General features: G+C 45.8%; 2 protein-coding genes across 2 annotated transcripts in view; one reads left to right on the forward strand and one right to left on the reverse strand.

Annotated features, from left to right (window-relative positions):
* Positions 1-6628: 6628 nt before the first annotated feature.
* Positions 6629-34606, reverse strand: LOC309679255 (ankyrin repeat and MYND domain-containing protein 1-like; the record flags this gene model as incomplete). Its single annotated transcript, XM_082492533.1, is given in 16 exon segments — positions 6629-6746; positions 6864-7003; positions 20929-21036; positions 21736-21897; positions 24441-24458; positions 24462-24581; positions 25054-25225; positions 26639-26697; positions 28132-28296; positions 29106-29322; positions 30341-30405; positions 30408-30731; positions 30735-30755; positions 32832-32978; positions 34017-34065; positions 34485-34606. Coding segments are annotated over 16 exon segments (2007 nt in total).
* Positions 34607-67224: 32618 nt separating this feature from the next.
* The window catches only part of LOC309679256 (ficolin-1-like), a gene marked incomplete at both ends in the record, with an annotated part of 8378 nt that continues 3513 nt past the window's right edge, over positions 67225-72089 (forward strand). The window contains 5 exon segments of the mRNA XM_082492534.1: positions 67225-67303; positions 68129-68242; positions 70205-70240; positions 71399-71430; positions 71434-71504. Of these exon segments, the coding sequence (XP_082348660.1) occupies positions 67225-67303; positions 68129-68242; positions 70205-70240; positions 71399-71430; positions 71434-71504 (332 nt within the window).

Raw genomic sequence — 72089 nt, forward strand, 5'->3', positions numbered from 1 at the left:
GCGAAGGTGCAGAGTGATGTGGTTAAGAGTCCTCAAAATCAACGTAACACGGCAGAATGGGGACCGCCCACAAATAAGGAAGTGCTGAGAGGACAACATGAGGGAAGCTCTCATCTTTTCTTGGGAAACCAGCATGACTGTGTTGCACCTTTCTGAAGTACCTGTACACTAATGCACTCAGTATGAGGAGCAAACAGAAGGAATTAGAGGTTTGCATGCCATTAAAGGGCTACAATCTCACTGAGGTCACAGAGACATGGTGGAAAAGCTCACAATAGGAGTGCTGCAATGGATGGATACAAACTCTTTAGGAAGGACAGGCTGGGAAGGTGATGAGCAGGAGTTACCCTTTATGTAAGAGCAGCTGGAATCCATGGAGTGAATGCTTTGGGGTGAACAAATGAGCCTGTTGGGAATTTACGGCTCAGGATTAATGGACAGACCAACATGGGTGATGTAAGGGGGGTATCTGTACAGGCTGCCTGATCAGGAAGAAGTACATGAGGTCATCCTCAAACAGCTGGAAGAAACCTCACCTTCATAGGCCCTAGTCCTCATGGGGGACTTTAACCACACTGGTATCTTACAGAGGGACAATACAGCAAAACACAAACAATCCAGGACATTTCTGAGCTTCCTAGCACAGGTGATTGAGAAGCCAATCAAGGGAGGTGCTCTGCTCAACCTGATGCTTACAAAGAAGGAAAACCTGATTAACTGGTTTGGTGACATCCATCCGGATGGTTGAGCTGACTACACTAGTCCAACTCAGAGCACTTTGGGTGGGTGATTATAAATGAAAACAGCAGAAATCTTACATTTGCCTCTTTCTATTATGGATGCCAGTGATACTCCATCATCTTTCAAGTTGAGAGAATGTGTAGTTTAGTGTAAATCATTAATGTACCTACTGATGTAGCCTCCCTATGTTACTGGTGTGTTTGTGTTCCCTAATACCCCATGGTGGCAGTCTGAGGCACCTTCAGTTCCCTTTTTTCAGCTCACTGAGTCACAGAGGAAGAAGGCTGGCTGCGGGTGGCTGCAATGGGGCACTGAGGCAAGAGAGGAGAATCCACAGATGGCTGTCAAGAGAAGGGAACTCGTGAAGCTGTGAAAAGCAATCACCACACGTTGCCATAAGATGTGTGAAGACTGCCACATTATGGATTAAGTAGCCATCTCTGGAGTCAGGTGACCTGGACTATTTGAGGCAAGAGCCTTTCAAAGTCTGGAGCGTCTTTATGAGCTGGACGTTAGCTAACAGGTGTGCCTGTATAGAGAAGCCATGTGGCTTCCTAGAGACAACTCCACGGGAAAGCAAGCAGCAGTGTCCATCAGAGCACGGACACACACATCTCCCCGTTCCAATGAGGCAGGCTTCAGAAACCCTGTTCAAAGTGTTCTATTTCTGTGCACAAAGTGCACAGCAAGTTCTCAGGCACCTCCAATGGATAATTCCTGCTGAACCCACCTCTGGCCTGACACAGTACTCTCTGAGGTGGAATTCTTTCTGAACTTTGGAACTTGTGAGTGTGCCAAAGTCTGTGGGGCAATGAAAGTGGTTCCAGGAGGCAATGCGGACCAGCATCACTTCTCCTTCCTGTCACCTTTGGTGTGGGAGCAGTGGCTGGATGTTTACTCTTTTTTACCTCAGCGCTGCGAAGAGTAAAAAAAGGTGGTTTTGAGGATTGAGTCCCTAGCAAAGAAGAGGGTGCCAAAGTGTGTGGGGCAAAGAAAGTGGTTCCAGGAGGCAGTGAGGACAAGGCAAAGTTCTCCCTCCTGCACCTTTGGTGTGGGAGCAGTGGCTGGATGTTTCATCTTTTTTGAGCACGGCGCTGCAGAGAGTGAAAAAAGGAGGTTTTGAGGACTGAGTCAGTAGGAAAGAAGAGAGTGATAAAGTGTGTGGGGCAATGAAACTGGTTCCAGGAGGCACTTTCCGTGCTGGCCCCTTTAGTGTGGCAGCAAAGGATAGACGTTCAGTATATTTGACCCAGCCATTAGGGAAAATAAAAAAAAAAAAAAAGGTGGTTTTGAGGCTGAAGTCAAGAAGAAGGTCCTGAGTGCAAGGTTTGTGAGGCGATGAAAGTGCTTCCAGGGGACAGTGAGGACAAGGCACAGATTTGCGTGCTGGCCCCTTTGCTGTGGGAGGAATGGCTGGGCGTTGAGTATTTTTGCAAATGGCAACTAAGAAAATGGAAAAGGGTGGTTTTGAGGCTGAAGTCAAGAGGAAAGCCCTGAGCACCAAGGTTTGTGGGGTGATGAAAGCAGTTCCAGGGTACAGTGTGGACAAGGCAGATGTTTGCTTGCTGTTCCATTTGGTGTGAGAACAATGGTTGGACGTTCAGTATTTTTTCCATTGACCATTGGGAAAATGGAAAAAGGTGGTTTTGAGGCTGAAGTCAAGCGGAAAGCCCTGAGCTCTAAGGTTGGTGGGGTGTTAAAAGCTGTTCCGGGGTCCAGTGAGGACGACGCACATCTCCCACAGCAAAGGGCCTAGCATGGAAAGCTGTGCTTTTCATTCGCTGTCCCCTGGAACCGCTTTCATCACCCACAAACCTTGGCGCGCCGGTCTTTCCTCTTGACTTCAGCGTCAAAACCACCTTTTTTCATTATCCCATGGAGTAACCTCCAATGAGGAGTCCTCCCAATGAGGAAGGGATCTGGAGCACAGGTAATTTTTTCATCCCTACTTCCTGTTGCGGGCAACGACATTGAAAGGATCAGACGAGCTCAGTCTATTAATACGTGGCTCCGTGGCTTGTGTCACCGCCACAATTTTGGGTTTTTCAACAATGGAATGGCCTATGATGCACCAGGCCTGCTGGCAGCAGATGGGGGTTGGCTCACTCAAAGGGGGAGAAGGGTTTTCACCCCAAAATTAGCAGGGCTCATTAACAGGGCTTTAAACTAGATTAGATGGGGGAAGGGGCTATTATTGGGTTTGCCCGTGACCAACCAAGGGGTGTTGTACCAAGGGCAGAGAAACGAGGTGCTGGTGAGGGCCTGCAGCCATTTGCTCCAAAATGTGCTGGCTACGCTGCAGAATGCTCAAAGACTTACACAGAAAAGCCAGGAGCTCCTGGACCAACAGGAGCCAATGGGGAGGCACCATTAATACAGGGCATAGGAGTGGCGCCTGGAGAGCAGCGCAAAGTAATTACAGGTCCTCCAGCCAAGTCAGCCTCAATGAAGACACGGCTGAAGTGCCTCTATGCAAACGCACGGAGCATGGGGAACAAACAGGAGGAGCTAGAGATGTGTACACGCCTCCAGGGCTACGATCTCACTGGCATCGCAAAACTTGGTGGGATGACTCCTATGACTGGAGTGTTGCCATGGAGGGCTACAGGCTCTTCAGGAGAGACAGGCAAGGGAAACGAGGAGGTGGTGTTGCCTTATATGTCAAGGAGCAGCTGGAATGTGTGGAGCTCAGCCTGGGGATGGATAAGGAGCCAAGTGAGAGCCTATGGGTCAGGATTAAAGCGAAATCGGGAGCAGGGGACATTACAGTGGGTGTCTGCTACAGGCCACCCGACCAAGACGACCGAGTGGATGAAGCCCTCTATAGACAGATAGGGGCGGCATCACACTCACAGACCCTGGTTTTCGTGGGTGACTTCAACCACCCCGACATCTGTTGGAAGGGTAACACAGCCAGGCATAGCCAATCCAGGAGGTTCTTGGATTGCATTGAGGACAACTTCCTTCTTCAAGTGGTTGAGGAGCCAACACGGAGAGGAGCTATGCTGGACCTTGTTCTCACCAACAAGGAGGGGCTGGTAGACAGTGTCAAACTCAAGGGTAGCCTGGGCTGTAGTGACCATGAAATAGTGGAGTTTGAGATCCTCGAGGCAGTGAGGAAGGTGCGCAGCAGGCTGACCACCCTTGACTTTGGGAGAGCTGACTTTGGCCTCTTGAAGAATCTGCTTGGTGTGGTGCCATGGGATGAAGTGCTGGAGGGAAGAGGGGTCCAAGAAAGTTGGTTAATATTCAAGGACCACCTCCTCCAAGCTCAGGAGCGATGGATCCCTACAAAGAGGAAGGCAGGCAGAAAAGCCAGGGGGCCTGCATGGATGAACGAGGAGCTCCTGGACATGACCTGGTGAGGATCCTGCAGACCAGTAAAGGGGAAACATAGCCCCTATTTTCAAAAAGGGAAACAAGGAAGACCCAGGGAACTACAGGCCAGTCAGTCTCACCTCTGTGCCTGGCAAGATCATGGAGCAGATCCTCCTGGAAACTCTGCTGAGGCACATAGAAAACAAGGAGGTGATTGGTGACAGCCAGCATGGCTTCACCAAGGGCAAGTCATGCCTGACAAATTTGGTGGCCTTCTACGAAGGGGTTACAGTGGCAGTGGACAAGGGAAGAGCAACTTATGTCACCTACTTGGATTTGTGCAAAGCGTTTGACACTGTCCCACACGACATCCTGGTCTCTAAATTGAAGAGACGTGGATTCGACAAATGGACCGCTCGGTGGATAAAGAACTGGCTGGACGGTCACACTCAAAGAGTTGCGGTCAACGGCTCGATGTCCAAGCAGAGAGCAGTGACGAGTGGCGTTCCTCAGGGGTCGGTACTGGGGCCTGTACTGTTCAACGTGTTTGTCAGCAACATGGACAGTGGGGTCGAGTGCACCCTCAGCAAGTTTGCCGAGGATACCAAGCTGTTTGGCAAGGTAGACACGCTGGAGGAGAGGGATGCCATCCAGAGGGACCTGGACAGGCTGGAGAGGTGGGCCCAAGCCAACCTCGTGCAGTTCAACAAGGCCAAGTGCAAGGTCTCTACATCTGAGTCGGGGCAATCCCAAGCACAAATACAGGCCCGGCGGGGAATGGCTGGAGAGCAGCCCTGAGGAGAAGGACCTGGGTGTGCTGATTGACAAGAAGCTCAACATGAGCCAGCAGTGTGCGATCACAGCCCAGAAGGCCAACGGTATCCTGGGCTGCATCAGCAGAAGTGTGGTCAAAGGAGGTGATTCTGCCCCTCTACTCCACTCTCGTGAGACCCCACCTGGAGTACCGCATCCAGCTCTGGAGTCCCCAACACAAGAAGGACACGGACCTGCTGGAGCGTGTCCGGAGGAGAGCCACGAGGATGATCCGAGGGCTGGAGCACCTCTCCTATGAGGAGAGGCTGAAAGAGTTGGGGCTGTTCAGCCTGGAGAAGAGAAGGCTCCGAGGAGATCTTATTGCAGCCTTCCAGTACCTAAAGGAGGCCTACAGGAGAGCTGGGGAAGGACTTTTTACTGGGGCATGTAGTGATAGGACGAGGGGGAATGGCTTTAAATTGGTAGAGGGCAGGTTCAGATTGAACATTCGGAAGAAGTTTTTCACAGTTTTTCACGGGTCTTGAAAATCTCCAGGGAAGGGGACTCCACAACCTCCCTGGGCAGCCTGTTCCAGTGCCCATGCATCATCAGTGCCCGTGTGTGCTAACATCAACGAGTAATAGTTTGAGGGCTGAACAGTCCTCAGCAACCTCTACCCAGGATCCCAGATCTAAGTCCCCCATGAAGCAACAAACCTCCCTAGAGAGCAAGTCCAGTTGCCAAATGGGCCCTCTGTTCCCCATATTAGGGAACATTTCTAATTAAGTTTAATTATGGGCAATATTGTTATATGTGTATATATATAGGTTAGACCATTAAAACCAATCTGAAGACTATATTTCTAATGGCAAATATTTATTTAAATACATAACTTGTATATACCCCCACACACTTGTTTTTGATGGCATTTTCATCCTTGACCTCATAGGCTTAGAAAGATGTTTTGACTTTAGTTTCTCAAAACATGTCAAATTAGATCACTTTTAATCTTAGCAGAAGTGGAGTACAAGGCAGAAAGTACGGTGGTATTAAAACTTGTCCACACAATAGTAGGAGTGACATGAACCAAGTCAGTCATTCTTCCTGTGATGCTCTGTTGCACCAATACCAAATTTATTCTTTCTTCCACCTCTCCTTTCATCTTTTCCTTCTCTTCCATTTTCCCCCCTTTTGCCAGTGACATTATTCTTGCATCCCGCACTGCTTGCATGCTGAGCTGCTTGACCTGTATTCAAAAAAAAAGAAAAAAACCAAACCAGAAAAAAAACTCAACCCATATTTCTTTGGGTGACCTTTGGTTTCTCTAGAACAATAAACTGGAAGCAGGTACAAGACTTGATGAAGTTCCTATTTTGGCATAGTTTATGAAATGTGATGTTAACAGATACAGCTCTCAAGTAGTTACCTATAAACTTCCAAGCAAACAATGACCACATGTGGGAGTGCAAATGATACTTGTTTCCCCTAGTAAACATGTCCGAGAATATATTAATCCTGCAGTTAATGCTGACTATTACTTCAGGACTCAGTTAAACATTGAGAGTTTTGCTCATAAGGTACAAAATAAATGCTAATCACATTGCCCTACAGTGAAAAGCACAGGAATCAGGGAACGGGGTGGAAGGCATCAGAGGCTCTCAGAGCAAGAGACTGAATTGCTCAAACTGGTCTGAGTTAGGGAATTTTTAGGAAAGACAGGCCAGCAGGACGAGGTGGTGGACTTGCTCTTTATGTGACAGAGCAACTGGAATGTACTGATATCTGCCTAGAGGTGGATGAAGAACATGTTGAGTGCTTATGGGTATGAATTAAGGGGCAGACTGATATGGGAGACACTGTTGTAGATGTTTACTACAGACCACCAAATCAGGAAGAGGAAGTCGATGAGACCTTCTACAGGCAGCTGGAAATAGCTTCATGATCACAGGCCTTGGTTCTCATGGGGGACTTCAACCACTCTGACGTTTGCTGGAAAGACAACACAGCCAGTCATGCAGTCCCGGAGGTTTCTGCACAGAATTGATGATAACCTTTTGACAGAGGTGATGGAGGAACTAATGAGGAGAGGTCCACCACTGGACCTTGTGCTGACAAAGAAGGACTTGTGGGGGATGTGAAGATTGAGGGTAGCCTTGGCTGCAATGACCATGAGCTGGTTGAGTTCAGGATTCTGTGTGGAAGAAGCAGGGCAAAATGTAGAATTACAAGCTTCAGAAGTGCTGACTTTAGCCTCTTCAAAGACCTACTTGGAGGAATCCCATGGGCAAAGGCTCCCGAAGGAAGGGGGATGCAAGAGAGCTGGTTAATTTTCAAGCACCACTTCCTTCAAGCTCAAAATCAGTGCATCCCTAGAAGCAAGAAATCAGGCAAAGGAGGCAGAAGACCTGCATGGATGCGCAAGGAGCTTCTGGAAAAACTTTGGTGGAAGAAGGACATTTACAGAATGTGGAAAAATGGACTGGCTACTCGGGAGAAATATGGGAATGTTGTCAGAGTATGCAGGGATGCAACGAGGAAGGCTAAGGCCCACTTGGAATTAAACCTGGCAATGGATGTCAAGGACACCAAGAAAGGCCTCTTCAAGTAAATCCGTAGTAAAAAGAAGACGAGGGAAAATGTGGGCCCACTGCTGAATGAGGTAGGTGCCCTAGTGATGGAAGATGCAGAGAAGGCAGTTACTGAAAGCCTTCTTTACTTCGGTCTTTACTGCTAAGGCTCACCCTCAGGAATCCCAGATCCTGGAGGTAAGAGACAGAGCCTGGAGAAAGGAAGACTTGCCCTTGGTTGAGGAGGATCAGGTTAGAGATCATTAGGCACCCACAAATCCATGGGCCCTGATGGGATGCACCCATAAGTGCTGAGGGAGCTGGCAGATGTTAATGCGAAGCCACTCTTCATCATCTCTGAAAGGTCATGGAGAACAGGAGAGGTGCCTGAGGACTGGAGGGGAGGCAATGTCACACCTGTCCTCAAAAAGGGCAAGAAGGAGGACCCAGGAAACTACAGGCCAGTCAGCCTCACCTCCATCCCTGGAAAGGTGATGGGGCAGCTCATCCTGGATGTCATCTCTAAGCACGTAGAGGAAAAGAAGGTTATCAGGTGTGATCAACATGGATTCACCAAGGGGAAATCATGCTTGACCAATAGGATAGCCTTTTATGACGGCACGACTGTCTGGGTGGATGAGGGGAGAGCAGTGGACATTGTCTACCTCGACTTCAGCAGGGCTTTTGACACAGTCTCCCATAACATCCTCATAGGTAAGCTTAGGAAGTGTGGGTTAGGTGAGTGGACAGTGAGGTGGATTGAGAACTGGCTGAATGGCAGAGGTCAGAGGGTTGTGATTAGTGGTGCAGAGTCCAGCTGGAGGCCTGTAACTAGCAGTGTTCCCCAGGGGACCAGTCTTGTTCAACATATTCATCAACGACCCGGATGAGGGGACAGAGCGTACCCTCAGCAGGTTTGCTGATGACACGAAACAGGGAAGAGTGGCTGACACACCAGAAGGCTGTGCCACCATTCAGCAACACCTGGACAGGCTTGAGAGATGGGCGGAGAGGAACCTACTGAAGTTCAACAAGGGCAAGTGTAGGGTGCTGCACCTCCGGAGGAATAACCCCATGCGCCGGTACAGGTTAGGGGTCGACCTGCTGGAAAGCAGCTCTGCAGAGAGGGATCTGGGAGTCCTGGTGGACAACAAGTTGCCCACGAGCCAGCAATGTGCCCTTGTGGCCAAGAAGGCCCTGGTATCCAGGGGTGTATTAAAAAGAGCATGGCCAGCAGGTGGAGAGACGTCACCCCCCCATCTACTCTGCCCTGGTGAGTAGCGTGTCCAGTTCTGGGCTGCCCAGTTCAAGAAAGGCAGGGAATTACTGGAGAGAGTCCAGTGGAGGGCTACAAAGATGATCAGCGGACTGGAGCATCTCTCTCATAAAGAAAGGCTGAGAGCCCTGGGGGTGTTCAGCCTGGAGCAGAGAATCCTGAGAGGGCATCTCATCAATGCTTATCAAGATCTAAAGGGTGGGTGGCAAGAGGATGGAGCCAGACTCTTTTCAGTGGTGCCCAGCAACAGGACAAGGGGTAACAGGCATAAACTGGAACACAGTAAATTTCATCTCAACATGAGGAAAAACTTCTTTACTGTGAGGGTGGCAGAGCACTGGCACAGGCTGCCCAGAGAGGCTGTGGAGTCTCCTTCTCTGGAGAGATTCAAAACCCACCTGGGCACAACCCTGTGCAACCTGCTCTAGGTGACCCTGCTTTAGCAGGATGGTTGGACTAGATGATCTCCAGAGGTCCCTTCCAAACCCTGACAGTCTGTCATTCTGTGACTCTGTCAGTCTGTAATTTCAGGTCATTTTAAATTAAGGACAACCATGGGAGACAAAAAAGAAAAAAAAAAACAAAGGAACAAACAAAATCCCTTCTACCTGAAAATTAACTAGAAAGGATGACACTACTTAAAAAGAAGTTTGTTTATTGCTGTGAAAAAGTCTGTCTACAAGAAGACATTCACACTTGTTCTGAACTTAATTCACTCAATCTGAACTGAATGAAATTTGGCATTTGTCATAAAGGAAATGTATGGCATAAAAAGAAGCAGAAACTTACATAATTACTAGTTAACATCCTAGCATCATTCAGCTGTATCCCTAATACATTATTAAAGACAAGGTAGTAACATTCTGTTTTCTAAATGAATGTAATTTTTCTTCATGTTAAGTCCTCCAGTGTACAGCTGCCATATTACCCACCATTTGTCCTTGTAGTTTGATGTCTATTCTATTCTATTCTATTCTATTCTATTCTATTCTATTCTATTCTATTCTATTCTATTCTGTTCTATTCTGTTCTGTTCTGTTCTGTTCTGTTCGTTTGATTCTATTCAGAGGCCATACTGGTAAGCATGCATGTTTGCTATAACTTATCTCCAGTAGAACAGACCCCACTATCCCCAACACACAGGGTTTTACACGTATTGAGATTTAAAAGTCCCATCCCAGGCAGCCACTAAAATACGGATCAATCACAAAACTTCTGTGAATACAGCAGGTCTGTATCCCTCTTCACATTTTACAGATTTCTCAATCTATGTGAGCATCTGTTATAATTAAAATAGTGTAATTTCTACCATGCTAGCCTACTGCTATGTTGCATGGGGTGTGTGTAATGTGGCCTCATTTTTATCAGCACAAGTGTGGTTTCCAAGAACCACAGTAGTGTGGTATCAACAATTCCATGCATAAAAGTCAGAAATCTTATTGATTTCTCTTCTAATATACAGATAGAGGTGATTAAGAGGTAGAGTTTGTACGGAGAGCTCCACTGTGCCTAGCTTATTCGATCTATTGTGGTCCTTCAGCCTGGAAAGTTGTCTACTGATGTCCACAGTAGCTAACCTAGGTCTTAGAGAGTATTTGCTTTGCTCCATGCTCACCTTAAAGATTCTTTTTTTTTTTTAAATGAGAGTAATGGCACAGTAGCAGCTCTCTTAAAGCTGCTGGGTTTACAAAAACCACAGCTATTCAAGTGAATGACCTGACTCTCTTTATTTAAAATTCCTTCATAAAACAAATTTTACAGGTCCATTACAAGGAAGACATACCCATGTCAGTACACATGCACAAACCACTGTACTCATCTAGTAATGACAGTCAGACTTACCCAGCAATCCAAAGCACTCCTGCCTATGCCGCTCATTCCAGGATTTCCGTCTGCAAGTTTCACTGCAAGTGAAGACTTCATGACAACGCATGCAAGGTGATAGCTGAACACTAACTGAACGTCCACACTGATAGCAGTATTTAAAGAACGGTAATCTAGAACAAAGGTAGTTGTGAAATGAAAGCACATTATTGTCTGTTTAGGGTTTTCCTCAAGCCAACAGCCTGTTTGCAGACCACAATGAAATTAAATCAAAATGGCTACAATATAGAAATAATGTTCAACAATAATGTTCAACAATAAAGAAACAAGACACTCTGTAGCTTATCACAGGGGTCTGTGGGGAACACACTGCATAGCAGCCGCAAAGCCAGCCCCCCAGAGACAGCCCTCAGAAAAGCCATGCATCCTAGTGAGAAACATACCCAAGTCTTTACCAAACCAACATCCACACCCTGCCATCCACTAGAACACTGTGTGCTTTAGTGTACTCATGACACTGGGTCTGGAGATGTCCATTTTCAAACTGGCAGGCAGACCAGATTATATGCAGCCAGAGATAACAAAGCCAAGCTGGCAAACTTTATAAAATCCTCATAGAACTGACTGGAATACTGCAGAGACAAACAGGAACACTCACAGGCCACAGTACCATGACAATTATTCCAAAGTTGGAACATAAAACAAAGAGTGCTTGGGCTAAGGCTTTCAGTGGGACTGGGGAGCAGAACGTTAGATCTAAGTGCAAGCTGGGCTATGTATTTACATCTTTTTTAAAGCATTTAAGAATCCTCTCCCAATAGCTAGCAAGTTTCACTGAGGTTTCTTCTGTCTCTGCAAGTCATCACTGAGATCTATTTGTAAAATCTTTGTGTGCTACTTTAACCTTCTGGATTTTATTTTAGTCCACTTTATGCTCTCCTGGCTATTTCTGCATCTTATGCCATTATTGATCCATCATGGTTCAACAAAAATGCTACCTCAAAATTTCTGTCTTCAAAAATACCCCGGTTCCTGACACCTGTATTACTTCTTGATTCAAATACTGAGACAAAGTTCAGAAGCCTGTGAATTCCCTGCAGTAGAAGAAACTGATGACAGAATTCAGTATCCTTGAGGCAAGTTTTTCTGTAATTATTCAAACTTTTGTTAATACTCAGTTCCAAGAATATCGTTGAAATTGTACAAGTTGTTCCTGCAATTTCTGGAGAAATGTAAGATAAAAAAATTGTATGGGGCTATTTCTTAGCATACTCTAAGGTACCGATATTAATTGGTTTAAAACACAAGGACACACTGCTTCCCTCAAGAAGACTGAATATTACCCAGACTCTTATGGCATAATAGCTGAAATATAGCTCACTTCTCAAGCTGAAAAGGAGTGATGCGATCAGAGCAGAGAAAGAAGCTAACTGCAGCTGATGAGTATGGATAGACTAGAGAGGAAAATTAGAAAGGAGAAAAATGGCAGGGTGACGATAGTTTTGGTGAGGAAAAAAAAACAGGGCATAGTATTTTTGACAAGAACAGTCAATACTTGAGTGCAGTATCTCTGCCCTACCTCACTTCTTCCCCATGATGGCTCCCTCCTCTCTTCTTTGAAATACGTGTACGAACAGCTGAATCCACTACACAAACAAAAGGGGACACCAGGGAATACAAAAATCAGTATTCTGGCTTGAGAATTAGAATACTGTTCACACCACCTTCCACCTTCATTAAAAGTTTGCTTGGCTCTGTATAAAATTTGAAGATACATAACAAAATGCATCTTCCATCAAGAGGCTTCAGAAGCAAAGAAAAAAGGAGCCAAGTTGCTACATCACAGCCAAGAGGAAAAAAACACACAGACGATTTATTCTTACTTCCTACTTGTGACAAGCCACAGAGTCACAGGTTATGCTGAACTGCAAAGGTAACAACCTTATATTCAGCGTTCACTTCCCAAGTGTGATACATCTTCTGCCCCAAAGACCGGTATTTGAAGACCTACATTTTAAGCCTGATTTCACCACACAATTAAGGACTACGGAGGATGTAACTCAAGTTATCTTAATTTATTTATTCATTGTTGCTACTCTAATAGCAGAAGAGCATTGATACAATGGGAGTCTTACTAAAAGACCTGAGAGTAAGTTGCCATAAAGAATTAAAATATGCTAGATGTCCACAGTCACCATCGTGTGCATCCTGTTCCCTGCAGTGAATTTAAAGCAAATCCAAAGTTCTCCCATGAAAGAGGAGCAAGCTCCCTCAATCACTCCTTAACAGGTGGTAACAGATCTGGTACAAGAATTTCATAGAATCATAGGGTTGGAAGGGACCACTGGAGATCATCTAATCCAACCACCCTGCCAGAGCAGGGACACCTTAGAGCAGGTTGCACAGGAATGCGTCCAGGCGGGTTTTCACAGAATCACAGAATCACAGAATTTTCAGAGTTGGAAGGGACCTCTAGAGATCATCTAGTCCAACTCCCCTGCTAAAGCAGGATTGCCCAGAGCACATTACTCAGGACTGCATCCAGGCGGGTCTTGAAAATCTCCAGGGAAGGGGACTCCACAACCTCCCTGGGCAGCCTGTTCCAGTGCTCTGTCACCCTCACCGTAAAGAAGTTTTTCCGTGTATTTGAACGGAACTTCCTGTGTTCTAACTTGTGCCCATTGCCCCTCGTCCTGTTACTTGGAACCATTGAAAAGAGCCTGGCTCCATCCTCCTGACACCCACCCTTTAGATACTTGTACACCTTAATAAGGTCTCCCCTCAGCCTTCTCTTCTCCGGGCTAAAGAGTCCCAGCTCTCTCAGCCTTTCCTCATAAGGCAGATGGTCCAAGCCCTTAATCATCTTAGTTGCCCTTCGCTGGACTCGCTCCAGCAGTTCCCTGTCCCTCTTGAACTGGGGAGCCCAAAATTGGACACAGTATTCCAGTTGTGGCCTCACCAGTGCAGAGTAGAGGGGGAGAATGACCTCCCTCGACCTACTGGCCACACTCTTCCCTGTGCAGCCCAGGATGCCATTGGCCTTTTTGGCAACAAGGGCACATCACAGGGCCATGGATAATTTACTTTCTACCACAACCCCCAGATCCTTCTCCTCAGAGCTACTTCCCAGCAGGTCCACCCCTAACCTGTACTGGTGCCTAGCATTCTTCCTCCCCAGGTGCAGGACCTTGCACTTGCTTTTGTTGAACCTCATTAGGTTCTTCTCTGCCCAGCTCTCCAGCCTGTCCAGGTCATGCTGGATGGCAGCATGGCCCTCTGGGGTGTCAGTCACCCCACCCAGTTTGGTATCATCAGCAAATTTGCTGAGGATACACTCTGTCCCCTCATCCAGGTCATTAATGAATATATTAAACAAAATTGGACCGAGTATTGACCCCTGGGGGACACCACTGGTTACAGGCCTCCAACTAGACTCTGTGCCGCTGATCACAACCCTCTGAGTTCTGTCCCGCAGCCAACTCTCAATCCACCTCAGTGTCACCTCATCTAGCCCATACTTCCTCAGCTTCCTAATGAGGATGTCATGGGAGACAGTGTCAAAAGCCTTGCTAAAGTCAAGGTAGATGACATCCACGACTTTCCCCTCATCCAGCCAACCAGTTATAACATCATAGAAAGCTATCAGATTGGTCAAGCATGATTTACCCTTGGTAAATCCATGTTGACCACTTCCAATAACTTCCTGTTCCTCAACGTGTTTGGAGATGACATCCAGAATGAGTCGCTCCATTACCTTCCCAGGGACAGAGGTTAGACTAACTGGTCTGTAGTTCCCTGGGTCCTCCTTCTTGCCTTTTTTGAAGATTGGAGTGATGTCAGCCTTCCTCCAGTCCTCAGGCACCTCTCCTGTTCTCCATGACCGTTCAAAGACGATGGAGAGTGGTCTAGCAATAACATCCGCCAGCTCTCTCAGCACTCACGGATGCATGCCATCAGGGCCCATGGACTTGTGAATGTCCAGCTTGGCCAAGTGGTCTCTGACACGGTCGTCCTCAACTGAGGGAAAATCTTCCTCTCTCCAGACCTTCCCCTTTGCCTTCAGAGCATGGGATTCATGAGGGACAGCTTTAGCAGTGAAGACCGAAGAAAAGAAGGCATTCAGTAACTCTGTCTTCTCTGTGTCCTCCACCACTAGGGCACCTGTCTCATTCACCAGTGGGCCTATATTTTCCCTAGTCTTCCTTTTTCTATTGATATACTCAAAGAATCTCTTCTTATTGTCTTTAACTGCAGTGGCCATGCTGAGTTCTGATTGAGCTTTGGCCCTTCTCATTTTCCCCCTACATAGCTTTGTTATATCTTGATAGTCCTCATAAGTTGCCAACCCCCTTTTCCAGAGAATGTAAACTTTCCTTTTTTTCCTGAGGTCCAGCCAAAGTTCTCTGTTTAGCCAGGCTGGTTGTCTTCCCCGTCTGCTCGTTTTTTGAGACAAGGGGATGGCCTTCTGCGCTTTTAAGAGCACCTGCTTGAAGTATGCCCAGCCTTCCTGGGCACCTTTGCTCTTCAAAACTGCCTCCCAAGGGACACTCTCGACCATGCTCCTAAACAGGCTAAAGTCTGCCCTTCGGAAATCCAAGGTGGCAGTTCTGCTGGCTCCCCGCCTTACATGATCAAGAATTGAAAATTCTATCATTTCATGATCACTCTGCCCAAGGCAACCTCCAACCTTTACATCCCCCACAAGACCTTCTCTGTTAACAAACAGTAGGTCCAGTAGGGCACTTCCCCTAGTTGGTTCCTTCACCAGCTGTGTTAGGAAGTTGTCTTCCACACACTCCAGGAACCTCCATGACTGTTCCCTCTCTGCTGCATAGTATTTCCAGCAGACGTCTGGGAAGTTGAAGTCCCCCACAAGAATAAGGGCAGATGATCGTGAGACCTCTGCCAGCTGCTTACAGAATACTTCATCAGTTTCTACATCCTGATTAGGAGGTCTATAACAAACTCCCATCACGATGTCTGCCTTATTGGCCTTCACCTTAATTCTTATCCATACACACTCAGTGTTGTCATCCACACTGTTAAGTTCCAGACATTCAAAACTGCCCCTAACATAGAGGGCCACCCCACCACCTCTCCTTCCTTGCCTATCCTTTTTGAAGAGTTGGTAGCCATCAATTACAGCACTCCACCTGTGTATGTCCTCCCACCACGTTTCTGTGATGGCAACTATATCATAGTTTCCTTGCTGTACAATGGCCTCCAGCTCCTCCTGTTTATTTCCCATGCTGCGTGCATTAGTATAGATGCACTTCAGCTGGGCTAATTGTCCTGCCACTTTCTTGGGGGGACAAGCCCTAATTTGCACCTGATCATACTCAGACACTACTGTAGCTACCAAATTATCACTAACCCTCATGTCTTTGCTGTCACACAATTCACCATCCCCCACCATCACTGGGACAGGCTGCAAGACCTTGCTAACACTTTTACCCAGAAGCACTGGTACGCTTCTCCCAGGCACCACTTTTGTAATCCTGGTTTCATCCCCATCCCCCTTCAAACCTAGTTTAAAGCCCTATAGATGAGCCCTGCTAGCTCTTGTCCCAGGATCTTTCTTCCCCTTCCAGTTAGGCTTCCCCCACCTGTTGCCAGCATGCCTGGTTTCCTGTAGATGAGCCCATGATCAAAAAAAACAAAGTTCTGCCGGATACACCAGTCTCGGAGCCAGGAGTTAATTTCCTGACTCCTCCTATTTATCCCCTCGTCAACCCCTGCAAATGGTGGGATAGAGGAGAACACTATTTGTGCTCACGATCCCTTAACCAGCCGTCCCAGGGCCCTAAAGTCATTCTTCATTGCCCTTAGACTTCTGGTACCTACCTCATCACCACCTACCTGAAATATCAGTAGTGGGTAGTAATCTGATGTCTTAACCAGGGAAGGGAGTTTTCTCCTTATGTCCTTAATTCTGGCCCCAGGGAGGCAGCTGACTTCCCTGTGGGATGGGTCCGGTCTACAGATAGGGCCCTCTGTTCCCCTCAGAAGGGAGTCACCTACCACAATTACCTTCCTTTCTTTCTTGGTTGAGGAAGTCCTGAGGCGGCGGGGTGAGTGCCCAGCACTGGGCGCCTCACTGGATGGATCATCCTTTCCATCCTCAGTCGCCTGGTCTTCGAATTCCAAAGCCCCATACCTATTCTGCAAGGGCAATTGGGATGGTGAGGGGGGCTGTGAGAGGTTCCGCTTGCCTCTCCGGGGAGGGATCTGACTTCACTCCTCCTTATCCCTTAAGTTCTCTCCTTCCGCCTGGTGACAGGAGGGAAGGGGATCATCCACTTCCAATGGAGCCTCTTCCTGCTGCCTTGGCCTCAGGGTATGGCTCCACCAGTCTATTTCGTTTTCACAGTCTCTGATAGTTCTTAACCTTTCTACCTCTTCCTTCAGTTCAACCACCTGCCTGAGCAGATCATTTACTTGATCACACCGTATGCAGGCGGTGTCACTGACTCCCTGTGAGAGCAGGGCCAAGCTCCGGCATTCATTGCAGCCTGAAACCTGCACAGCCACATGCTTTCGTGGGAACTCGGTCTGAGTTCCCACATTCTTTCTCGCAGCAGCTCTTGACCGTTTTGGGGGCGTGTTCTTCTCTTGTGGCGGGAGGTGCTGAATCTCTACTGTCATCTTCCCGCAAGCCCTGAGCCCGTGCCCCTGCACACCGATGTTCCTCTGCTTGCGCTTGCCCAGCTTGTGCTCAGCTCAGACGCAGGGCTTTCAGTGACCTACCTGCAAAAAGTTGCGCCCTGTTCGCCCCCTCCTGCTGCAGTGCCGCAGTGAGGGCCTGGGTGACGCCCACTGGCTGCCCACGTGCTGGGTGCACAGCGGCCGGCCGCTGCGCTCCGGGGCAGCCCGTTTAGAACTGCCGCGCCTGACGTTGTCTCCACCCCTGCCACGTCAGCAGCCTGCCCCCGAGCTGCCAGTTCCGACACGAGCTAGCTGCTTTTCCCGGCTACGAGAGCCCTCAAAAGAGCCCTTTACCGGCCTTGTCCGCCGCAATCCCCTTCCCCAGTGAGGCCTTACCTTCACTGAAGCTGGTCTCCTCGGCGACTCCAGAGATGGAGACTCCACCACCTCCCTGGGCATCCTGTTCCAGTGCTCTACCACCCTCAAGGTAAAGAAGTTCCTCCTCATGTTTAGGTGGAACTTCCTATACTCAAGTTTGTGCCCGTTACCTCTTGTCCTGTCACTGGGCACCATCGAAAAGAGCCTGGCCCCATCCTCCTGACACCCACCCTTTAAGTATTTATAAGCGTGGATGAGGTCCCCCCTCAACCGTCTTTTTTCCAGACTAAAGAGACCCAATTCCCTCAGTCTTTCTTCATAAGAGAGGTGTTCCAGTCCCCTAATCATCTTGGTAGCCCTTTGCTGCACCCTCTCCAGCAGTTCCCTGTCCTTCTTGAGCTGGGGAGCCCAGAACTGGACACAGTACTCCAGGTGCGGCCTCACCAGGGCAGAGTAGAGGGGGAGGATGACCTCCCTTGACCTGCTGGCCACACTCTTCTTGATGCACCCCAGGATGCCATTGGCCCTCTTGGCCGCCAGGGCACATTGCTGGCTCATGGGCATCCTGTTGTCCACCAGAACTCCCAGGTCTCTTTCTACAGAGCTGCTCTCCAGCAGGTCAGCCCCCAACCTGTACTGATGCGTGGGGTTATTCCTCCCCAGGTGCAGCACCCTACACTTGCCCTTATTGAATTTCATAAGATTCCTCTCCGCCCAACTCACCAGCCTGTCCAGGTCTCTCTGTATGGCAGCACAGCCTTCTGGCGTGTCAGCCACCCCTCCCAGCTTTGTATCATCAGCAAACTTGCTGAGGGTGCACTCTATCCCCTCATCCAACAGGACTGGACCCAGTACTGACCCCTGGGGAACACCACTCGTCACTGACCTCCAACTAGACCCTGCGCCCCTAACCACAACCCTCTGAGCTCTGTTTACCAGGAAGCAGCTGACAGGCACTAAACTAGTATTCATATTTTCTTCACAATGCCTTGTCCATTCTTTTTAATGTTCGTAGAACCCCTACAACTCCTTACTAAATATGTAGGAACAGTTTTTATTAAGAGTTACCCTTTCAGACTGTAACACTGGAATTAGAACAATAAATGATGCTACCCTTAATCCTGAACTACTCTTAGGCTTGAACTAACATTTCTTGGATCTTCTCAGCTCTTCTTGATCCCACTCTTTCTCTTTCAGGTTGACAGACTCACGGAGCTTCACTGTAACGTGCTCCAGCAGTGATCGGCATGTTTGAAAAACTTCCCGCTCTGATTCTGACGGTGTATGGTACGGTGCGTGAGCAATTCTCCCGTCCTACAACGTACCATGAGTTAACCCACTAATGTATGCGAATACTAACAGACAAGTGTTTCAGAGTTAAAGTCAACCCATTCCAAAAGCACAGCATCATTCCTGCTGGATCCTGGCTTGGAGCTCAGTCTGTGATATGGGACACAGGACATCTCCAGGTTAGACATTCTAGTTGTTCCAATTATCAGTTTGGTGAGTGCTGAACAAGTTAGTAATTTTCAAATGTTTCTTCCAGGGGGAATCATAGAATCATAGAATAGTTTGGATTGGAAGGGACCTTTAAAGGTCATCTAGTCCAATCCCCTGCCATGAGCAAGGGACATCTTCCACTAGACCAGGTTGCTCAAAGCTCCATCCAACCTGACCTGGAATGTTTCCAGGGATGGGGCATCTCCCACCTTTCTGGACAACCTGGGCAGGTGCTTCACCACCCTCAGCGTAAAAAATTTCTTCCTTATATCCAGTCTAAATCTTCCCTTTTTTAGTTTAAAGCCTTTACCCCTTGTCCTATCACAACAGGCCCTGCTAAAATGTCGGTCCCCATCTTTCTTATAAGCCCCCTTTAAGTACTAAAAGGGGCTATAAGGTCTCCCCAGAGACTTCTCCAGGCTGAACAACCCCAACATTCTCAGACAGTCCTCATAGCAGAGGTGCTCCAGCCCTCTGCTCATTTTTGTAGCCCTCCTCTGGACTAGTTCTAACAGGTCCACATCTTTCCTTTGCTGAGCCCCCAAGCTGGAGGCAGTACTCCAGGGGGGTCTCCCCAGAGCGCAGCAGAGGGGCAGAATCCCCTTCCTCACCCTGCTGGCTACGCTGCTGGGGGTGCAGCCCAGGATATGGTTGGCCTTCTGGGCTGCCAGCGCACATTGCCGGCTCACGTTGAGCTTTTCATCCACCAGTACACACCATGTCCTTCTCGGCAGGGTTGCTCTCCATCCCTTCATCCCCCAGCCTGTATTGATACCAGGGGTTTCCCTGACCCCAGTGCAGAACCTTGCACTTAGAAGCTGACCTCATCTTGCAGAGCTCCTCTCCCAGCACTTCCGGAAGCATCAAAAAGTTTTTTGGAAATTAAAGACAGCTACAGGGCACTGCTTCTCCATTATGTTCCCCAGTTCCCCATACTGCTTCCCTGTAGCAAGTGCCAGCACGGAAAGTATAGACAAAAGTCCCAAGCAAGGCAGGAAAGTAAGGTACCTGGAGTATGGTGACCAAGTTGTACCTGTGACTACAGCTATAAATTGCTTAATTTATTTTCCTGTTTGAGGATCAGCTGCAATTGCAAGCAAAGAAATCACAATTTAATATCTACATAGAACATCGGTGTTGGATGCAAAAACCCTTGTTAGCTCTAAGCAGGTGAACAAGGTGAACCATTACTTTTGTTCTTTTCAGAACAACTACTGTTTATGTTCCAGAAGCAAGCAAACTACTTATCATTTAAGCTTTCTTGTTAATAAGAAAGCTATAAAAAAAAAATCTAATGTTAGTTCTTATATTACATCTTATATTAGTCCTAATTAGGACTGTGACAGAACTTTTAAAAGTTTTTTTTAACAAATATACCCAGGAAAAAGGCATCAGGTAGAAATTTATTAGTTATACTTCACAGTAAGACTCTTTTTATAAGGGATTAATACATGATTAAGGATGACTTTAGTAAACCCATTTATTTATTTAGTAAATATATATTTTAGTTAGTTTTATATAATATATAACACATATAATATATAGCATATATAATAAATATAATACATATTTTAATGTATGTTTTATTTAAATATGTATTTTATTTAGGAAATCCATTCTCTTCAAGTTTAATCAATAATGTCCTATCATGGCTTACAACACATCTAAAATTACCATAATATATAGCCCATAATAACTTCTCCTGATTTGATTGTAGCCTCACGGAAACACATATTGCTTTTGGTTTTAATTCCTTGGTTTAAGATTACAATTAACTCTTTCCAATCTGATTATGAATGGAATCTTACTATAATATGTGACAGCAAGGATTGCCTTCACAGGCAAAACGAGAGGTATTCAGACTTTAAGTAGTACACCCAAAGTAAGAAGTACACCCAAAAAAAGAAAGAATTTAAAGATGCTCACCAAGTCATTCCCACTGGCAATTGCTAAGGAAAGTGGTGAATGGCCACTCCACAATGTGTTTGGATTTGCCTGATACGTTAAGAGAAGGCAGATAACATCTCTGGCATGCTTTTTAGGCAAGTGCAGTGGAAAAGGGTAGAATTAGGTCATAATAAAGTTAACTTTTTAATATTAAATTTAATAATAATAGTATAATTAATAAAATGAACAGCATAAACCACATTCAAACCTTTCAACTAAACTATGATGTTATGGTAAAAATACACATCCACTTTCTCATGACAGAGAACCCCAAGCACAGTGCTGATATACATGAAACCTCTTCACAACCAGATTATCAAATCTCATTAATCCTGCCACCAGAAGGAATATGTAGGTTTGCTTCTGAAGAAGTAGTTCTCCTCTCTCAAATACCTTTCTCCAACTGTATGCATCCCAAATCTGTTAGAAGAATGTACTTTAGTACAAAATCAAATCCAGAGGGGCTAGTGCATGCCAAAACTAATACTCTTCAATTTCAAATTGGCCTTGTGGATGATTAAGTTAACAACAAATTAACAAGTGGAAACAGGACTAAAGCAGTTTCTCTCATCAAACAATTCCAAAGATTTAAGAAATGTTTTTTCCTCAAGTACTAATAGACTTTTGATCAGTACAACACTAATAATTCAAAAGAAAAATAGTTTATTCCTGGTATTCAGTCAACTTCTTACAGAAGGATGAAATGTCTTCACTGCCAAGTTATGTTATTTGAGATTAGTTTAGAACTGCTCCCTATGAGCAGAGCCTCAGATGCTATGATCTTACCTCACTGTTATCCTCTCTTTCGCATGCAATATGCAATGCACTCCTTCCACCTTCTTCAGGGACAGGACCACTATAAGAGGAAAAGTACTCTTGTGGTGGTCCTGCTTCATTTTTCAGTTGCAAAGTGACACCACCTGTCAAATTGGCTTCTCTGACTCGACGCGGAGGAATCTAAGTGAAATGATGTGCACATTTAAAACATAGCTTAAAGTTAAATGGCGTACAAGTATCTAAAGGGTGGGCTGAAGGAGGATGGAGCCAGGCTCTTTTCAATGGTTCCAAGTAACAGGACGAGGGGCAATGGGCACAAGTTAGAACACAGGAAGTTCCGTTCAAATACACGGAAAAACTTCTTTACGGTGAGGGTGACAGAGCACTGGAACAGGCTGCCCAGGGAGGTTGTGGAGTCCCCTTCCCTGGAGATTTTCAAGACCCGCCTGGATGCAGTCCTGAGTAATGTGCTCTGGGCAATCCTGCTTTAGCAGGGGAGTTGGACTAGATGATCTCTAGAGGTCCCTTCCAACTCTGATAATTCTGTGATTCTGTGATTCTGTGATTAAATTAACAGAAAACAAACCTGCCTGGTTACTCAATGGTCTGGGTCTCAGTCATGGACAAGACTTGTTCAGCCCCACAAAAACAACAGCCACCCTTTTTCTACTTTCTTCTCTACATTCAAGTCTTATCTCCTAGATTGCTTTTGCACTGCACACTAAGAAGTTTAATAAAACCACTGGAGAAGTCTAGGGAAGGCAAATTTGAGAAACAGATGTTAATAACTTCTACTGAGGCAAACAATACAGTGTAGGGAGTGGGAAGGAAGAACCAAGCTTTCAGGCACAAAAAGCCTGCCTTGAGTCAAGCACATGTCATTCATTTAAGGTCACCAGATAAATATAAAAACAAAAGTGATATTTGAGAAAGTAAATCTTGCCTACACTGTGTCTGCGCATTCTATAACTAAGTACTGTTGATAAATATGCATTAAGTTCTCCTGTTTACTACTTAAGGACAAAGTACTAAAATACAAACTGACAAAGCCATCTAAACCTCCCTGTCCTGCAGATGTTCACCTTAGTCCTTGTCATGACAAGATAAATGTTACCAGTCTAGTTACATAAACCAACTCCTTTTTTAAGTGACTAGGACCTAATGGTATGCCAGGGAGCTGGCCAATGTCATTGCAAGGCCACTCTGGTTACCTCTGAATGCTCAGGGAAAGCAGGGGAGGTTTCTGAGGAATTTCTTTGCATTTCTGGCAAAATGGAAGGAAGAACCAGGGAACTACAAGCTGGTCAGCTTCACCTCGGCCTATGATGGAAAATCTTCTGAGAAGCCATCTCCAGAGATACTACAGATAAGCAGGTGACTGGAAGCAGTCAGAATGTATTTGCAAAGCAGATATCATGCCTGACAGACATGATAGCCTTCTACAATAAGATGACCAGCTTGATGAAAGACAGGAAAGCTGTGAACATTGTTTACTTTGACTTTAGCAAGGCTTTCAGCACTGTCTCCCATAACACCCTCATAGACAAGCTGAAGAAGTATGGATTAGATAATTGGACAGTATTTAACATCTTCCTTAATAACCTCAATGCTGGGACAGAGTGCACTTTCAGCAAGTACACAGATGATACAAAACTGGGAAGAGTAGTTTAATGTATCACACAGTTGTGCTGATTTTTAGAGGGACCTGGACAGGCTGGAGAATTGGGCAGAGAGGAATCTTATTAAATTAAACAAAAGGAAATTGTTGTATTCCTCCCCTGCACCTGGGAAGGAACAACTCCAGGCACAAGTACACACTGGGGGCTGACCAGATAGAAAAAACCTTTTGGAAGAGGACCTGGAGGTCTTGGTGGACAAGTTGAAAATGAGCCTGCAGTGTGCCCCTGCAGCAAAGAAGGTCAACAGCATCCTGGGCTGCATTAGGAAAAGTGTTGCCACTGGAACAGGTTAACCAGAGAAGCTGTGGAGTCTACACCCTTGGAGATACTCGAAAACCAATTGGACTAGATCCTGAGCAACCTGTTATAACTGATCCTGCTTTGAGCAGGAGTATTGTACTACACAATCCTCAGAGGTTCCTTCCAATCTTTCAGCTGTTCTGTGACTACAACTTAAAGTAATTTCTCAGGTAACAAATGCCAGAAAAAGCTCATATTGGTGTTATAGCTCCATCAGCAGTAGAGAATTATCATCAACTTATTACGGCAACTCTAACTAAAAAGTGCTGTACTACCAAAAAAGTGTAGTGCTAGGCTGGCCTTCTGTAACCTGAAGGCTCAAAGAATGCTGCAGGCATCTAGCAGAGACAGCCTGGGTTAAAGGAAAAGAGAGATAAGGAAAGAAAAGAACTATTAGGCCAGTCCCATGGAGATGAAAAAAGCGAGTCCCATCACAGACATATCTGTTTCTGTAGTCATATCTTCAGGCATTTGTACTGGACTACACACAAGAAACTTCTAAACTCTGCCTTATAAGAAACATTCTGGGGCACCAAAACCAGAAGGATATGTTTACTGCAACCCAATACTGTAGACCCCAAGTGTTGGTTTTTTTGGTTTGGTTTTTTTAAGGTTCTTTCAGGGAAGAAGATTTCACTGTGAAATCAAGCAGGAAGGAATCTCAATTCCCTGCTTAGGTCCTGTGCAATCTGAATTTCAACAGCTGAAATAAGATGAGCTCAAAAAGCAACATACCTTTTCTGGACCATATATCTAATTTCCATCTTCTGCCCTTGCATTAATATCCGGGGCAGAATGCAGAAGGTATTGTGTTATCTGGACCCCTTCCTCCCCAGGAACTGAGGCAGCTATGTGGAGAGGAGTTAATCCCCCTAACTGAAAAAACAAACAACATTAAGACTCCTGTTTATCACAAGGAGCACTTCAACAGCGCTAAATATTTTTTCAAAGAATAACCCAAGCTCACTCTTCCCACATGCTGTTTCTCACAATCAGCCACCACAAACCTAGCGCCTAGAGTTACAGGACTACGGAACACTAAAGGTCTCAACACTAAGCCTACTAAACATCACAACAGCTATTACCAACTTGAGGAGCAGCTTCACTGGTATTCCCCAGCCACTCACAAGCTTGGCAAACAGGAAACATAATGAAAAAAAAATACTTGGAGAGCAAAGAGCTTTGAGTTCTTTCTATTAAAAAAATTATGTTTGAACAGGATAATAGCTTTAGACAGCTTTCTGGTCATTCTAAAGCTGATTCTGACATGCAGGATATTTTACAGTAGGGCACTGAAGCTTCAGTACACATCTAGAATCCCACATTATGAATTATAATCCGGTCAAACCTTGGATGGAAGCTGCACATCAGTCCTGGCTCCCCTTTCTAAGAGAAGTTTCACTGCTGCTGCATCTGCGGCTTTAACAGCAAAGAACAGAAGGTGTGGTGGGACCCAGGATGCATTGGGATCTGCACCTCGATGAAGCAGCAGTTGGATTGTTTCCCATCTCTTTTGTCGTCTAGAATTGACATGGAAAATACCAGAATAACGTATTAGCACCTTCCAAGAAAACTCTAAAAGCTAGTGGACTAAAATGACTCCCAGTTAATAGGCATGAAAACTGTCACTTAGCAGAGGGAAGACATGGCAGTCTTTAGAGCCGCATCACAGCTGCTTTACACCACCCAGGCAACAAGATTCTGACCTGAAGAGCGTACAGCACTACCAGTGTATCTCAGCCCTCTAAACTAAAGGATTAGCATGCAAAAGCAGTCCCTGTGGTCATGAAAAGCCCTTGCATGGGAACAGATAGGCAAAGCTAGGCAAGGTTCTCTGCATCTCCACCAGTCACTCACATCTGACTTGTAAACATTTAGTCTTAGACTTGTTTAATGAAACAAACAGACTCCTCCTTCCTACCATCAAAGACTCCTTGGAAGGTTCTACCCTCCTTCATACCTCATTCGTCCATCCCAAGAAAACAAAGGTACAGTGCTTCCCTTAAACAAAAGCTAGAACAGGAGCTATGCTAGACTAGGACAGTATATTTCAGGTGCCATCTACATTTCCATGGACGTAAACTGTCCACATGCCCCCCACCAAAAAAACCTGACACCACAAAAAAAAAAAAAAAAAAGGAAAAAAAAGGGCAAACAGCACTTGGAAATCACCCAGAAACTCCATCACAAAGTGTTCTCAGCGGATACTCCATCTTTTTAGGCATGGTATTAACTCAGCTTTACTCACAAGCCCTACATACAATGGATCTTTATATTCCAATGAACAACATGCAATATGCACAATATTTCAGACGACAAGAATCATGGGAGGTGGGAGGATGTGCCGCAAAAGTAAAATGTAAGGGATAAAGGCCAGAAGGCCAGGCAGGAATTTTCAGTTTGGGAGTTTTAAGATATCAAAATTACCTACACTGCCATAAAACACAACATAAAATTTTTTGTGACTGCTCTGTAAGCAAAGCAAAAACCAAAATGTGGCCCTTTCAAAGATCCACAAAGGGCTGACACCGATGAACAGACAATTGCAGAAAACAACTAGCAAGTTCATATGTAGTCAGGATTTCAAGAAATGAAATGATCATATTCTCATTCCTCACACGTACAATACACTGCAAATGTCCATTGCATACTTCTGAAAAGAAGTCTTGTCTTGTTCAAGCATGACATCCTTTGCTGGAACTACCCTTTTCAACTGCAATCTTTGCCTACTGCTGACATGAGTTACATTACAGTGTATAAACAATTAGTGGCTTCTACTGGCATGAAAACAAGATTTACCCAGTTAAACAAACAAAAAATATCTTTCCCTGCAATGGATGCATACTTCTGTGAAATATGTGAAATACTGTTACCTTCTTTATACAAAAGGGTTTATGAGAGTTGGTCTCCCCTTTATAGTGCATGAGACTTACTCTGAGATAAAGTCTTCAGCCACATTGACTGTTTCTGAGGATTCTGATTGTGCATTCCACTTAAAGATTTAAAAAAAGAAAAAGGTTTCAAAAATGAAAAAAAATCTTCCAATGCATGACTCAGCATATTAACACATCAGAACAGCATAACACAGTACAACACATAATGATAATGGAATTTTGTTAACAACTGTTAGGGAAATAATTTTAAAGTAATTTGCAACTAAGTTTTTTTAAAAAAATCTCTTAAAATAATGAAATATTTTTCTAGTTCAGTTTCCATAGTGTCTAAGGTACGTTTAGAAGAGTTAAAAGTTTTTTCTAGTATACGTCACCCAGCTTATAAGAAAAAAAAAAATTGCTGAAATAAAACCAGACACTTACAGACTTTCAACCAACATTAGTTTGCATGAGAATCTGGAACTAGGATCTACAAGGCTGATGATTCCAAACCTGGATGCTTTTACAGCTCAGAGGAAAAGTGAAAGCAATGTACATTTACCTTGCAGAATCTCAGAGACTGTGATAGGCACAAACCAACACAGAAGGATCCCCTCTTTATTCCTAATTACCACATATTACCTCCAAAATAAGAGGTAATAGCTGCACATTTATTTTCTGTTTAGTTTTGAGCAGCTGCTATCTCTTACTCCCCTTCTCCCTTTCCCATAGAAGTCTTGCAACTTTAGCAAGGGCCACCACTTGAACATACTCTTGGAACTGGAACAGTGACTTCAGAGCAATCAAGGATTATTTGGTACTTAACTTCCAACAAGATTCCTCAGGGCATGGGCCACTACCTGACTAGCCTCATGTGAAAGTCTCAGCAGCACCCTTCCATTTCTAGACTCCACTAAAACATTTCAAAGACCACAGTTCCTGCCAAGACCCCTTTATTATGTGTTTTCTTATTCTAGCTGGTGATTCCTGACACCCTTGCTTTCATTTTCTTTCCCATTTCCAGGTTTGCACTGTTATGAAATGTACAGCATGTTCCTACATAGGAAGTCCAGAGTAGGTGTTTCTTTTCCAGGGATGCGACTCTTCCTTTGTAAGCACTCCCCAAGGATCAGTACACTTCTGACAGTACAGTTGCTTTTTACTAGCCACTTCCATGATGCCAGTAGTATTACATAGTACGAGGAGAATCACATACATCATATTGTTCTACTTATGCTTTTATAATTCCCATCAACTGCCCCACTGCATCTTCATTGTGTTAAACACCTAGCCAACACAGCTTCACATCTCTGCTATTGATACAACATCTTACTTCAACTGCAGAGTAATCTTGTAACTGCACTGGAGCTTGGTCTTTTGAAACAGGAGTTAGCAGTGAGAGTAGAGATTATTCTGCATCCTCAGAATGCATAAAATGCACAAAAGTCATTACTTTTTCCTAGCAGTACACACAGTAAATTTAAAAAGAAAGCTTGCAACTTGAGGAAACAATACATTCTGATTCTGTCATTTTAGATTAGAAGTAAACAAACCTTGTAACTGTGCAAGCTCCTCTCAGCAATATTACCCATAAATGATTCTTCTGGATAAAAGAGAATAAAGCACATAGAGAGAGCAGATAATCCTTCATCACTACACTTATTCACATCAGCTCCACTATCAAGAAGAAGATTGACAACGTCATTGTGGGAATGAACCTGTAGAGGGGAAACAACCATACTTGCATATATATGTACACACTTTTAGCTTCTGACAAAGAAAGAATGACAAAACACTTTTAAAGTAGTGATGCTCTACACTGTATAGCTAATTCAAATTTTTATTTCCCACAAAACAGAAACACAATACTGAACCATGACTTACAGGGTTCAGAACATGCACTTTTCAGCTAATTTTTAACTATGAGATTTCACAGGAATTCAGTGAGGATTCACACACAGAAAGAGACTAAAAGTGACTGAGATGGCTACAGGAGAAATACAGTGTTCTAAATTATTATCTAGATTTTGCTAGCCAGTTACAACGAATGCCAAGTATTAAGGCAGCTGAGAAGGGCATGAATAAAAAGGCAGGGGGGCAGGATTTCATGCCCCTCCTACAGAAATTGACGTTATGCATGCATGGTTTCCAGCCACCACCACTTTTCAGCAAAAAGAAAACAACTACGTCTGAATCTGTTTTCAACTAGGAGAAAAAATAATACAGGCACAGTCACATCCAAGAACATAAGTAGTCCACTGCATAATCATAACCTGAAATCAAACTTGACATTTGAAATCAACTCTATTATTTACTGAAGGGCTTCTTTTAGGTTATTTGTTTACTGTGGGGTTTGGCATGATACCAGTCATTACAGACACTACTCATGCCACACCACTTTTCTGGTTTTCCTGTTTACTAAACATTCCTTTCAAACTATGTAAAGAAACATGAGATAAATTTAATCCAGCCTACTATACCAAGAATTTTGTCATCATGTGGTGAAGAGTTACGCTTAGAGTCTTACAGCAGCAGCAGCAAGTGCTGTGTATCCGTGCTTGTCAGCTATGTCTGGATGAGCAAGCCCATTCCTCAGAGTTGCATAGACCCCATCATAGTCTCCTCTTGCTGCCTTCTGAATTAGCTGCTCTGAGGCAAGTTCCCTGGGGCCTGGAGGCCCATAAGTACTGCGGATTCCACTGAGAATGAGGTTGACATCTGAAGTGAACTCCCCTTGACAATGCCTAGAAAAGAAGAAAAAAGTACAGCACATTTAAAGAGCTAGGTACTCTTGGACCACTATGGCAATTAAAGAGAAAACACATCAAGAACAAAATATGTTGGAGAGCAAGGTGGGAAAATAAGGCCAGTTACCCTTTAAGAACTATTTCAGATAGTGTAAGCTTGCTGACATTAATGGCAGAAAGGCAAACCAGTGCACGGGTTGCTGGCAGCAGCATATAGATTTTAGCTACAGAGGAGTTAAAAAATATCCAACCATCAAACATCTACTAAAAAAAGAAAACAAAATCTAACTACCACGTATTTCTATGAAACAATTTATCATTCACACTCATGACATCTGTTTAGGATTTAATTTCCATCATCTGCTTTAACTATGACTATAAAATATATATATGTAGCTTGTGTTCCTATCAAAAAAACAAATAAGGAAATACTCTGTGGGGCCAAAGAGCATCTCCATGTACAAGTACCAAGCTACATAAAAACTGACATGCAGTTGGCAGTTCTACTATCTGTAGACTTGCTGCAGCATGTTTTGTATAGCCTTGAAGGAGAAAAAGAGTCAAGAAAACCACAAAAAGGTACCATTGGCCAGATTTTCAGTGCTTTCGAAAATCTGGCACTATGCTTCTCTGTATTTCTACCTCAACACAAGATACTACACTCTTGGAACAGGGAAGGTCAGAAGAGGCCTCTACAGCCCTTGCCTCCTAATTCCTTTCAAAACTGGACTTCCAGAAACTCTGACATTCTAATGAGCAATGAGACAATTTTTATAGACATAACCAAGATAAAACTGATGTTTAACTTAAAGGAATAAAATTTGTGAATTGAGACATGAATATGTGGGTTTTCTTCTTCTTCTGCCAATCCTCATTGGCAACTTGTAATCTCAAGGCCATAAAAAACAACCCGGAGTGCAGCTTTTATCCTGCAACGTAAATTTGAAAATAGTGAACACTTGTGGATAATAATTTCTAAAAATCCACACTTAATAAACAAAATATCAACAGTTACCTGTGCTTATAAACATGCATCTGCATTCTAACGAGTAGAGGGGTTACATTTGTAACAGGCCAAGGGTGTCCTGAAAATACCAAGCATCACAGTGTTCCAGGAAAGAGCACGTCAAAGTAAGATGATCTGTGTTATGAGAATACACAAAGACTCCTTCAGGAAAAATGTCCTTATCATCAAAAGGGAGATGTTTATAGCTACGGAGAAATGGGTCTTCCTCAACTGAAATATACTTCTTTTGAGAATTGTCATCAATGTATCTGTAGTGTGCTGGATAATCCAAAAGAGAAAAATAACCAGGTGCGTCAGTACACAGTTTAATTAGATGATTCCTGAGCCACAAACCAACATCCTGACAGCCATCTGGATAGCTCTCAATCCCTGGTCCAAATCACTCATCAGATTTGTACAGCCCCTTAAGAAACAAGTAAACTCATTAGTATCAGTCAGAAAACAAACAAGTTGTACAATTAAAGTCTAATTTCTATTTAAACTAATCTGGCTGGTTCTGGCCTTACTGGTCCACTTCCTATGGACAGAGCAACAACTGCTGAGGCCAATCTGAACTGCAAAGCATTTGCATTCACTTTGGTCCATTTAACAGCAAACACAAATCTTCCAGCACAAGAACAGTGGAAGACCCTAAATTTAACTACAGTGGGATGTAATGTTTAGATGCAAATTCCTGATGGTTTTAGGGCCAGAGCAAGATTTTCTTTTCATTTTGTTCTGTGACCAATTTTAGATTTATTAGCCAGGCTGCTCCTTTTCAGGCCAGGACAGATTTTCGGTTAGCTTTTCCTACCTAATCAAAACAACCACATCTGACACACATCTGCACAGACACAGAATCTGGAAATGACAGTTATTTCTTTTCTTACAATGGTAACTAAATTTAGGATATCTATAGCCTTGCATGCACCACAAGACATGCCAACAGATGAGTCTCAGTAGCAAATAAAGCACTATAGGACAGGAGTTTTAGTCTTCCTATAAGGGTATCCTAATTTGGGCATTACACTACAGTAGGTAAGGCATGAAGATTACCAATTTAAGCAGATTCACGCATGTCTGGATCACCCATATGGTTCAAGACAGGTTCACACTAAGCTATCACAACCTCAAAACAGCTATTTGGAGCAAAAATTAGCAATTTCACATTGAGCTGTTTAGCTACAAAGATAAAGGAGCAGGAGAAAAGCACTACCACTGGCAAAAATAAGTTCAGAGTATGGTTATGATCTGAAGCTTCCCTATTTCCTCCCCGAGCTCTAGATTATACATCATATACTCAAATTAAAGTTCTCCTAAATCCACAATTAGTGCCATATTATCAACATAGAATCATATAATCATAGAATTGTTTAAGTTGGAAGGGATCTTTAAGATCATTGAGTTCCTCCATCAACCTAACATTGCGAAAACCACCATTAAACCATGTCCCTCAGCACCATGTCTACACATCTTTTAAATACCTCCAGGGATGGCGACTCCACCACCTCCCTGGGCAGCCTGTTCCAATGCTTGACAACCCTTTCGGTGAAGAAATTTTTCCTAATATCCAATCTAAACCTCCCCTGGCGCAACTTGAGGCCATTTCCTCTTGTCCTACTGCTTGTTACTTGTGAGAAGAGGTTGAGCCCCCCTCACTACAATTTCCTTTCAGGTAGTTGTAAAGAGCGATAAGGCCCCCCCTCAGCCTCCTTTTCTCCAGGCTGAACAACCCCAGTTCCCTCAGCCACTCCTCATAGGACTTGTGATCCAGACTCCTCACCAGCTTCATTGCCCTTCTCTGGACACGGTCCAATACCTCAATGTCTTTCTTGTCCTGAGTGGCCCAAAACTGAACACAGCACTCAAGGTGCAGCCTCACCAGTGCCGAGTACGAGGGGACGATCACTGCCCTAGTCCTGCTTGCCACACTATTCCTGATACAAGCCAGGATGTTATTGGCCTTCTAGGCCACCAGGGCACACTGCTGGCTCATATTCTGTTGCTGTCAACCAACACCCTCAAGTTCCTCACCCTTACACCAGGGGAGGTTTAGATTGGATATTAGGAAAAATTTCTTCACCGAAAGGGTTATCAAACATTGGAACAGGCTGCCCAGGGAAGTGGTGGAACCGCCATCCCTAGAGGTATTTAAAATACACGTAGATGTGGTGCAGAGGGACATTGTTTAGCAGTGGTTTTGGCAGTATTAGGTTTACAGTTGGGCGCGATGATCTTAAGGGTCTTTTCCAACCTAAATTATTGCATGATTCTATGATCACCTCCTTCAATATTTCCCCATGCAAAAGTACAGCAGAAGCTAAGTTGTTGAAAAGAGCACCCTAACTCACTGGAATTCAAAGCATGATAATTTTGCTCTAAAGTACCAAAACACTAAGGGAGCTGCTTGAAAAAAAACCCACACTCAAATTATCCTGTACTTATGCTGACTGTGAAAGGCAAAGAAATCACAGTATTAGAACAGCATTTTTCCAGTTACCTGAAATTTTCTGCCATCCTTCCATTCCAGGGTCCCATAGCCTTCTACGTGGCCAAGATAAAGAGCTCCTGTGAATTTAGAACCATCAGGCCAGTAGCAAATCCTCTTTCCGTGGTGTTGGTCCATGTAGAACTGTCCCACATATTTCTGCAATCCACAAAAGAGGACAAAACTGCAAGAATGATACAACTGACAACTGACAGGACAGAAATAAGTGAAATTGCCTCCTTAGTGCAACAGAGCAGAACTAACAAGGTGCTGGAAACTTGACACATGAAGAGGATGAATCTGTTACACAGTTAAGAAAGACTGGGCACAGCCTCAACTCTATTTTAGTCATGGGCTTCAAAACTCAGCCAGGATTTTACCAACTTCTCTAGAAGCTCTTCCAAAATGTAGCAATCGGTAGTTCACACTACGTCAGCAGATGTAGTTCATATCCTTGGATACATTGCCAAATGATGCAGGCTAAACCAATGTCTATTCAGTCATTCAACAGCTTTCATGAAGACCTGTTTGCCAATACGCATATAAAACAAAAGGGAAATCAGCAGAACCATACAGTCCTCAATTGTCAGATGCAGGTGAAGTGACTGGACTATTAAACCTTTACACGTGACTTGTTTAAAAGATAAATGACTGCTGCTCCAAAACTGGCACCTTACCCTTCAGTAGAAAGCACTGACAAAATTTCATATCATAGGTAAATGTAGTGCTGGACTGTATGAAAGTGGCAGATGCTAAGTCAAAAGGTTGTCCATAACCCACTCTCTCTTCAGGGAAGAAAACCTTAGCTACCAATCTGCTCACCTGACTGCTCTTGACTGAAATTTGATCAATTGGCATTGATTTCGGTTACAAACACTTTAAGGCGTTCACTATTTTGAAGCAAAACCAGACATAAATTAATCAAAATTTGATAATTCAAAAAAATCCCACTTAAATAAAAATCTCGATGCCTCTCTCCTTCTGATGCATTAAAAATAAAATTTTATAGCCTTGCCACAATCCTGGTATTTTCTGGCATAAAAGGAGTGACTACCCTTAACTTAGGAAAAAAAAAAAAAACAACCAACCCAGAACATTACGGTGGTAATAGCAACAGCACCCACAGCAACCATTTACTATTTTCTCTGAGACTGAGGACAGACGAAGCTGTCCAAGAGGGAGACCAGAGGGTATTACCTGAATGTTGCGTCCCGGTTTGCATTTTAGTGGTGGATGTGTTACCAACCTGTACATGGGGGGACAGAAAAATTTGGAAGAGCCATAAGGGCCAATTCACCTGGAGAATGCGCTCTCTGACATTCCACAGACGCAAGGAAAGCACTTGCCTTTCTCAGAAATAAGCTGAAATGAGTTGGGCACCAATACAGGGAGAGCAGGGAGAGGCAGGCCGAGGGACACCTGCATTTCAGAGACACCTCTCTGCACGGCCAGGCGATGCCATGCCAGCGGTGCCTCCCCAGCACCCTCCACCTCTCCCGCAGCCGGACGGGGGTCTCCAGCCCGGCGCCGCCTCACTGCCACCCTTCCTGCGGCCCAGCGGGGCCCATGGGACGATTGCACTCGGGCAGCAGAGGGAGGCACCGCCGACGTCCCCTCTCCCTGCCGGGCCCAGGCCCGCAGCCCCGCACTCCACCAGCGCTGTACCTCGCCGGCCCCGGCCCGTGGAGCAGGCCCTGCCCAGGGCAGGGGCCGCAGCTGGCCACCCTCACCGCCTCTCTGCCCTCAGCCACCGGCTGACTGGAAATTCTGCCGGCACCGACCGCCATGACAGCCCCACCGGCAGCGGTCCCGGCTCCGGCCGGCGGTATGTGAGGCACACCTCGGCGGGTCCGCCCGTGGTGGGGGCAGGGAGAGGCCCCCCGCCTGCCCTGCACCCCGCACTGCCCCAGCCAGGCTCGGGTGAATCGGCGGCGGGGCCGGAGGAGCGGCCACCCTGCTGCCCTTGGGGCGCTGCAGCCTGTGGAGGGCCACAGGAGGAAAAGGCCACTCCCCACGGGCAGGACCCTTGCGGTAACAGGGGCTGTTCCCGCAGGTCGAGCCCTCAGCCTGGCCCTGCTCGGCCCCCTTCAGCTTCTGCCGCGGCTCCTCGGGCGCCGGCGGCCCCCGGCCTCCCCTGGCTCAGGGCTCAGGGCCCTGCTGCACTGCTGGCCAACTCGCACGACCTTGTCCACACTGGCATCGTACTAGACCTACACAGTTTTTCCAATTGATTGATGAACTCCAAGCCTCCAGGGCTGGCTAGAGTGGGACTGATTGCTATTTTAGCACGAACAACTGTCACAGACATAGGCAGAATCGATGTGAGCCCGAGTCACTGGGCGGCCGGAGCAGCAGGACTCGACCCTGGCCCACCATTAGGTTAGTGTGGGTTGTCTGTGTCCTTGTGAAAAAAATCGTATTCGACCAAAACTCTCCAAAGTGCCAGATTTTCCAGCATTATTAGAGAAGCCAACTAATCATAGAATGGTTTAGTTTGGAAGGGACCTTGAAGAACCATCGAGTTCCAACACCCCTGCCATAGGCAGGGACACCTCACACCAGCCCAGGTTGCCCAAGGCCACGTCCAGCCTGGCCTTGAATGCCTCCAGGAATGGGGCCTCAACAACCTCTCTGGGCAACCTGTCCCAGTGCCTCACCACCCTCACAGTGAAAAACTTCTTCTGAATGTTCAATCTGAACCTGCCCTCTACCAATTTAAAGCCATTCCCCCTCGTTCTATCACTACATGCCCCAGTAAAAAGTCCTTCCCCAGCTCTCCTGTAGGCCTCCTTTAGGTACTGGAAGGCTGCAATAAGATCTCCCCGGAGCCTTCTCTTCTCCAGGCTGAACAGCCCCAACTCTTTCAGCCTCTCCTCATAGGAGAGGTGCTCCAGCCCTCGGATCATCCTCGTGGCCCTCCTCTGGACACACTCCAGCAGGTCCATGTCCTTCTTATGTTGGAGGCTCCAGAGCTGGATGCAATACTCCAGGTGGGGTCTCACAAGAGTGCAGTAGAATCAGTTTAAGCCTCCCCTTTCTGTGAAAGCTAAGTCAATCTGAAGTTAAGTCAATTCATGGCAAAATAAATGGGAGTTTTTCCTTAATCTCCATGGAGCGCTAAACCCATAAAATGGGTTTAAACAGAAGTCACTTAGCTTTAAAGACTTTACATTTGCTTTTGTAATTCCTTTTTTTTTTTTTTTGATTGTTTATGAAAAACTTACAGTCCATGGCTTAATTTCCAGAATTCCACCTGTCAGAATTACATTTTTAATCTGAAAGCATTACATTGCACATGTAGTGCCAGGGTGATACCAAACCATAATTCTCTCTTTCAGATGTTTACCAGTAGAAATGCACTCAGTCACTATCTGCTAACTTCCACTGAGCATATCATGTGGTATGAATTTTGGATCACACAGCTCTCAAATCTTCAGGAAAGATGGAGTAGTTTCTATTGTAAGTTGTAATGGGAGTTTATAGCTTATTAGAATGAAATTAGGGATAATTTATTGTTGACAGAAAAATGCAGGACCGGAAGAGACCTGCTGGAATTTCACCATGATTAATTTTCTTTTTTTTTTACTACATTGTTCAGAATCACAGACTGTCAGGGAGGGGGTGGAAGGGACCTCTGGAGATCATCTAGTCCAACCATCCTGCTAAAGCAGGGTCACCCAGAGCAGGTTGCACTGGGTCATGCCCAGGCAGGTTTTGAATCTCTCCACAGGAGAGGAGACTCCACAGCCTCTCTGGGCAGCCTGTGCCAGTGCTCTGCCACCCTCACAGTAAAGAAGTTTTTCCTCATGTTGAGATGAAATTTACTGTATTCCAGTTTATGCCTGTTACCCCTTGTCCTGTTGCTGGGCACCACTGAAAACAGTCTGGCTCCATCCTCTTGCCACCCACCCTTTAGATCTTGATAAGCATTGATGAGATGCCCTCTCAGGATTCTCTGCTCCAGGCTGAACACCCCCAGGGCTCTCAGCCTTTCTTTATTAGAGAGATACTCCAGGCCGCTGATCATCTTTGTAGCCCTCCACTGGACTCTCTCCAGTAATTCCCTGCCTTTCTTGAACTGGGGAAATTCACATCGCACTGTAAAAGCAGTTAGACCTTTGCATCATTATTCCTTTTACAGAATCACAGAATCACAGAATAGTCTGGGTTGGAAGGGACGTCTGGAGATCATCTAGTCCAACCCCCTGCCAGAGCAGGGTCACCTACAACAGGTTGCACAGGACAGCGTCCAGGCGGGTTTTGAATGTCTCCAGAGTGGGAGACTCCACAACCTCCCTGGGCAGCCTGTTCCAGTGCTCCACTACCCTCAAAGTGAAGAAGTTCCTCCTCATGTTAAGATGGAACTTCCTATGTTCAATCTTGTGCCCATTACCCCTCGTCCTATCAATGGGCACCACTGAAAAAAAGACTGTTCCCATCCCTCTGGCATCCTCCCTTTAAGGATTTGAAAGCATTAATAAGATCCCGCCTCAGTCTACTTTTCTCTAGACTAGAGAGACCCAAGTTCCTCAGCCTTTCCTCATATGAAAGATCACAGAATCACAGAATCACAGAATTATCAGAGTTGGAAGGGACCTCTAGAGATCATCTAGTCCAACTCTCCTGCTAAAGCAGGATTGCCTAGAGCACATTACTCAGGACTGCATCCAGGCGGGTCTTGAAAATCTCCAGGGAAGGGGACTCCACAACCTCCCTGGGCAGCCTGTTCCAGTGCTCTGTCACCCTCACCGTAAAGAACTGTTTCCGTGTATTTGAACGGAACTTCCTGTGTTCTAACTTGTGCCCATTGCCCCTCGTCCTGTTACTTGGAACCAATGAAAAGAGCCTGGCTCCATCCTCCTTCAACCCACCCTTTAGATACTTGTATGCCATAATAAGGTCTCCCCTCAGCCTTCTCTTCTCCAGGCTAAAGAGTCCCAGCTCTCTCAGCCTTTCCTCATAAGGGAGATGCTCCAAACCCTTAATCATCTTAGTTGCCCTTCGCTGGACTCGCTCCAGCAGTTCCCTGTCCCTCTTGAACTGGGGAGCCCAAAACTGGACACAGTATTCCAGTTGTGGCCTCACCAGTGCCGAGTAGAGGGGGAGAATGACCTCCCTCGACCTACTGGCCACACTCTTCCCTGTGCAGCCCAGGATGCCATTGGCCTTTTTGGCGACAAGGGCACATCACAGGGCCATGGATAATTTACTGTCTACCACAACCCCCAGATCCTTCTCCTCCAAGCTACTTCCCAGCAGGTCAGCCCCTAACCTGTACTGGTGCCTAGCATTCTTCCTCCCCAGGTGCAGGACCTTGCACTTGCTTTTGTTGAACCTCATTAGGTTCTTCTCTGCCCAGCTCTCCAGCCTGTCCAGGTCACGCTGGATGGCAGCACAGCCCTCTGGGGTGTCAGCCACCCCACCCAGTTTGGTATCATCAGCAAACTTGCTGAGGATACACTCTGTCCCCTCGTCCAGGTCATTAATGAATATATTAAACAAAATAGGACCAAGTATTGACCCCTGGGGGACACCACTGGTTACAGGCCTCCAACTAGACTCTGTGCCGCTGATCACAACCCTCTGAGTTCTGTCCCGCAGCCAACTCTCAATCCACCTCACTGTCACCTCATCTAGCCCATACTTCCTCAGCTTCCTAATGAGGACGTCATGGGAGACAGTGTCAAAAGCCTTGCTAAAGTCAAGGCAGATGACATCCACGACTTTCCCCTCATCCAGCCAACCAGTTATAACATCATAGAAAGCTATCAGATTGGTCAAGCATGATTTACCCTTGGTAAATCCATGTTGACCACTTCCAATAACTTCCTGTTCCTCAACGTGTTTGGAGATGACATCCAGAATGAGTCGCTCCATTACCTTCCCAGGGACAGAGGTTAGACTAACCGGTCTGTAGTTCCCTGGGTCCTCCTTCTTGCCTTTTTTGAAGATTGGAGTGATGTCGGCCTTCCTCCAGTCCTCAGGCACCTCTCCTGTTCTCCATGACCGTTCAAAGACGATGGAGAGTGGTCTAGCAATAACATCCGCCAGCTCTCTCAGCACACGCGGATGCATGCCATCAGGGCCCATGGACTTGTGAATGTCCAGCTTGGCCAAGTGGTCTCTGACCCGGTCCTCCTCAACTGAGGGAAAATCTTCCACTCTCCAGACCTCCCCCTTTGCCTTCAGAGTGTGGGATTCATGAGGGACAGCTTTAGCAGTGAAGACCGAAGAAAAGAAGGCATTCAGTAACTCTGCCTTCTCTGCGTCCTCCACCACTAGGGCACCTGTCTCGTTCACCAGTGGGCCTATATTTTCCCTAGTCTTCCTTTTTCTATTGATATATTCAAAGAACCTTTTCTTATTGTCTTTAACTGCAGTGGCCAAGCTGAGTTCTGATTGAGCTTTGGCCCTTCTCATTTTCCCCCTACATAGCTTTGTTATATCTTGATAATCCTCATAAGTTGCCAACCCCCTTTTCCAGAGAATGTAAACTTTTCTTTTTTTCCTGAGGTCCAGCCAAAGTTCTCTATTTAGCCAGGCTGGTCGTCTTCCCCGTCTGCTCGTTTTTCGAGACAAGGGGATGGCCTTCTCCTGAGCTTTTAAGAGCACCTGCTTGAAGTATGCCCAGCCTTCCTGGGCACCTTTGCTCTTCAAAACTGCCTCCCAAGGGACACTCTCGACCATGCTCCTAAACAGGCTAAAGTCTGCCCTTTGGAAATCCAAGGTGGCAGTTCTGCTGGCTCCCCGCCTTACGTGATCAAGAATTGAAAATTCTATCATTTCGTGATCACTCTGCCCAAGGCGACCTCCAACCTTTACATCCTCCACAAGACCTTCTCTGTTAACAAACAGTAGGTCCAGTAGGGCACTTCCCCTAGTTGGTTCCTTCACCAGCTGTGTTAGGAAGTTGTCTTCCACACACTCCAGGAACCTCCATGACTGTTCCCTCTCTGCTGCATCGTATTTCCAGCAGACGTCTGGGAAGTTGAAGTCCCCCACAGACGTTCTAAGATGTCTAATCCACTAATCATCTTTGTAGCCCTTTGCTGCACCCTCTCCAGCAGATCCCTGTCTTTCTTGAACTGGGGAGCCCAGAACCAGACACAGTACTCCAGGGCAGAGTAGAGGGGCAGGATGACCTCCCTCGACCTGCTGGCCACACTCTTCTTGATGCACCCCAGGATGCCATTGGCCCTCTTGGCCACCAGGGCACATTGCTGGCTCATGGGCATCCTGTTGTCCACCAGAACTCCCAGGTCCCTTTCCACAGAGCTGCTCTCCAGCAGGTCAGCCCCCATCCTGTACTGATGCGTGGGGTTATTCCTCCCCAGATGCAGTACCCTACATTTACCCTTGTTGAATTTCATTAGGTTCCTCTCTGCCCAACTCTCCAGCCTGTCCAGGTCACGCTGTAAGGCAACACAGCCTTCTGGCGTGTCAGCCACTCCTCCCAGTTTTGTGTCATCAGCAAACTTGCTGATGGTACACTCTATCCCTTCATCCAGATCATCGATGAATATATTGAACAGGAATGGACCCAGTACTGACCCTTGAGGGACACCACTTGTTACTGACCTCCAACTAGACTCTGCACCACTAACCACAACCCTCTGAGCTCTATCTGTCAGCCATTTCTCAATCCACCACACTGTCCATTCATCTAGCCCGTGCTTCCTAAGCTTGCATGTGAGGATGATGTAGGAGACAGTGTCGAAAGCCTTGCCAAAGTCAAGGTAGACAACATCCACTTCCCTCCCCTCATCCACCTATCTAGTCACTTCATCATAGAATGCTATCAGATTAGTCAGACACAACTTCCCCTTAGTGAATCCATGTTGACTACTTCTGATAACTTTCTTTTCATCCAGGTGCTTTGAGATGACACCCAGAACAAGCTGTTCCATCATCTTTCCAGGGATGGAGGTGAGGCTGACCGGCCTGTAGTTTCCCAGGTCATCCTTCTTGCTCTTTTTGAAGACTGGAGTGACATTAGCTATCCTCCAGTCCTCAGGCACCTCACCTGTTCTCCAGGACCTTTCAAAGATGATGGAGAGCAGCCCAGCAATGACTTCCCCCAGCTCCCTCAGCACTCGAGAGTGCTTCCCATCAGGCCCCATGGATTTGTGGATATCCAGTTTACCTAACTGATCTTTAACTTGCTCCGCATCAACCAAAGGAAAGTCTTGCTGCCTCCAGACTTTCTCTGTTACCTGCAAAGTTTGTTTTTTTTTTTTTTTAAAAAAGCAATAATCTCACTGTCTAGCCAGATATATAAATGGCTTTCATATCCATTTACTCTTGTGTTAACAACTCTTCCCCTTTGCATTCCTCTTGCTTGACAAAAATACTACACACACTTCTGAGTGAGGTCCTCTTTTAGTTTTGAGACTAGAAATGAAAATGTTAGTCAAAATCAGTCCCACACTTGATCCTCAAGGGAGTTTACTAATCACCTGTGGTCAGCTACACAGAACCCCTTTGAACATTGATATTTGTTACTTTGATTTATTCAATTCCTCACCCCCTCCCCATATCCATCACTTTCAGCATTTGTAAAAATGTCCATTTTAACCAGAAGAAAATTTGTTTTCCCGTAGCCCTGCAGCAAATCTTTTACTGAATTCCAGAGAGATTAGAGGTATTGCATCTCCCTTTTCCAGGGAGTCATTTACCCTGTCAAACAGAGATACTAGGTTGGAACAAGCTACCAGGATAAATCAACGTCATATTTATCACATTTTCAAAATACTCCCCATACACACAGAGAAAATCAGGCCCCTTATAAAACGTAGCCAGGGTCTGTCCTTTTGAAAACAGGCCAGTAAGATGAAGCAGCTAAATGGGAAATACAGAAGGATGCCAAGAAGAAAAAGAAGAATCGCTCTGCCTGCCGAGGGTCCCACTTCGGATAACCCTACCTACCACCAGCTGACAGAGCCATGCTTTTCCTAGCAGCTGGGATGACAGCAAGTACAACCAGTAGAAGTAACTTGACTGTCTGGTGACAACTGCATTAGCCTGAGAGGTGGGAGAGGTGAGATTGAACCCTGTCCTCCTAAGGTAAGCTTTAAAGCTTACTCCTGGCCCTTCTAGGCTCAACATGCTGTACAAATATTACAATTCGTTCTGTAATATTTTTTTTTACAAATTCTGTGACAAAAGAAGTGTAAAAGTGGTTGACACTTTCATCACAAAATAACTGGGAGAATGTCCTGGTTTGAGGTAAAACAGGAGCAATTTGGTTCAGTAACTTTGCTTCTTAGCTAGGCCTCTTCTAATTACTGAAATTAACAGCATATTGTGCACACAGTGTTCAGTCAGAGTGATAAGACCTATGTTTACAGCTGATGCCAAGGCACGGTATGCAGAGATGTTCCTACTTATACTTATTGCTATAACAACCAAGCCCAGCTAACTTTGATACTTGCCCCGTTGGAGGGTCGGAAGCGGAAAAGCATAGAGGGGTCCCACCTGCAGGGAGGAGGGGACAGGACAGGTGACCCAAAACTGACCGACAGAGTATTCCATCCCATCTGTCTCATGCTCAGTATAAAAGCTGAGGGATCAAAGGGTCAGCCTTCTCTTTCTTCAATGGCTGACATCTGAGGAGGACTCTGTTCATCTTCCTTTGGTCCTGATTCTGAATGCAGATCTGGAATCCAGTTCCCATCTGTCTCTGAGTCCAGTCTGGGACTTCCCCAGTGCCAGCCGGTGTCGTGATTGTCATCTTGGAAGCTTGATATGGTTCTGAATATATTTCATTATTTCCTTTTATTTTATTATTAATATTTCATTAAAATAGTTTAATTCCTTCTAAACTCATAAGTCTCTTTTTCCCTCCTCTGCCTCTCTCTTTGAAGACGGGCAGAGGGGAGCATCTGTCAGTCCCATCTGGGGTCCCCCACGTCCCCAGTAACCGATTCGGCCTAAGCCACAACACTAAGGTAAATGATATAAAAGTTCAAAATGCTGCTGGGGGCAAACTGCACTTCTGATTAATTGGGGTTAAAGTATCGCTTTGTGGTGCTTTGTTGTTTTTAATGGTCCTCAGGGCATTACATGCATCCTCAGTGTCAATACACTGCACCCTCTGCTTGCAGTGCTCCGGCTTTGTAAGGTCACTATCTATATGCTAATCAGCAGTTCTAGGTCTGCATTTGTTAAAGAAGTCCTTCCTCAAGAGGGAGATAATTTCTGTGTTAATGTCTCCAGCCAACAACCATTCCCTAGCCTTCTACAAGTCAGAAGTTAAGTGGGAATGCAACAAAGGTGCTAAGACCCTGCAGAGCTGCCCAAGACAAGCACAAGGAACCAGGCAGCAGCAGTTCACAGCACTGTGCCACTCAGGTTTGCCAGAATGTCTCTAGTTTGACTCTCCTGAAGTTTCTGTCTAGGCATCCTTATATTCATGGATTCTTTCCCAGACAGTCTCTTCCATCTGTAGAGCTCCCTGCCCCTGAAGGACCAGCTAATGCGTGCACTCTTGGGTATGTATGAAGTGCAGCAGCTCTGAGTGCACAGCAAATGATTGTTTTCAGAGACTAAATCAAAATCTTTGCTCATATTTCTGGCTATGGAAGAAGATCTCAGGTACAGAACATGAGCAAGCCGGAAGAGGTGGATTACCCTCTCCTTACTGCAGTGAACCTGCAACATCAAGTGATTGAGACCAGTGCTGGTTTTAGGACAGGCTGGGAAATCCTGTGACGCCCTATGCAGTTCTGAAAGCCTCTTTTGCTTCCTTCTATCTGAACAGTCAGGTTTTGTTTGCAAGGCAAAGTGGCAATCTGGGCCATGGGAAAGGGAGAGCAAATAAACCCTGTGTCTGTCATCTTGCCTGAGTATCACCAGTCAGACAGGAGAGCTGCCTGCAAAAATGAAGCAGCTCCAATGCCACAGACCCAGAGGAGGCTCTGGTGGAAATGCAGTTGTTTTTCAGACAAAGGTCCCTTGGGAGGATGGGCAGAGGGCCTTCGAGAGGGTTTTTACCTCAGACTCACTGAACCCACTTGCCAGTCTCATCAGAAAAACTGCAACTGCAAGGAAATTTCCCCTTCTCCCCACTCTTTTATTAATAAAGTGGTACCTGGCTGGCAAGATATCACACTCTTCCCTCCCCACATCATCTGTATGAAGTGTCCTGTCTCCCAGTCTTGGTGACTTCTGTCTGCCAGGACATATATCACTCCCTCTCCTCCTTCTACGCAAGTTTCAGCAGGCTGATGGAAGCAAAATAAGTTTTATAGCTTCCCGTCTTCCTCATCTGTCATCACTGCTGGCAACTGTCAGTGTGGGACTGTTTCTAGCAGAAGACATTTCTCTATGTTCCCTTCTGCAGGAGAGGGACCAAAAACAAGATGGTGTTTGATGCAGTGCTTGCCATGTTTCCCAGGCTGGAGTCAGTTCATTAGTATTTGAACAGATACTCTAAATGAAATCAAAGAACCTTCCTGGCAGCCTTGGAAGAGCAGATTCAGTAGCAAGGTGTGATTTAAGAGGAGGCAATGACCCAGTGCTGGCAGCTGAAAAAAAAAGAATGACATATTTAAAGGCAGCTGAAGGGAATATAATTACTTTGATAAAATTTGCAGCATGCCAGGCTGCATACTTGGGACAGGTTTGCCCAGAGAGATCAGAGGCTGCATCCTAGAGGCAGGTAATGTTAAGGCCAGTTCAACAGGAGGGACTGCATGGGCTATGCCTGATCCTCTCCATTTGAAATGGATTATATACAGAGGTCTTTTTCTTACTGAATGCAGCTAATTATAAAAATGCACTGACTTTTACTAGCAGTGACTGAAACTACAAATGGCTTTGCAGCAAATCTGGTGAATAATTTTCTTCCTTAACCCACTCCCAATCAGCCAAAGGAAAAGGTTTTAAAGCCCCATTTGTTCACAGCTAGGAATTGCCAACTGTAATGGATTTTTTCCTTGTTAGTTTTGAAATGACACCTGAATTTAGCAATTGCTGAGAATTAACCTTGAAAAGATCTATCAGAAAGGTGAAAGCTGTTCAAGTAAGACAGTAGGAAAAGAGACAGGATGGAGATTAACAGAGACTTCTTTCAAGTCTATCCATGACAATTTTCTTTTTATTCCACCAGACAACCTGATGTTCAGTTCTTTCCACGTTGCAGTGCTCAGTTATCTACCCAGATTTTCTACCCTGGCTTATTAGTGGATGCACCTCATTGTGTAGATGGCCTTCCTGACAGCCTGGAAAGTGATCTGTGGAACTCATGTGTGCTCAGAGCTGCATGCTGGAGAAGGCTGCACATAAAATTTTCTCATTTCTGAAATCACATGAAGTAACTCCAAATGAGGCATTCAAAAGTATTGAGTAACTTTGGCTGGTGTATTCTCCCTGAGCCTCGGATTGTAACACAGCCTGCTGATCTCACAGAGGTCTTATGAAGGTTAATTGTTTAATGTGCCTGAAGCTCACAGAGTCCGTAATTAAGTCTTTAATTGAAAAGAAAGTGAAGAAATCAATAATGCTGGATTCAGGGAGTAATTTGCAACACAAATGGCCTAGTAGCCCGCATTAAGCATAGGAGGTGAGACAAAATACAAAAGTCTGAGCACTGTTTGCTTTGTGCCCTGAAAGACGCAAGAGAAAGTACAGATGTTCATGGAATTAAAAGTAACATATTATATAACCACCTGAGGGACAAGTTAGGGCACTCCTGGTGTAGTTAGGTGTATGATACACTTCTATCAGTCTATCTTACATGACAGATTCTAACATCTTCCTTTTCTCTTTTATCTTCACAACAGTATTTTAACCTTCCACTCACAAAGCTAAGGCAGATAGCCTGCATGCAATATCGGTTTGGATAAATATTTAAAACAGCACTGGTACAGTCCTAGTTCTGCAGATGCCTGTTACACCAACAGATTGATCTTTTTTCTTTCCCTCCTGCAGTGTTATCCCATGCAAAGTGAATGTTACGATCATATCTCTGTGCTGTTCAAGATTTGCTATTTCAGTCTCTTAAAGGAAACAAAGCTAACACCAACTTGCCGTCTGTGTGTCTGCTTGACCCCTTGTCATTTTTTCTGTTTCCCCATCCCTCAAAAGTTAAAGCTGGTTTGTGAAAATAGGAGATAGACCGAAAAAAATGCTGCCTGCAGGGAAACTATAAAACAGTGCCCTTATGTGTTCTGAAGGCCAGTGAGTCTATCAGCACATGCTCTCAATAACAAAGTAGCTTACCAAGAGCTCTAAGCCAAATAAATGGTAACCAGGAAAACAGCTGGATGGCTTGAGAAGGTCACTGTATGAACTGTAGAGACATTTGGGTATGAGGAGCATTAGCAACATTGCAAGGAGGATTTGGAGACAGGGGAGTGCTGGTGAGAAATTGTAGGGGCTGTAAGAAGGGTTTGGTATTGGGGAGAGTATTCTGAGGAGGAATTGGAGTGATTCATGTAAAAATTACAAGCTGCTGCTTGGAAGTTTCCATTCAGTACTGCAGGGAGGTTCTAGATGTTCCCACCACATTTCATAACGCCAGGAAATCCTACAAAGCCAAGACAAACAACAAACATAGTTCCATAAAACTGTACTGTCTTGCAGCCAAATGCTGACACTATAATTCGTTCATCCTGAATCCTTATTCAGGTCTTGTACCATTGAACTTAAGGATGCTTCCTATGAGGCAAGCTAAGCAAGGAGCTTAAATCCTGTGAAATAGAGGGATCTGGTGTCTCAAAAAGCCCGTTTTGCTCTGATAACTGTAATTAACATTTTTATTGAATACTGAATTATTACATTATGCTGAAATTGAGCTAGGATAAAGCAGATAGCCTGGATTTGGACCCTTTAAAGTGCACATAGAATCATAGAATCATAGAATTGCTGAGGTTCGAAGGGGCCTTTAAGATCATCAAGTCCAACCATTAACCTACCCTGACAAAAAACACTTCTAAACCATGTCCCTAAGTACCACATCTACCCTTTTTTTAAACACTTCCAGGGATGGCGAATCCACCACCTCCCTGGGCAGCCTATTCCAATGTTTAATAACCCTTTCAGTGAAAAAGTGTTTCCTAATATTCAATCTAAACCTCGTCTGACATAACTTGAACCCATTTCCTCTCGTCCTATCTCTTGTCACCAGGGAGAAGAGCTCAGACCCCACCTCTCTACAACCTCCTTTCAGGTACTTGTAGAGGGTGATAAGGTCTCCCCTCAGCCTCTTCTTCTCCAGGCTGAACAACCGCAGTTCCCTCAGTCATTCCTCATAAGATTTGTCCTCCAGACCCCTCACCAGCTTCGTTGCCCTTCTCTGGACACGCTCCAACAGAACAACATCCTTCCTGTAGTGAGGGGCCCAAAACTGAACACAGTACTTGAGGCGGGATCTCACCAGTTCTGATTACAGGGGGATGATCACTTCCCTAGTCCTGCTCACCACACTATTCCTGATACAGGCCAGGATGCTGTTGGCCTTCTTGGCCACCTGGGCACACTGCCGGCTCACATTCAGCCAGCTGTCCACCAACACCCCCTGGTCCTTTTCCGCCAGGCAGCTTTCAAGCCACTCCGCCCCAAGCCTGTAGCGTCCATGGGGCTGTTGTGACCCAAGTGCAGGACCCGGCACTTGGCTTTGTTGAACCTCATACCATTGGCCTCAGCCGATTGGTCCAGCCTGTCCAGATCCCTCTGCAGAGCCATCCTACCCTCAAGCAGATCAACACGCCCGCCTAGTTTAGTGTCATCTGCGAACTTACTGAAGGTGCATTCGATCCCCTCATCCAGGTCATTGATAAAAAATATTAAAGAGAACCAGCCCCAGCACCAAGCCCTGGGGGACACCACTTGTGACTAGACACCAACTGTATTTAAGTCCATTCACCACCTGTCTCTGGGCACACCCATTCATCCAGTTTTTTACCCAGCAAAGAGTACACCTGTCCAGGCCATGAGCAGCCAGTTTCTCCAGGAGAATGCTGTGGGAAATGGTGTCAAAAGCTTTGCAAAAATCCAGGTAGATAACATCCACAGCTTTTCCCTCATCCACTAAGCGGGTCACCTTATCATAGAAGGAGATCAGGTTTGTCAGGCATGACCCGCATTTCACAAACCCATGCTGACTGGGCCTGATCACCCTATTCTCCTGCATGTGCCGTGTAATGGCACTGAGGAAATGCCTCTGCTGGAAAAGAAATGCCTCTGCCAGAGGCATTAAGAAATGCCTCTGCCGGAAAGAGGACAGTTGAAATTAAGATTTATGTAATTGCTGACACAAATTGAAAACTTGATGGAAGAGATGTTTCATCAGTAACGTGGGCAAAAAAAAATATTACTGAAGACTGTAGGAGTAGCAGGCACAGAACCTGGCCATGCATGTACCAGGAGGAGTGGTGGTATTTCACAGGTCCTGAAATAACTGAAATGATTGAAATAACCATCACACCCAGTGAGAATTACAATGGAGTCAGTTGTCCTCTGGGTGGTAAAGGAGCAGAGAGCTCCATTTGTAGAGAGAAAAATCTTACTTTCTGGAACCCATGAGTTCAGAACCCCTTAAACAAGATCTGTAGAGACTTTGAGTAAGCTGCAGACATAGCAGTTTAAATTTCAGCCACAAGTCTCAAAAATTTATTTTGATGCTGCTCATCAGTCAAGAATCAAAAGACAGACGCCACTTTTAACCGTCTGACTCCAGAAAAAATCACTCAGCTGCCTGTTGCTCAAGTTGCAGTTTGCAGAAGCCATATGTGGCTGGAGGAAGATGTGAGAATTTGTTGTGTGGAAGTGATCAGATTCAGATGTGCAGCGGAATCAGTGCCCACAGAAAGCTCAGAAGATGGGGAAGTATATATACTATGCCCTAAAAATGTTTTCAGCCACAGAAGGAACATACATGCAGTCATAGCACAAGAATGGAGCCAAATAGGAAAAAGTAAAAAAGCAGATGCCTTATTTCCAGTTGGATTTGCAAGGCTGGATTGGACCAAACTCCCACCTGGTGGGAAGCCACAATCAGATATTTCAAGCAAACATGGATTGCATGAAAATATGTGAATTCTTGAACTGGTCCTGGGTAACTGGGATTTCATCATTCAGAAAAAAACCCATAACCATCATACTAAAATTCCCAAGCCACAAAAAGAGCTGTGCCATGATGAGGTGCTTTGCTGACTTTTTTGGTGTTTCCTCTGGAGTACGCTGCTTCTAGGCAAAGGCAAACAAGTGGGTTTAGATCCTTTCTCCTTGATCCTAGGTTAAAAAAAGACTTATCTGCCCAGGGACGGTGCTAAATATAGTAGCTTACAATTAATTCTAGCCCTTAATATCTTCCCTTTTCAGACAACTATCATCTGCCCACAGTATTAATTCCTCTCCAGCTCTTGCCATTCATCAGCCAACACAAAAATACCCCTGGCTCTGGAAGAGGGCTTGTTCGGGGATGATGGGAGGGGTTGAGGTTTCTGTGACAGCCAGTAGAGGTTGAGGGGATTTGGGGCTGGAAAACAAGCAGCATCCATCTCTTGCTCTCTATTCTCCTCCTCCCTGTTTTTATCAGGACAAGGATTGGGGAATTCTCTTGGGAACTTTGCCAGCTTCCATGGCCTCTGACAACTGGCTGCAGCCACTAGCAATCCCGCCCACTGCTATGACCTCCCCTGGCCTCATGCTGGACATTTTGCAGGGCATTTCAGCAAGGGAAAAGCATTCATTTTCCTCTATGGCTAGATGTTATATAGGGAAGCCCACCCGGAAATAGACATACAACACCAGAATCAAAGAATTTTGTCCCTGAATTAAAAGTCTATCCTACCTTGACTGGCTCAGCCTGCTAAGCCCACTGGATTTAGCAGGGCAAGGATTTAAGCAGCTGTGTTTAGAACGAGAAAGGAACGGGAAAGCATGGGGAAATAAAGGAGAAAGAAGAAGAAGGGAAGGGGAAGGGGAAGGGGAAGGGGAAGGGGAAGGGGAAGGGGAAGGGGAAGGGGAAGGGGAAGGGGAAGGGGAAGGGGAAGGGGAAGGGGAAGGGGAAGGGGAAGGGGAAGGGGAAGGGGAAGGCAAGGCAAGGAAAGGCAGGGCAGTGCAGAGCAAGGCAGGGCAGGGCAAGGCAGGGCAAGCCAGGCCACTGTAAAGTGCATTGGCATCAAGTCTTGTGCCTTTCTATCTGGAAATGAGATGCAAAGCTCAGTCGGTGCATACTAGCTAGCAGACTAGACCAGGCTCAAACATATCCCAGGAGTTAACTGTCTAGTTTTCTAGAGCTTTTCCCAGTTTTCCAAAAGACAAAGGTGAGTGGTCAGATGTAGGTGTTATTCAGAAAGACCAGCTAGGAAGTGTAGAGATATCCATTGGCTCACTTCATTGTCCCCATTAACCAGCAGAGTAAAATAAATTTAATCTTTTAAGAAATCTGCATGCTGAAAGAGTAATTTGATCTAGTTTTACCTTTGGTCATACAAACACCTTCTAAAGGAACCAAACCTGTCCAGAAACCGTAACAAGCCATCTCTTCCATCCATCCCTATAAAAACCCTGCTATGTGACTACTGGACAAGACTGCAGAAAATGCCTTACTTGGAGAGCTAGCTATAAGGAGACAACTATACCAGTTGTAATTGTTTGAAAACAAAGAAATCTTGACATTTCAGAGCTTTTTTAATTTCTAAGGATGATTAGCAATGAAAAGCAGCTTACACGAGCTATTCAGATATCCTCAAATCTGTTCGCTATTCTTTTTCTCACTACTTTGTCCTGTACTGGCTTTATGATGGAGCTGTTGGTTAATAGGGATCAATGAGCAATCACATTTCCAAATCCAAATGGCTCAAATTTTAAGGCTGAGAAAGAACAGTGCTACACTGGTACAGAAATGGCAGCTGAGGCTGACAAAAATAGCGGGATCTGGATCAGTTCCCACTGTGCTATGATGGGTGAAATTTCATTTCGGTCTGTTTGTAGGAGTAATAGTACCCTTTGTCTGTCTCCCAGATTACACCATCTGCAAATGCCTCGTGTCGTCCATGCTGATGCACCCTACTTCAACTAGAATCTGGGGAATCGCTGAAACAGCAAGCACCTTTGTAGGTTCTTGCACACTGACTTAAGTCAGGATCTTGCTCTCAGTCTTTATTTGAAAATACCTTTGTATTGTGGTCTGACAGGAGTTGGCGGGGAGTGGTGGCAACGATAGGTTCTGTGGCTGAGCATTAGATTGAGGCAGACGGCAGGGTTCCCGGAGCCAGAGAAACCTGGGGAAGAGCAGAGAGCCCTGCCAGGTGCCAGCAGCTCTCATGAGCGAGGCGGGTGTGGCTTGGGCATTGCTGGGAGCAATCACAGGAGATTTAAATGGCCCTGGGCAAATGATCAGGAGTGCTGCCAACAGGGCAGGCAAGCAGGGCATGGTGCGTCAGCCAGGGTGTGGCATGGCAGTCTATGCCATAGTTCGCACAGGAGGACCCTGCAACCTCCTTGTAGGTGCATAGCCCAGGGAAGTGCTCTAGGTCTCTGCCAAAATGGTGGGCCTCAGAGCTAAAGCCAGTGCTCCTACAGAGAAAGCCCCTAAAATGTCTGAATCATCCACTCAGATGTTACTGGTAAAGAAGGAGATTTCAGTTCAGGTGGTAGGTTGCAGTGAGCGCCCAGACTCTTCTGGTGAAAAGGTAAGTACCTGCATAAGATGTGCACAAGTTGATGATCTGTTTCGTCAAGTAGATGAGTTGCAGGAAACAGTTAAAAGGCTGTGCAGTATTAGAGGAACCAAGACAGAGATAGCTGGTGGTTTCATAACCATGTCCCTATAGTGGACATTACTGAGAATGAGTCACCTTGGACCCTGGTGACCCACAAAAGCAGGCCTCCACTGCATTCTCCACCCTCTAGCATTACAACCATAAATCTTTAACAGCTATAGACACCCACGAGCAAGATCGGCAAGGGGAAACTGTAGCAGTAGCATACAGTGGATACCATGCATACAGAGAAGGCGGAGTTAGTGAATGCCTTCTTTACTTCAGTCTTTACTGCTAAGGCCCACCCTCAGGAATCCCAGATCCTGGAGGTAAGAGACAGAGCCTGGAGAAAGGAAGACTTGCCCTTGGTTGAGGAGGATCGGGTTAGAGACCATTAGGCACCCACAAATCCATGGGCCCTGATGGGATGCACCCAAAAGTGCTGAGGGAGCTGGCAGATGTTAATGCGAAGCCACTCTCCATCATCTCTGAAAGGTCATGGAGAACAGGAGAGGTGCCTGAGGACTGGAGGGGAGGCAATGTCACGCCTGTCCTCAAAAAGGGCAAGAAGGAGGACCCAGGAAACTACAGGCCAGTCAGCCTCACCTCCATCCCTGGAAAGGTGATGGGGCAGCTCATCCTGGATGTCATCTCTAAGCATGTAGAGGAAAAGAAGGTTATCAGGTGTGATCAACCAAGGTGTGATCAATCAGGTGTGATCACCAAGGGGAAATCATGCTTGACCAATAGGATAGCCTTTTATGACGGCACGACTGTCTGGGTGGATGAGGGGAGAGCAGTGGACATTGTCTACCTCGACTTCAGCAGGGCTTTTGACACAGTCTCCCATAACATCCTCATAGGTAAGCTTAGGAAGTGTGGGTTAGGTGAGTGGACAGTGAGGTGGATTGAGAACTGGCTGAATGGCAGAGGTCAGAGGGTTGTGATTAGTGGTGCAGAGTCCAGCTGGAGGCCTGTAACTAGCAGTGTTCCCCAGGGGACCAGTCTTGTTCAACATATTCATCAACGACCCGGATGAGGGGACAGAGCGTACCCTCAGCAGGTTTGCTGATGACACGAAACAGGGAAGAGTGGCTGACACACCAGAAGGCTGTGCCACCATTCAGCAACACCTGGACAGGCTTGAGAGATGGGCGGAGAGGAACCTACTGAAGTTCAACAAGGGCAAGTGTAGGGTGCTGCACCTCTGGAGGAATAACCCCATGCGCCGGTACAGGTTAGCGGTTGACCTGCTGGAAAGCAGCTCTGCAGAGAGGGATCTGGGAGTCCTGGTGGACAACAAGTTGCCCACGAGCCAGCAATGTGCCCTTGTGGCCAAGAAGGCCCTGGTATCCAGGGGTGTATTAAAAAGAGCATGGCCAGCAGGTGGAGAGACGTCACCCCCCCATCTACTCTGCCCTGGTGAGGCCAGATCTGGAGTAACGTGTCCAGTTCTGGGCTGCCCAGTTCAAGAAAGGCAGGGAATTACTGGAGAGAGTCCAGTGGAGGGCTACAAAGATGATCCGCGGACTGGAGCATCTCTCTCATAAAGAAAGGCTGAGAGCCCTGGGGGTGTTCAGCCTGGAGCAGAGAATCCTGAGAGGGCATCTCATCAATGCTTATCAAGATCTAAAGGGTGGGTGGCAAGAGGATGGAGCCAGACTGTTTTCAGTGGTGTCCAGCAACAGGACAAGGGGTAACAGGCATAAACTGGAACACAGTAAATTCCATCTCAACATGAGGACAAACTTCTTTACTGTGAGGGTGGCAGAGCACTGGCACAGGCTGCCCAGAGAGGCTGTGGAGTCTCCTCTCCTGTGGAGAGATTCAAAACCCGCCTGGGCATGACCCAGTGCAACCTGCTCTAGGTGACCCTGCTTTAGCAGGTTGGTTAGACTAGATGATCTCCAGAGGTCCCTTCCACCCCCTGCCAGTTTGTGATTCTGTGATTTTGTGCAAATGAGTCCTTCTGTTCTAAATTCAGGACATAAATCTCTAAAGCCAGTCCAGATTTAGTCAGTGAAAGGTATGGACTTCTCTCACTCACAGTGTTGTATTATATCTGGGAGAACCATAAATACATGGTTCTGAACCTGGATTTCATTCAGCACCATCTTGCTGAGTATTAACTCCTTCTCAGTCTAGCCCTCCCCCCTGCCCCAACACTTACAGTGCTTGCAAATTTAACTGGGACGATGGAAGGCTGATGGTGGCCCCAGTGTATCCTTCAGGAAGAGCAAGTAATTTATTTTGCTCAGGATCCACGGTTTTCAATTCTGGAGACATAAAATGTTCACAGCTCTAGCACAGCCTTCAAACTGTATTTTGAAAGGAAGAGTGCGCTCCTTCTAAAATATCAGGTGGAGTTCCAGTGTCTTGGCTAATATTTAAGCTAACACGTTGGCTGTGAAAACACAAGCTCAGCAAGTTTTGCTTCCTCCCTTTCCAGCCACATCCCAGATATCTTCTCTCTTGCTTCTCTAGCACAGAGCACATAAAGAGGACTCTTAGAAGCCTCAGGTCTGTCCTCCTCCTCCAACGAGACTGAGGTTTTTTGATCACAACTTTTTGCCTAATTCCATTTGTCCTTTACTCTATGATTCCCTCCTAGACAGACATGAGTTTTAAGAGCTTCCATAGTTAATCCAAAATGTGATTTGCATTTAAACCCAGGAACTGAACAGAGTACAGAGTCATGTGAAGGAGGTACTGAACGGCAGATTATTTTTTTTTTTCTTTACCTAAAGGTGCAGATTCAGACAGTGAAGTCAATTTAGCAGTGATGTACTGTCACAAAAAATAGTCAGATTCCATTCCCTATTCCCCATCTTTGGCCATGATCATGCTGTTTTTCCCTCTACATGAGATCCAGCACTCCTGTGCTCACAGGGGATGTCAGATCAGTGGGCTAATGCAACAGCAAATTAGAATAGCCAGTGCACCCTCCAGCTGCATGAACACACAAGGTAGTGAAGGAGAAGCAGGTGAATGCATAGCCAACTGCAGAGGGAGGTTTGATTAAAAAAATCTAAAGCCTTCTGTGACTCTGATGTTCCTGTTGCTTTTTGGAGCACTCTGTAACAGAGTTGCCAAGAGCTTTTTTTATAAAAGCATGTGGTCAAGCACCCTTGAATCACAACTTCACACACTTCTAGCAGCTGGCAATAGCATGAAACAATGAAATCAGCTGGTAGGTTTGTAATCATAGCTAGTCCTCAACGACGATTGCAAAAACAGCATTTCTATAGACAAAACTGGAGGTACAGGCACAAAAGGACATTTTCAATGCAATAGGGCTTGAGATGTCCTCTGATTCTTGCTACTCTTTTCCAGGGTCTCTAGGGATAGAAGTGCCCATCCAAAGGATCCACACAGACTCCTGCTGTTGCCCAGCTGTAAAAGATGTCCTCTTGCAAAAACACCACCTGCCCCCTACAGCTCTGAGATCTAGTCACCCACCCTGATATTCTGATGACTAATGCCCTACAGTGTTGACTGGAAACTTTCCATGAAAATAGTGGATGTAAATAATTTTCTGGTGCTGCAAAATATGGTTTCATCAATAATTTGAAAATGTACTGTTAGATGAAGGAACTTGCATTAAGCAACAAGTGTGTTTCCATTCAGTCCTTGACTGTTCCCTGATGGTTTACCCTGGGGAGCTGCTGTAGAGGATAGATGGGAACATGCAAGTATTCATGTTGCAGCTCTGGGGAGCCCCATCCATGCACACCATCCATGGCAGTCAAGACTCCTTGCAACTCCAGTAATAAATTGAATTAATCACAAACTGCTGAATACACACAGTGCGTGGAACCTGTGACATAACACTGAGACTGTGATTATGCTGGGGGAGTCTGAGCGCTCTGGGAGAGCCAGCCCTGGAAAAGCGTGCCATGGGCTTCTCATGGAGGTGGAGACACCTATCACCTCTGTAGTGCATTCAGGGCTGAACAGCTCTGGTGAAATCCCACCAGCGAACAAATATGGAAACATGACGTTCTATTTCCAAAACCTTTTCTTTCCCCCTCAGAATCACTATTTTGTAGGGAACTTCAGAACACGTTTCAAACAGATTACTGAAATTCAGCTAGCTCTTTCCCAGGGATGCTTCAAGGTAGAGAAGATATTTCAAAATAAGGTAGCTCAAACCTTCTTTTCCAAACTTACCCACCCATTTCAAGAGCAACCTCCAGCTGCACTATGGTATGAAAGATGGGGTCTGAAGGGTCCCGCGAGCATGGGCTCTGTAGCAGTGGCATGCCATGAACCAAGACACACACCTCTCCAAAACCACAGACTCACTGACCTATGGTCTCCATGTACTGGCATTCTCCCTCTCACACACAGTGTTTCTGAGCTCTAATACCCATTTTTACTAGCCAGCCATCTGTACATAGTCATGTCTTTTCTACACCAGCATTTCCCTCAAAGTTCAGCATAGCTCCAACTTACCCAAAGGCCTTGCATGTAGCAAACTGGGTCTATCCAGGCCTTCAGTGCTCCTGCTTTGAGCTTAGGGTGCAGGTTTTTAATCTACTTGCAAGTCTCTTGTTTGATGATCCCTGCCTGATCACTTACTATCCTGCTGCCATCACACCTGATTCTATTGTGCTTAGAGAGCAGCAGAAACAATGACATCTAATTTGCCAGATGAACCTGAACTTCAGGTCTCTAGAGCCACTTCTGGCTTTCTTCTAGAAGGAGGAGAGCACCTTCTCATTTCTTTTCTGTACAGAGGGAGCCCATGGAAAACATAAGTACATAGTCTCCTACTTTCCTTGTTTTAACAGTCTGTATTCTCAATTGAAAATCCACCTTGGTTTCTTGCCAGAAATAGCAAAGACAGACCATTGAATCAATTGCAACAGATGACCATCTCTGAAATAGCTATCAAACCTGCAGTTACATAAAAGCATAATGCATGTTTCTGTTTCTCCTTTAATGCCTTTTCCAGCCCCTAGTTCTACCTGTGAGCTTCATGTTGTCAGCCTGGCTGCTGTTAGATATTTGCTTATTTGAGAAGAAGGATTATTTATGCATAAAGAAATTAAACTGGAGAGTTCAATATATACAAATCATAATACTAAGGTATCTTAAAACCAACTAGTGAAAAAAAGCAGAATAAAGCAAAGGGGATCATAGGTGAGTCCTCAAGACAATACCACAGCACAAATATAATGTAAGGAAAAATATTTGAAACATATTTTTATATATATGAAAATGCAATGAAAAAAATGATTACTGATGAGCAAAATATTGTCTTCTTTTCTGGAAGCTAGCAGTTATGTTATTGGGTTTCCAGGGCCTTGCAATCTTAAAAGTGAAAGTGTGTGTCAAAATCACCCACTGAAGACTGGTCATTTTCTGAAACCAAGGGATTTCAACATGCCAAATCAGATCAGGATCATGAGCCTTGAACTGAGAGCTTGCTCCTCTTGAAACCTAAGGAGGTGGTCCTGCTGAAGATAGGATTTCCAGCCTCATAAAATCCCTGCCTGTGTAGACAGCCAGGAGCTGTCACTCAGGAACAAGCTGCTCTTGTTGTTTGAAGCTTTCCAGAAGGGTGTCATCTATACGCCTTGGCTGTTTTCGAGGATCAGAGGTAAGGACAGCAGTCATCTTAACTAGCGTATGGTCTGTTGCGTTACGGAGAAAGAGGCCAATACAATTTTGGTTTCATTCAGCAGGGAAGAGTTCATCTCAGAGTGTTTATTAGCAATAGCTGCAAACATTTCTTAAGAAAAAACAAATTAAAATAGTATCCTTAATGTAATGCATGCTCAGGATAGCCTCTAAAAGGACCTTCTGTTCTTCCCACCCTGGCCTCATCCACTACAAGAATGTTCTGAGCTCATTGGTAAAGCTTTCTATGCAATTTAGTTAATATAATTCCAAAATGAAATACAGGAGAGTGTAGAAAATGTCACAGATTGTTCAAATGTCTCCTTTATCTTCTAGAAAAGATGTTACTTTATATTTGATGGCTTACTCTTGCTCTGCGGAAAGGCATACTGACCCTTGCAGGAATAAGAATGACTTGCCAGGAAATAGAAAATCAAGCTATTTTCTAATCAAACTATCTGCTTACTATCATTAATTTTATTGGTTTATATTGGTGTAAATTCCCAAATTATTCACTTCCAGGGTAACTGTAAGACATGTCTCCTCTCTGGATTTTAAAGAGAGAAGTACACTGAGGTCAAGGTTGGCTGCATGCAATATGTTTTGCATTAAGGTTTTGTTTTTCCTCTACTTTTTGTTATGGAAGCTGCTGTTGTTAAGCAACAACCCTGCTGAATTCCTCACCCTGGGGACTGGTGCTGGAAACATAAACATAACCAGACATTCTCCAGCTCTCTGGTTCTACTACAGTGCTCAGAAATCACCAAAAGAGGTGGTCTGCAGCAGCAAGAATAACAAAAAACTGAGGAATTAATCCCTCTAGATAATCTAAATAAGTGTATGGCATGTAATAGCATGGTACAAGACCTCTCACTGGAGAAGATATGTGCTCTCTAGGAGCTGCAGCTAAGCTGAAGAATGCCAGTGAAGTGTCTTTTGTCAGAGTTTGGGAGCATCAGTAAGATTTAGCTTTCCTTTGCTTGAGGCTCAAAAGTTCAGCTTGTGAGCCTGCGCAACAATTTATGTGCTGCTTTGTACCTAGAGGATGTGTACTTTCCATTCGGAACACCTGGATACTACTACCCACTGCTCCTGTTCCATGTGGGGGCAATGAATGTTCAGATTGGAGTGCGAGGATGATTAAAAGAGACATCAGGGCCTTGGGACAGTCACTAAGGGGATTTGGAGCACAGGTTATTTTTTCATCCCTACTTCCTATTGTGGGCAATGACATTGAAAGGATCAGACGAGCTCAGTCTATTAATACGTGGCTCCGTGGCTTGTGTCACCGCCACAATTTTGGGTTTTTCAACAATGGAATGGCCTATGATGCACCAGGCCTGCTGGCAGCAGATGGAGGTTGGCTCACTCAAAGGGGAAGAAGGGTTTTCACCCAAAAATTAGCAGGGCTCATTAACAGGGCTTTAAACTAGATTAGATGGGGGAAGGGGCTATTATTGGGTTTGCCCGTGACCAACCAAGGGGTGTTGTACCAAGGATAAAAGGATGGGGTACTGGTGAGGGCCTGCAGCCATTCGCTCCAAAATGTGCTGGCTATGCTGCAGCATGCTCAAAGGCTTATGTAGACAAGCCAGGAGCTCATGGACCAACAGGAGCCAATGGGGAGGCACTCTTAATACACGGCATAGGAATGGCGCCTGGAGAGCAGTGGGTGTGTTGATCTGCTTGAGGGTAGGGTGGCTCTGCAGAGGGATCTGGACAGGCTGGACCAATCGGCTGAGGCCAATGGTATGAGGTTCAACAAAGCCAAGTGCCGGGTCCTGCACTTGGGTCACAACAGCCCCATGGACGCTACAGGCTTGGGGCGGAGTGGCTTGAAAGCTGCCTGGCGGAAAAGGACCGGGGGGTGTTGGTGGACAGCTGGCTGAATGTGAGCCGGCAGTGTGCCCAGGTGGCCAAGAAGGCCAACAGCATCCTGGCCTGTATCAGGAATAGTGTGGTGAGCAGGACTAGGGAAGTGATCATCCCCCTGTAATCAGAACTGGTGAGATCCCGCCTCAAGTACTGTGTTCAGTTTTGGGCCCCTCACTACAGGAAGGACATTGTTCTGTTGGAGCGTGTCCAGAGAAGGGCAACGAAGCTGGTGAGGGGTCTGGAGGACAAATCTTATGAGGAATGACTGAGGGAACTGCGGTTGTTCAGCCTGGAGCCTGTTCTGCTCACTTCTTTTCCCATCAGGAAGTCTAAGAGATGTCAGTGTTTCTACATTATTCCCTAAATCAAAGGCAAGAAAGTTACAGTGTTTTACAAGAAAGTTTTACAGGAGTCAGATACCTGTGCACCAGGAAGTTTGATGGGCTCCCCAGTGCTGTTGTCAGAAAGCAAAACTGAGCAATATAACTTGAAAAGTCTGTCTCCCGCAGGGAGGCAAGTGGCTCCTCCACTCCCCACAGCCCTTAGGGGGACCTGGTCAATGTTCCACAGAAGACTCCAAGTGTAAATCATCAGAATAAAACCAATTCAAAGACATTCTCCCATGAGGAGTGTTGTACAGTCTCCATCCTTGGAGATTTTCAAGAGCCAACAGGACAAAGATATGAGCAACCTGGTCTGAGCTCAGCACTGATCCTGTTTAGAGCAGGAGCTTGGAGTAGAGACCTCCTGAGGTCCTTCACAGCCTGAATTATCCCCTGATCTGGCAATGTAAAAAAGCCATTCCAGGTGAAGATCACGCTACCTGGTCTCCTCTTCCCAGTTCATCTTAAAACTCATGGACTTAAATGTCCAATAAAGTATACACTGTTCAGAAAGAAATCTCAAGATCTGTTTAGTAATAGCTGCACAACAGAAACTATGGGCTGTTAATTTGATTGGTTTACTGCACAGGAGAAATAAAGAGATTTTCTGGTCTCTACTTACTTAGGTGCTTTGTATTTTTCTGACGGATGTGCCAGACCTATTATGTAGAAAACATGGGTGTTTCCTAAAAAACACGTCTTTTTGTCTCTTTTTTTTTTGTTGTATTTTATATCATGTCTGGTCTTTTATATCATGTCTGTCATAAGATTTTATTTTGCTAATTAAAGGTACACAAGTCTACAAGGATATTTAAGAAGAAAAAAAAAAAAAGCCAGGCAGAAAAGCCGCTTAGAGCTGAATTTAAATGATGGGATTTGGGGAACATATGCTTCAGTCAGTCTCTTTAAACAGAAGTACAACTCTGAATAAATTCTCGTGCACATCTTAAAGGTTGCTTCCAACCTAGGCAATTCTATGATTCTATCTGAAAATAAACAATCTGAGAATAGGACCCATACCCAGCTGAGATCTACCCAAGTATTGTCAGCACTTTCATTTCCCCATATTTATACAATTTTAAAACCCCTAAAACTGTGACAACCTTGCCAGCAATGCTAGTTTCCTTTTCCAGTTCACCTACCAGGAATTAATTCTTGGCTTAATATCTGCCAAGGAGCAAGGAGCTGCCAGGAGCTGTTAGCCAGAGGGGTCGTCCTGAGTGGCTGGTACCCCATCAACCCCTGGGACCACCATGCCGTGGCCATGCTCTGAGAGATGGACACAGATGGGGTGGCTGGCTGGTAAGTGCCACCAGAGCAGAGGAGCGGGCTTCCCAGACCCCTGCAGGTGCACAGCTCCTGCCCCTGCACCAGCCAGTCGCAAAAAGGGGTCCAAAACATCTTGTCGAATCGGCTTTTTGACTGTGGAAGTCTGTGGGGCTTTAAACTAGAATATTAAATGTGTGACGCATAAAACACAGAAATAAATATCACCCTCTATTTTTTTTGGAAATAAATTGTATGAGGTTTTTTTGGTTTCAGTTAGTGCCAAAGAATCCCAGACTTTTCTTTTGTACCTTTCTTAATGGAACTGAAATGAGGAGAGTTAAAGTTACAGAGTGAATTTCCAGGACTGTGCATATAGTACTATATTATCAAAGTAAATATTGTCCTTAATCCTAATCACCAAGCCATCATTTATTGTGACTAATGGTTATTACTAACCCATAATCCAGAGGTGCAGGAGTATGGACTACTGCTCTACTTATAGGATCCCTGGCAAATGCACACAAACAATCTTTTCCCCAAAAGTGGACTTCATCAATCCAACTGCTGTAGCCCACACGACACTTGGAACAGCCTCATGGTAAAATGGCCTCATGTGAAAATCTCCCTGTCATTATTCATCTTGCACTGAAGAGCCTCTAATTGTTTTAGGCATAACTTTTCCTTCTCCTTCCCTATTAATACCCACCTGCCTTCTGCCCTGGCAGGTTTTCCAGAGATGAGTGGATGGCTTCATGGGCTTTTTCTGAGACTGGATTTCATACAAAAAAGGCTTTGGGAGCCAGTTGACCAAATTCCAGCTTGGGAATGACAATATTCACATGCTGACATCAGAGGGTAAAGAGACTGCTAACGCATTTTCCTAACAGTGTCCTCACGCAGCATGAATGGTCCAATGAAAATGAAAATCAGTCCAAATGCGATGGCTCCTCAGCAGAGCCTGGCCAGGGAAATATGGAAACAGCCCCATCCCCAGGCCCTTGCCTTCAAGCAGAGCCTTTGAGGGAGAAAATGGATGTGGCTGCTATTTCAGCTGACTCAGTGAGGTCAATCCACTGTTTTACTCCAAGACAAGAGGGAGAAAGATAATGGAGGGAGGCCCGAACTTTAGAGGGAACAAGGCAATCATAAAAATGGATCACCAAAATAAATCATTATAAACAAACAAAATAAATAATAAATAAACATTTCCCAAAAAAGTCATCAGCTTTTCCTGGAAGTCTAAAGATGAGACAGGAGACTCAGCTAACATCCAGGAGCATTGACTTCGGTTGTGCTGTGGATATTTAATGAGTTGAGGAGTGGCCCTGAGCTAAACAGGGGTTAGGAATCTCTTCAGTAAGAAATCAGAATTCCTAAAGACCACAGAAACAGAAATACAGAATAAAAATCCAACAAAGCACTGGCATAACTTGTGTGTGTGTATATAATTGCATAATCACTGTGTCTGTAAATTGTTGTGATTAGGCTATAACAAGCTTCGCATTGACCTGAGAGACTTTGACAACAGCTATCGTTTTGCTTAATACACATAATTCAAAAATTTAGGGGAGACTGAAAATTACAAACTGATCCTTTGGAAAGTTCAGTGGTGGCAATGCAGGTAAGGAGGATCCAAAGGATAAACCGAAGCTTCCAGCAAGGCAGGGTGATCTGCAGATGAAATGTTGTATTATACGAACATGAAATGCTTTTTGCATCATGTGAATGATCTTGTCTTATCTGTCCTGTAAGGGACCACAAAGACTTTTCATGGGCTGCCACCACCAGGGATGCTCAGAGCACAGGTAATAGAGCATCGAACATAATCACAGAGCCCCATGAAATACCACCTCAGAACATTACCAATGCTCCAGGGGTTACAAGTTTCCCCTCAGACCAAGGTCACTAATCCTAAAGAATAAAAAGGCATAGCATAATTTAATAACACTCCCTGGAGATCTGTGAAGGCAAAGCTCTCACTCCATCAGGGATCTAGAATTAGTTGTACTGCCTAAGCTTTCTATTTGCAAATGGAAACTTTGATACAGCAACACTTCGCTGAAGAGGGACCTGGATATGGAATTTATTGGACACTTAAAATAGCAACTGATAGCTGTCGACATTTGAGACCTGAATGGGGATAATAGGAGAAGTACATGCAAAACCTTCACCAAGAACCAAATAGTTCACCTCATGCAGGTATAACTTCCAGTTGTGTGATATTTGCCTGGTTCACCAACAGGCAAATTGTTGGAAAAATTATTCTACTTTTCAGCTCTTGCCATCCTTGCCTGTTTGGTATGCATACCCTTACCAGATGCCCCTGCGGTAAGAACCTCCTTTGCCTCTTTCCTGAGCACATTCCTCATCCAACCAGTTGTGCCAGAGAGACCAGTCTCACCTATGTCTCCACGGCTCTGTATATGGGAAAAATTAATATCAGCAAAGGAAAAGGGCTGGGCCATTTCTTTTCCACTCTTCAAGATTCATCTGAGCAGGGAAGGTGCAGAGCAGCTTCTTCGTATCCTATAAATCACATCACTTCCCGTCTTCCCTGCTCTCAGTGATGAACAGCTGACAGCCTTTCACAGACCAGAAGAGGTGTTACCAGAGATTGTAAAGTAACTTGAAAATGGAATGCAGCAGGAAATATCTTGTCAAAGCAGAGTCTGATAGAGAGGCTGGTAGGAAAGAACCCACTAAAATTAAATCCTTTTTGGGTAGGCTGTCTCAATATATCACCGTAAGGAGAGTTAGGCAAAGGCTCCCCAGCAGAGGAAACCAAGCAAATGCCAAAGCAAATGTTCAGTAAGGGCATGCAGCTGGTGTGCAATAACTGATAGATACCTGTCCAATTGGCTCTTGAAATTAGGAAATCACTGTGCCCCAAAATCAGTGTAAGCGATGTGAGAAGGGAGCCCCTAGATGCAGGTTCAAAGTGGGTGCTGGCTGCCTGGCGCCAAGATGTGCTACAGCCAACACCAGCTATGGGAAATGGCTGTCTTCGCTCTGCCCAGCGGGAAGGGTCTGTGGGCACCAGTCAAGACGAGTGAAACCAGCTGAGCTCTTCACAGCCAGGACCTTCCATTGAAGCTGGCCTGGGAAAGCAGAGAGTGAATCCTTGCTCAGCAACACAGCATGTGAAATCCAAGGGGTGAGCAGGGGAAAGTCTCCTCCCTTCGCTTCCCCACGTTCCTCCTCCCTGGGGAGGACAACTGTATTTAGAACTCTACCAGTTACCTGTGCCTTTTTGGAGCCTCGGGAACTGGTTTTATAGTAAGGACAAGGGACATGTGCAGCAGGTGTCTCAGCACTGAGCTGCTCAGGCACTCAAAGACACCACATGCTCACAAAACCCAGAAGCAGACAGGGAAAACCAAGGAACAACTTTTAAAAAAAATGCTCTTAGCTTGGGCAAATGTCCCCACCACAGATACTAAGACTGGTTATGGGCTGAAGAAATTCTCCCTCAGAAATATGTGTTCATCAAAAAAAACCTGAAAACTTTGTTATTCGCACATAGGGAAGAGCTACAAATGGCACAGCCTACAAAAAGTTAAGCCGGAAGAACATCTTTCCTTGTTGCTTTGGATAACCTGCTCTTGCAGGTTGACATCACTCCTTTCCAGCAAGGCAAGTCTCCAAAGCTCATGGAGCCTTCCCTTGAGCACCCACAACGGTGCCAACTCTCAAGCAAGCTCTTATTTCACATCGCCTAAAGTTAGATCTGTCAGAGTTTACCTTCCAGCTCCCCAGTGCCAACTGTCTGCTCTTCTTGCAGCTTTAGGAGTTGCGTGGCAATGTCCTTAGGTTAGCACAGAGCACAGGAATGCAATAACTGGGGCTTACTGCTTGTTTTAGGTACTTACAGCTTTTGGAGCTTTTCCCATGCTCCCTGCAAAGCTCTAGCATCCCGGTGGCAGCAAAGCTCCAGGACCCCAGCAGAAGCCAGGATTTCACCTACAATTTTGCATTAAGTGATGCTAAATCCCCTGTTGCACCCAATTATGATGCTCTCACATTAATGTTTTGAATCTCTTCTGTCATCTGGCTTTGCTTTCTGATTTGCTAAGCTTAATTTATTGGGGATTTGCAGATCAGTTCAATTCTGGGGACTTCACTCTTGGCATTTATGTCTCTAGAGGTGAAGTGATGGGTTGCAGTGTTCAGAGGTGCTCCCCATTCACCCAGTGTGCTTAAAATTCTTGTTTTCTCATCCCCAAAGTGATCCTGGACTTTCAAGACTCGCAGGGGATGTTTCCCAGGGGTCAAGGGGAATCTACATAGAAAGAAGAATTGCTGATTGTGTAAATGATCAGCCCTCTGCAATCTTCACTGAGTCCCAGGATGAGGAAAAACAATGAAGGACATATTGATCACTGGGCCAATTTCACAATCTACCCTCAGGGGCTTGACCTACTTTGGACTAAGCTTGGTCATTGGCAGATTCCCTCCTGCTCCCAAAAGTAGCTGCATGCATAAAGATACTGCTGCTCTCCTCGGATGGAAGTGGGGTGACATCTCCAGGTGTCCCTCAAGTTGGATGGAGCCCGCAGCTGGTAACACCTAAGGGGATGCATGAGTGCTGGATAGATACATCATAGCTGCCTCCACAACATACATTCTCACTCAGCCCAACCCAGAGTTGGCCACTCCGCTAATGCAGCAACTGGGAAAAGCTGGGCAAACCCATTCTTTTTTTTTTTTTTTTTTTTTGGCAGGACAGATCTAGCCTGGAGCCCTTGAGAGACTGTAACGATGGGGTAATCTGCAAGACCAGTTTTGCCATTGCTTTTTGGAGTGATTTACCAAGGGAAAGAGCTGAGGATAGCAGTTTTTGCCTCCAGATAGTTGGAACAAGGTATTGCAGCCATTTCCAGGCACAGAGCACAGGATATAAGGCACTGGGCAGGAGAAGGCTTCTCAGTGCTGGGGCCGGCTCTTCTTCATCCCCACCTGCCCCATGGGGCAGACACAGGTTTGTCCCAGATGAGCTGCACAGGCTGGACAGATGAGAGAAGAGGGGTGCACGAGTCCCCAGTCACCCTATAGCTGCCCTGCATAGACATCTCCCTCCTTAGCAGCTCAGAGGCACCTGCTCATCTTTTTTCTCTTTCTTTCTGAAAAGCTGAAGAAAGAAGCTACTCTCATTTCACCCCAAGAAGTGCATGCAGAGTGCTTGCCATGGATGAGATACTTTTTCCCATGTAAAGTGAAACCCAAACTTGAATGCCACCAGTCTGATCACAATCCCTCTGATTTTCTGGCACTTTTTTCAGATAGGGGCAGGAAAGGGGGGGGGGGGGGGGGGGAGGTCTGTTCGCTGCCAGAATTGGTTCTCAGGAATGACAATAATCACATCTACTGAATTATTATTTTACATGCATGCATATATGAATATGTATAAAAATGTGTACATGAGTGTGTGTATGTATGGGCTATTTGGGGGACACAGAATTTAAGTGACAACCAAATACTTATCTCTCCCCTGCCTTCTCCCATTTGCTTAACATTAAAGTAGGCTGTCATGTATCATTGGAATTTGGGATGTTAGAGGAACTTCATGATAAAGGTGAATGCTTAAGGGGGAGCTATGTTCTGTGTCTAGTATCCTGATAGCTGGGAAAGGCTCCAAGAAATCAGGCTCCTCTGAACTGGGATGCAACAATAAGGAGAAAAATACTTTAATTCTGCCCTCTGCTAAAATCCATAAACTTTACATGCTCTGTGTCTGCGGGTTACATGGGGGTCAAACTTGATGAGGCAGTTTGGACCTCTAGTAATACTGTCACAAACCAGCAGAGCACAGGGCAAAGAGCAGAGCCACAGCAAAGCAAAACAGAAATCCTGCTCACTATTACAATGAATAGGGACAGAATTAAAAAAAAAAAAAAAAAAAGCTGGTGGAGAGGTGAAATTAAACATGCTCTGCCCACCTAACCTTGCCTGAAAACACAGAGTTTTAACTCTGTATCAGTCATGGATCATGTATAAACTGAAACCTCTGTTTGAAGGGCTGCAAAGTGACGCAGGGCTGCCTGGCAGGCAGAGCATTGGAGCATGAGCCATGGTGGGCAGCTGCTTTCTGCCGGTGGCCTCAGCTGACCTTGGGCTTTTTGTCTCCAGTACCTCATTTTCCCAAACTATGCAGTAAGTTCGGCTCTTTGTAAAGGGCCACTAGCAGGCAGGATGAGGCAAGCTGTCTGCACTTACCTAAACCTATGTTTTTACTGGTTCATTGCCTCTAGAAATACAATATGGGAGAGGAAAGGCATCCAAAATTTGCAGAGGACAGAGGCGAGGCAGGCTGGGGCAGCGGGCAAGAACTTTCCCATCAGACTTCTGGAAAGTGGCTTATCTGGGAAACAGCTTGAGACCCAGCCAGAGTACCAGACCTGAGAGCAAGCAGTAGGCAAGCGCAGAGGTGGAGCTTATGCTGGGTTTTTTTGTTAGATATAAAAGGCTTAGATGGGTCAATGCTAACCACAGCGCCTGGGACGTGGATGAGAGGAGCTGCACAGAGAGCGGAGAGCACTGCCAGCCATGGGGAGGGCAGCCCCAACCGTCCTGGTACTGCTCAGCCTGACAGTGACTACTTGTGATGCCCAGGACACCTGCCCAGGTGAGTGGGGCACAAATCCTACTGCCATTCCGCTGAGACAGCCTGTTTCATCTCCCCCCAGAACACAAGGAACTGGGAGGGGAGGAGGGGAATATGATTTTTTTTCCTTCTATGCTTTTTTTTAATTTAGCTGTAAGCGGGAGGAGGGTAAGGGGAAGGCTAAAGTCTCAGCAGCCACATTACAAAACTGCTGGCTCCAACCAAAGATGTAGAATCCTCCCCAGCTCACCAGTGGGATGTCCAGGAACAAACTGTCCCAGTCAAGGTTGTCCATCCTGGTTAAGGGGTTTTGTTCATGGTGCCTTGGCCCAGTTTGTAAAGGATGCAGAGCAATACAAAGGATCAGTCAAGTGCTTGCTGGGTGCCAGGCACCCTGGCAGCCCGGGGACACTGCACAACACAGCTTTCTGTCTATATTCCTCGAGAAGGTGACAGGGGCGATTTCAAACTGACCCACTTTCAGGAAATTTAGTAGAACCTTTACTGTCCACAGGTCCATCAATGTCACTTACTCTGCCATCAATACCCCCTCAGGGCACCTCTCAGTTTTTGTTTTGTTAAGCTACGGTATATTTGTCATACATGTAATGCCATATGCAGCAGCCTCCTCTCCCACTGAACTCCCCTAAAGACAGAGAGATTCAGTGTCTAGCTCCTGCAATATGTGAGATCCTCAATGCCATCTGTTAATCCATACAACGCCTCCAAACTCTCATTCTCATTGCTTTTGCTTGCACTGTTCCTCAACTCCAGAGGGTTTGGTTTTCTCTCTAAGACATTTCAGAGCCCTAATAATCTCCATGAAGACTGTTTTCATTTCCTCAGAGGTGAGAATAGTGGGACTCAGTGATGTTGACCGGCTCGCCATTCTCCAAGGATGCCCAGGGATCCCAGGTGCCTCTGGCCCAAAAGGAGAACCAGGTCTCCCAGGAATGAAAGGTGAGGCCCCAAAAGCCAGCGATGAACACTGTGATACCAGATGCCTTTGTTGCTTTGGGTAGGGGAGGCAAGATGAGGCTGGAGCAGGCTGGCCTGGCACTGGCTTCTGTGAGCAGCTGGAGATACGAATAGGAGTAGAAAACACACCATCTAGAGATCCAGAAGGATGGGATCACATGAAGTCACCTTTTTTTCCTGAGTTCTGTCACAAGTCTGAAGCGGTCCTGGGGTATGAGCTGTCATAACTCACTTGTTTCTTCTACAGTAAAAGCATCTGTTTATTTTCCAAGTTTTTATTGAACAGTCTGGGTGGGAGGGAGGCTGCAATGGTCCTGCACGTCTAGAGGGGAACAGTTTGGGAACTGTACTGGCACCCCCTAACCCAGGAAGCAAGGGAGATGAGGCTCCTGCAGGGTTTTCATAGCCATCTCAGAGAGAACGTGAATCACATCAGCAGAGGGAGCATATCCACCCAGCAAAATCCATAGACTGGCTCCAAGATGTACAAAGCCCCCAGCAATTCATACATGAACTGCAAATTAGGACTTGCACTGGCAGAAGCAGTATTGTGTAGCTTCAACAGAAGAAAGGAAGTAAGATAAGTTGCAAGACAGAATCTAATTAACAAAACCCAGCTCCCTTGTTTCTGCGAAAGCCAAGACCCAGCTGCTGGGTCTTCTGTATCATCTCCCCTCTGGTTGTCTTCCAATGTGTACATACAAACTGAGTCTTTCATTGCAGGAGAAATGGGACCCCAGGGATTCCCCGGGAAAGCAGGACCGCCTGGTGCAAAAGGTAATGCATAACATATTCACCTCTAATCCATAAATCTACCCAAGTTCAGGACGTGCACTGGGAGACTGGGTCTTACAGAGATGAACTGTAGACCTGGTCATACTCTGAGAAACAGCCCTGAAGTAGCATAGGCAAAGCAGAATTTGGGGGTATGGATCTCACATTGGGTGAATACTAGAAACAGTGTCCTTGAGTGGGACCACATCATAGAGGAAGATACTACTCTTCTTCTCGAAGTTCCCCACTGACCCTTACCAGCCCCCTAAAATCAGACCTCTCCCCATTACCCATACCTTAACCTGCCTCCACGACAAACCCACCCAAATGCCCCCCCTCTCTGGGGAGCTTGGGGTGCTTTGGCCAGGAGGCCTGATGCAGAGACACAATGCTGAGTGCTTCCAGCAGCCTCCAGGCTTGGACTCGGCATACGATCCCATTGTAGCCCACTTAACCAGAAGGATGGGATCAAACCAGCAGGAAACAGCTGGCACAGAGTGAAGCAAGGACAGAATAGGGGGTTCTTTGCAATGGAATGAGCCGCTAAAAAGAGGAAGATGTCTGCTGAGAAATTGGCTTTCACTCCATCCAAGCTGTGCTTAAGGTCTTCAGCAGGATCTGTGTGCTGCAGACATCAGAAAAGTGTCTCTTCTAAAGAAACCAGTTCCCAGCACAAGGTGGCACCCAGGAAGCAAGCAGTGGTGTGCTGATTAGCTGGGAAAAGAGCCCCTTTGCATGCTGAATATGTAGCTATTTCCTGGCCAAAAGCAGGCAAGACTTCAGCTGAAAACCCAGAAGTACATGGATGAACCCACTGAAAAAGCAGCTCTTGCCCAAAATCTCACAGGTGCCTGACTGAAAACAGAAAGCCTCCGAAAAAAGTCACTGAGACGGAGCTGTGAATCCCTCATACACTCCAGCAGATGGAGCAGCAGCTCTCTCTCCTGTGTCTTGCTCTTCTGGACAGATGCTGCTGATCAAGAGAGCAGCAGGCTGGGGTGGCAGCACCAGCTGGGACACTCAGCAGAGCGCCGTGGCTTTGCAGCACTTGACAGCCTCTCTTGTACATTTGGGACATATGGAGCAACTGGAGCAGCCACCTTGGAAAGCCACAGTAATTCACTCACATTGAGTCATTGGTGATGAGCATTTTCCTCTTGTCTCTTGCAGGAGCAGCTGGAGAGCCTGACTTCCCAGGACTGAAAGGTAAATCATGCTGTGCTGAATTTGTCATGTGAGCTGGTTTAGTTAAACTTCCACCCTGTGCTGTTCTGGAATAACAGACCAAGTGGGAGCAACTATAGAGAAATAAAAGTACCCCACCAGGTACTGGATGGGGCTGTTTGGTGACAGTTGTGCCCCATCATAGGCTCAGCCCTGGTTTAGGTCGTATGAGCAGCCCCGCTCCCAAACCAGCTGTTCAGCCACAAGGGTTGCCCCCAGCTTGGGCACCTGAGGCTGCTGCCCAGCACCATCAGCCACAGAGACTGCAGGGCTTCACACGCCCCAGCCTGAGGGACCAGCCAGATTGGGGCAGACCTCTGAGCAAAAGGCAAAGGCTGGGATGAAACTCAGTCACTGCTAGCGCCAGAGGAACACCTCTCTCTACCAGCACTAGCAATAGGGTAGAGAGCTCACTGGAGCTTGGCTCGTAATAGCTGGCAACCAAGTGCTGCTGATCTGGTGGCAAGTTCAGCACATTTGCTCCAGATGTCACAGCTGCTCCCACACCACTGACTAAAGCCCTCTGCCAGTAGCAATCGTTCCCTTCTCGGGGCTTTTGAGCCTGCCTTCCCATGGGTGCATTTCCCCCCACCTGCTCCTGTCCCAGCCCATGGCACAAGATGTTGGTACCCAACTCTGTGGGCTAGCCAGCAGCAGGCAGAGCAGCCAGGTCCAAAAGAGACACATCTTATGTCAGTCTTGCTATTTGGACCTCCCAGCCCCAACTCAGATGTCAGGGGAAAATGCATCATGCCGAGTCCAACAGCCCAAGAGAGGCAAGGCTGCTGCTCCTTGTGCATCTGTGATGTGTCCCACCCCCCTGGCTGCCACCTCATGTGCCTGCTAGGCATCCTGGAGAGCCAAGTATAACTCCTGTAACTACAGGAGTCTGTGAATTGGGTTCCCATCTGCCACTGTAGCTCTGTGCTCTCCCAGGTCTGTCCAGATGTGCCTTTGAAGGGCTGGTGGGTCTCCTCTGGGGACCCTGGGAGCAGCCGGGCCAGAACGTATATTGAGTCACTCCTCCTGCCTGTTTTTTCTGTGCCTCTGTTGTGTAGGCAGATGAGCTAAACACTTCTCTTAACATCACAGCCCTCTACCAGTGCAGCAGGATTTGTCTTGAAAAGCAATGATGCCAAGTGCTGGAGGAGGGGAGGGCAGGGTGTGGCAGGTGAAGAGCAATTGATGGTGTTGTTTGTCCAACAGGACTGAAAGGAGAGCCTGGTTTTCCAGAAATATGGGGTGAGTGTCATCCTAGGTCCTTCATGCCACTATTGGCTTTGCAGAGCAGATGGTGCTGGACTCCCTGCACCAGAAGTCAGGACAGAGCAGCAATAAAAACAAATTCAAAGTGACACTGAAGGACTGAGTAAGGAAATATCACAAATATAATTTGCTTCTCACAGCCACATGCAGCTTCTGTGTGTCTACTCTGTAATCCAGCCAGGCCAGGGAAGTCATGTCCTCTGAGCATTACTCGAGTCACATGTACTCTGTGTGTCCTGGAGGAGGTCTGTCTTAGTTTTTGAGATTCTCAGTGTTCTGGTTTCCAAGATGAAACAACTAGAAACACCTTTACAGACATGCTGGTATGTTCAGTAGACACAGAGTTCATGTGTGTCATAGTGCTCAGAATAACTTAATCATTAAAAAAAGAAAAAAGGAAGGAAGGAAGGAAGGAAGGAAGGAAGGAAGGAAGGAAGGAAGGAAGGAAGGAAGGAAGGAAGGAAGGAAGGAAGGAAGGAAGGAAGGAAGGAAGAAAGGAAGAAAGAAAGGAAGAAAGGAAGAAAGGAAGAAAGAAAGAAAGAAAGAAAGAAAGAAAGAAAGAAAG

Source organism: Vanellus vanellus (genome assembly GCF_965231255.1).
Source record: "Vanellus vanellus genome assembly, chromosome: 18".
NCBI classification, from domain to species: domain Eukaryota; kingdom Metazoa; phylum Chordata; class Aves; order Charadriiformes; family Charadriidae; genus Vanellus; species Vanellus vanellus.